This window comes from Gossypium arboreum, chromosome 3, assembly GCF_025698485.1.
Source record: "Gossypium arboreum isolate Shixiya-1 chromosome 3, ASM2569848v2, whole genome shotgun sequence".
In the NCBI taxonomy this organism is placed as follows: domain Eukaryota; kingdom Viridiplantae; phylum Streptophyta; class Magnoliopsida; order Malvales; family Malvaceae; genus Gossypium; species Gossypium arboreum.
Window position 1 is genome coordinate 71,464,091 of NC_069072.1, and position 72,089 is coordinate 71,536,179.

General features: G+C 32.7%; 1 protein-coding gene across 2 annotated transcripts; it reads right to left on the bottom strand.

Annotated features, from left to right (window-relative positions):
- Nucleotides 1-13,813: 13,813 nt before the first annotated feature.
- Nucleotides 13,814-36,115, bottom strand: LOC108475925 (uncharacterized). 2 transcript variants are annotated; one of them, XM_017777927.2, is made up of 10 exons: nucleotides 35,448-36,115; nucleotides 34,420-35,188; nucleotides 33,132-33,750; nucleotides 30,964-31,135; nucleotides 29,455-29,815; nucleotides 27,903-28,013; nucleotides 26,836-27,187; nucleotides 15,810-16,035; nucleotides 14,879-15,100; nucleotides 13,814-14,213 (listed from the first exon to the last, which is right to left on the bottom strand). In XM_017777927.2, the coding sequence occupies exons 1-10, from the start codon at nucleotides 35,936-35,938 to the stop codon at nucleotides 14,060-14,062; spliced, it is 3,477 nt and encodes a 1,158-aa protein (XP_017633416.1). In that variant the 5' UTR covers nucleotides 35,939-36,115; the 3' UTR covers nucleotides 13,814-14,059. The 2 variants fall into 2 exon arrangements, with proteins under 2 accessions (XP_017633416.1, XP_017633417.1); XM_017777928.2 differs by having other exon boundaries at nucleotides 33,132-33,667; nucleotides 34,475-35,188; nucleotides 35,448-36,106.
- Between the last annotated feature and the right edge of the window lie 35,974 nt (nucleotides 36,116-72,089).

Here is a 72,089-nt window from a genome sequence, read left to right on the forward strand (position 1 = left end):
ACTCACACATAAAGTGTGTCTTTCTATATAACTGTAACCTTTCCTTTTCAATATTGTTCACACGAGTTGTAGGTCAGAATGTGAGCTACACGACGCTACTCACATGAGTTATGGAGAATCCGCAACAAATGCAGGACCTCAGCCATCAATAGGATATTCAAGACCAGCACTCGAAACATGAAATCCTAATGACATGTCATTCGTATCCTAAGAATTCTTAAGGTTCAAACGGGACTTGTTAACTGGTAATCATTCATACATTGATACATATATGATCTCAAATCTGTTATTATTAAAACAAAATAACAAATAATCAATTTAGCTAACATTAATACGATCATAATTCATACGCACTTACTTCAATAACTAGGGTCGTAGAAGTAGAGTTGAACACTAATTGGAAGCTTTAGCATTTCCTCTATTTAAATTTGGTTATTGTTTATCTTGATCTAAATAGTTAATTTCATTCAATTAAGTACTTCTAGTATTCAATTTAATCCATAATTTATATTTATGTAAAATTACAAATTTACCGCAACATTTTAACTTTACACAATTTAATCCTTAAGCTCCTAATTTAAAATTTAACCATTTTAATCTAAATCCATATTAACCAAAGATACAAGGGACCTTGGAACAACCCATAATTATTAACAATTCACAATAAAACCCATGAATTTTCACTTCCAACAATTTAATCCCTATTTCAAAATTCATCAAGAGTCAATTATCAAAACATGTTTATTTAACAACTAGAGTTAATAATCTATCAACTAACATCAAAATAATTCAAAAAAAAACCATGGAAAGTCCTTCAACCTTTAACAATTTTGCAAATTAACCCCCAGGCTAGCTAGATTAAGCTAAAACAAACTCAAAAACATAAAAATTATTAAAAATGGGGCTTGAATTAACTTACATGCATAAAAAGAAGCTTGGCCAAATATTTCTTCTTCTCTAAAGGATTTTAGGGTTTGAAACAAAAATGAAGAAGATATCATCTTTATTTTGTGTTTTAGTTGCTTAGTTTTTCTTTTATTTACCAATTTACTACTTTACCCTTATTATTAATAAAAAACTTCACTAAAACCTATCCATAAACATTCACTAACTTAAATATGGTATATTTACTATGCAAGTCCATTAGCTTTCCTTTCCATATCCATTTATCCCTTTTAACTAATAGAATTTAACTTTTACACCATTTACAATTTAGTCCTTTTTACCTAATTAACCATTTAAACTTTAAAATTTCTTAACGAAACTCTAGTACGACCTTAAAATAATCTCGTAGGCATTAAATAAATATTAAAATAATAACTCACTCATCCAAATTGTGAAACCACTATTTTCAACACCACTGAAAAGAGGTTGTTACATAAATGGTGTCATATAAAGCTTTATATAGTTGTAATTGTAGAACTCCGTTATACTGGTCAGAATTGAGTGAAAGTTTTATGGTATAGTCATGATGTTGAGAAAGCTATGTAGGCTCTAGAAGAATCAATGAAATCTAAGTATTTGAACATGTTCTCAGGTAAAAATTTCGAGGACGAAATTCTTAAGGAGAGAGAACTGTAACAACCTATTTTCAATTATGTCGAAAATAATGGTTTTGATACCCAAATTTTGACGAATGAGTCTGTAAATATTATTATTTAATATTTATGAGTCAATATTAGTGTTATATTGAATTTTGATCTGATAAATTTGCTAATTAGACAATTAGTTAAAGCACAAGTGGTTCAACCCTAAACTCAGTAGTTTTTGAAATAAGGTATTGTGACCTTATTTTCTGTAAATTGAGCCCATAAATATTTTTATTAAATATTTACAAAGTTTTTATATAGGTGAATTGAATTCTGGTTTGAAAATTTTAGGGATTGGATGGTTAATGAGGGTATAAGGATTAAATCATAAAAGTCAATCACTATTGATTTTTATTAGTTAAAAGGGCTTAAAGGTTAAATGTTTAAGGATTTAAGTGACAATTAATCACTTTTAAAAGGTAGTGGACGATAGGGACACTAATTAATTGAAAAATATGTTAAATACTGTTTAATTAAAATAAGGTAAAAAGTGTTAAAAAGTGTTAAAAAGTGTTAAAAAGTGTAAAAAGTGTTTTCTTCATTATTTTTCTTCTTCTCATCACCATTTCTTTATTAAGTGAAACTAGGAAAGCCATTGTTAATGCTCATACTTTCAGCCATTGCATGTAACTCCTAAACAAGTCAATTTTCTATAATTATTATATTTTTGAGATCGTTGTAGCTTAATCTAGCTATCCTGAGTACTAAATCATAAAACTATCAAAGGTTTTAACAGTTTTCATTGATTATTTTTTAGGTTTTTTATGTTTAATGGTAGGATTTGAAGCTTTGAAATGTAATAGGACTAATTTGTAAAATAAAATTCGTTAGTTTTGAGTTTAGGAACTAAAATTAAAATATTTCAAAATTGACATGAAACTTCTATAATTGTGAATTTAGACGGATATAAAGGTATGAAATTGATATCATAATGAAAAACATGGCTTAAATGTGAAATTTATGATAGTTTTGGTTTTAGGGACCAAATTGAATAAAATAAAAAACTTTAGGAAAATTGTGTAGAATAAAATTAAGTTATCATATACCTTGAATACAATGTTATAAGGTAATTGGCACTGAGAATTAGCAATGAATTATTATAGATCGGGATTTAAATCAATCGAAAGTTAATCAAGAAATAGGAGAAATTACATATTAGTCCCTAACACTTTGTAGTTGGCATTTTCCATGTAAGTTCATATGGGATTTATTTTATTAATCCATAATATGTTTGTGTTATATTGTGTAATTTTCTAGTTGTATTATTGTGATTATAATGTTTGGCATCAAATGGACTCAATCTGTAAAATATAAATTAAATGATAAATTTAAATAAGTATAAGTTATTGAATTGATGTGATCAGCTATGTAATTGAATGGTATGTATGTGATGGTGTTATAAAGTTTAAAATGTATATGGATTTTATTCAATATATGAAAAGTGTGTATACAGTTACAAGATTGAAATGATACAGAAACTATAACTGTGCCTAAATGAATTTAGTAAATTATTAGAATATGAATAGCATACTATTAAGGTTCAAAAGGTAACCAAGCGTTGGTCAAGGATTTCTTTATCGATGGCTAAGATTCAGCATGTGCTGTAGATTCTCGACAATTTGATTGAGCAGCATCAAATAAAGTTTGTAAAAGTAAACCTAACCTACAGCTTGTGTGAGCTACTCAAATATCACAGCTTGCGTGAGCAAATTCAAGTATCACAACTTGTGTAAGAAAACCAAATTGTTATTTATCAATGGCTGAGATCCAGCACATATTGTAAATTCTCGACAACTTGAGTGAGCAACATTGAATAAAGTTTGTACAAGCAAATCAACTCTACAATTTGTGGAATTAAATCAGTTTTGCGTATCCGAGTTCAATATTCTTTAATTCTCCAAGCGAAAATAGAAAGTGAAATGAAAAATGAAATGGATTAAATTGTGGTACATGAATGGAAATAAATATACATATATATGTTTGCAAATAAGTTATGAAATGGCTATTACATGTTATGAAATGAGTTGTTAAAACATTCATTTGATTATGTATTAAATTCATATCATGTAAACTCCAGAGCTCACACTATCCAGCTTTTGACTTAGTAGACTTTTGAATCATTTTGACTCAGCAGACTTTTGAATCATTCTAGAACTAGTTATGCGGCATGTGTCTAGGTTTTAATGTGAATAAGCGTCTATTTTGGGATGATAGTGAAATGATTCATATACATATAATGTTTGTCTTGAATGTGCATATGATATGTATATAGTTTTGATATGTATAAGAGTTTACTTGGAATGAGGATGACTTTGATCCTTAACAGACATTTGAATTGAATGCTCAATTGGTATGTTATAATTGAATGCAAAGGTAATATGGTAAGTTATGATTAAAGAATTTGAATTGTTAAATGTGTTTGTACAAATGGTAATAATGAAATGGGAATGATACCTAATTGTTTGATAGTTTGTTTTGATTTAAATGATCATTGTGCATTGGTGCTATTGAGGCATATTGGTTAATTGATTTGGAAGTTGATATATGATATGTTTAAGTGCATGATGAATATTTTGAGTCTTACTAAGTCTATGAGATTACATGGATGTGGTAGCTTTAAGCTTGGATAATGCTTGCATCTAGATGGTTTTAGTGAATATGTGCATTAATGGTATTGTATCAAGACAAGTGTTAAGATATTGAATTGCATCAATTAAATGGGATCTTGGTTGAATTTTGGAATGTTAAAGATGATTGATAAGTAATGCTTGAGTAATTGATGAATTCTTAGGTTGTTATGATTCGTAAAATGATCATTTCATGTGAAATAGCTTGAATGGTCTTGTGGTTGGTTAAATGGATGTTTTGGTATGTGTTTAGATTGATTTTGTGCAGGTTGAATGGCCTTATATGTATCGTTTGAGCCTTTGGTTTGTCTTGACAAGAAATAGGCACATAATGGCATATTTTGTACCATACGGCCTGTCCACACGGCCATGTGTCCACTAAAAATTGGAAGCATTGAACCCACACAGTTCCCAATTGTCACACGAGCTGACCACATGCCCGTGTGAGTATTGTAGATTTTGTCATTTAATTTCGCACTACTTCAGAGAGTTACAACGCCTAGACACACGATCGTGTGACCCCTGTTTTGCATGATTACCTTTAACTTTTGAAAATGTTGTACATTGATCCTTGATTGTTCTCGGGTCAATTTTAGAGCTTTCATAAGCTCAACTTAAACTCAATTTTGTTTGTTATGCATTATATATGTAATAGTTGCATGTTTTTTGATATTTTTGAATTTATTTTTCATGTAAATGTTTTGTTAATTGTTGTAGCATTCCTATAGCTTGGGTTCGGCGACAGAACTGGGTGAGGGATGTTGAGGAGTCAATCGTTGTGGTTAAAAAATCACTTGTCACTCTCCTAAAATACAAATACGCTAGCGAAGAAGTCGGCCATTGTGGTCAAAATGCCACTTTCGTCACTCTCTCACTATACAAATTCTCTTAGTAAAGAAATCGATTGTGGTGGTCAAAACATTATTTCCATCATTCTCCCAAAATACAAATACCCTAGCGAAGAAGTCAACCATTTTGGTCAAAGAGCCAATTTCATCACTCTCTTAGAATATAAATTCTTTTAATGAAGAATTTTATTATTGTGGTCAAACCTCACTTCTATCACTCTCTCAAAATATAAATACCATAGCAAATAGGTCAACTGTTATGGTCAAAACATTACTTTTATGGCTCTCTCGAAATATAAATTATTTTGATGGAAAAGCCGACTGTTGTGGTCAAAACATCACTTCTGCCACTATCCCAAAATACAAATACTCAGTAGAGAAGTGACCATTGTGGCCAAAACACTACTTTAGTCACTCTTTCAAAATACAAATTCTATTAATAAAAAATTCAACTATTATGGTCAAATTTCTTTTAATGGATAAGTAGACTACTGTGGTCAACACATCACTTTCGTCACTATCCCAAGATAGAAATACTCTAGCAGAGAAGTTGACTGTTGTGGCCAATGCATCACTTCTACCATTCTTCCAAATACATATCCTCTTAGTGTAGAAATTGATTGATGTGGCTAAGTTATCACTTTCATTACTCTACCAAAATACAAATTATCTTAATAAAGAATTTGATTGCCGAAGACAATGTGTCAATTCCATCACTCTCTTATGTGCAAGTACATTTAATGGAAGAGTCGACCATAATGGTCAAAACGCCACTTCCTAACTCCCCAAATTACAAATTCTTGCATAAGAAAGTTGACCATTGTGGTTAATGTGCCACTTCTATTACTCTCTCTAGATACAAATTCTCTTAATGGGGAAGTTGATTGTTGTGGTCGAAGCACCACTCTTACACTCTACCATAAACAAATCAAGTCATGTAATGTGAGACAAAGGTAATCAAAGTAAAAGGCCTAAAGGTTAGTTTAAATCTCTTTTTACCTCTAATGAGGTGAAATGGTAGGGCCAAACATCATTTTGCTTCCCTTTGGATAGCAATGGTGTGGTATAATTGAGTAAACACACCCATAATTTTTAACTGGTGCTTTTAGGTCCTGTGAAAATATTTATAATGAGTGGGCTTTTTCATATCCATTATAACCTCAGATTTATATTTTTCTTTTCTTTTCTTTTCTTTTTTTATCATTCATCTTTTAATCTTAACTTTTTTATCCACGTTACAAAAATAAGTTGATGACTATATTTTTCTTTCTTTCTTCTAATTATAATAATTTTAAACTTATTTATTTTAATGTTTTCACTTACAATATCATTACAATATTTATTCTTAATTCAAATAATATTTAATATTTTATTAATTCTATGATTATATTTATAAATACAATAAAAACATAATTTAATTTATATAATAAATCATATATACTAAAAATTATAATGCATATAAATTTTAGTCTAATATCTTCAATAGTTATTTTAAATTCTCACATTACAGCTATAGTTCTGTTTGAATCAAAAAAATATGCTATACCATAGATTTTAATCTCATTGCTATAGTACTTAATTTCATCTCTACCATCATGAACGCTACAAAAATTCATTGCGTTAGCCGATAATTCCCCGGTTACTTTTTACTAGCATTATTTATTGTGAAGTTATAGTAGCTTAAGGTAAATCCAAAATTTTTAGTCGTTAAAAAGATATGTGATGAGAACAATCCTAATCTCGCAAGGTATTTTTGTTTCACTTTCTTTTCAGTTTAATATTCAAAAATGGGAGTTAACATGGTTTTTCTTCTTTGGCCTTTTCTTAATTAAAAGAGGTTGCGAATAATTTTGACATTAATTACAGAGGCTTTTCACAGTACATCTCTCAATTGCTATACACCTTTATAAATTTATATATGCCTTCTGTTGTGGATGGTGAGGAAAAAAGTGCAAGAGAAATTATTTATTTTTTATTAGGGTTAAATTGTTTTATTTCCTATTTTTATTTACATGTATTGAAGGATCAATTGAAGAATAAAAACATAAGTAGAATTTTCATCTATTTTTTCAAGAGTTCTAGGTCTCTCTCTAAATGAGATTTAAAGGTTTTAGTCTCCCTTCCACAAGCCAATTATCAATCACCATAGATTGTTCTAGGAATAGTGATAAAGGGAAGGCAATCACTTCCTGTAATATCGCTAAAACCCCCTGAGTCAAAAATAATGTTAGTACAAGTTGCCATGTGTAAGAATTTTCAAAAGAAATTATATAAGAATTATTAGTGTTAGTATAAAAGGCAATTGGATACCGGAAGAAATTGAAAAGAATTGGGTATTGAGAGAAATAAATTCGAGGTATTGATTAAATTGTAAAAAATATGAAAAGTTTTAAGGGTCAAAGTGTAAATATTCAAAAATTAAGAGATTAGAATGTAAGTATAAAAAAATTGAAGGACCAAAAGTGAAAATAATCCAAAGTTTCTTGTAACACGAAATTGGTAAGCAAGGATCAAATTGAAAGTGGGGAAACATAGGGGACTATATCAAAAATTTACCAAATAAAGTAGTGATTCAAGGAAAGAATTGTAGAAAATGATTAGGGGTAAAATAGTCATTTCTCAAATAGAATAATTATCATGATAGTTATGGGCTAGGTATTAAGATTTGATTAGATAAAATTATTTAATATTATTTTATTAATATATTAATTAATTAAGTGAATATAAAAGAATAAAGATAAAGAAAGTTCTTCATCTTTCCCATTTGTTTCCAACGTGCATAAGAAATGAAGAAGAGAAACTTTTTTTTTCTACAATTTAATCCTTTTCCATAAAATTTACCTTTTTCACTCAAAAATCTTGAGAATTTCCATACCAACCAAAAAGGAAAAGTGAAATAGAGACCTTGGAGAGTTAGAAAATCATCTTGGAAGAAAGAAATTGGAAGTGAAAGTAGAGAAAGTTGTGGAAAAAGTGAAGAGATTAAAGAGACAAGATGAGAAATTCAAGTATTTCTGATAGAATTTATGTTTAATTGAAGTAGAGACATAAGAAAGTAATTTTAGTGTGAGTTTTGATTATGTATTTGATGTATTCATAAAGTAGAAAAAGAGGAGAAATAATGGATGTGACAGCCCAAAATTGACCCTAGTCGGAGGGTGGTCTCGGGACCACAAAACCGAGGCATAAAAATAATTTAAAATTTATTTCAATGCCTATAATATGTGTGTATTCATGTATGACATTTTTTGATGATTGGTTTAGTGTTATAAAGGTGAATTTCACTAGAAAGGACCTAGTAGCGAACTTTGAAAGTATGATGGGGAAATGTGTGATAACTAATTAAAGCATGCATGCAAAATAAAGGACTTGCATGTCAAATTCCCCTTTATAGGTGGTGGCGGCCATGACAAGGAGGATGGGCTAAACATGTCATGAAACATGTTTTGTTGGTGCATTAGGGTGAAATAATAAACAAAGGAGTATGGGTGATAAAAAATGAAAAAAATGTGTGTGAGTGTGGTAATCCCCCTTGCCGTGAGTTGAGAAAGAGGGAAGAAAAAAATTTTGTTGTGTTCATCCTTTCTCATCCTTTTGGCCGAAAATCATAAGGGAAGAAAGAGGATTTTTGCTTCATGCTTGGTTTAGAAGAGATCTAGAAGGTGATTTGGCTAAATTGGCATCAAGATTAAGGTATGTATGAGGTTGTGTTAGGAGTTTCATGCATGTTTTGGTTGCTAACTTGATGTGCATGTTAGCCATGGCTCAAATCTTTGTTATGCCATGGAAATGGTATTTGGCCAAAGTTGTTATGGTGATAAAGCCATTGCATGCTAAGTGTGAAGCTTGATGATGATGCATGCAATGATGGATTGTCTACTCTTGAGTAAGATTTTGAGTTTTCTTTTGTGTTTAACCATGATTGAAGTTGAATGGAGCATGATTGTCATATTCGCCATGATGCATTCATGAGCATGGTTCATGCTTCTTGCATGTTAGTTAAAATTTGTATTTTTGGATGGCTATGGACACCTTGAAATTCGGCCATGCTCATATTGTATATATATGTTTACACATGATGTTTTGGCTATGAAGTAAGTGATGAATATATTGGTTTAAAGAAGAAGATGTGGAAGAATGCTTGTGAAATTGCAAGCACAATTCGGCCTAGCACACATATAAGTGCTTGATGCTATATTATAAGTTTTGGGCCACAATGTGCAAAGCATTAACTAGTAAAATGCATGCTGTTTTTGTGAGGTATTAAGTGCAAAATTGGCCTCAACATGTACATGAATATTCGGCCTTGGGTAGCCTATTGAAGGCCTTAGCCTTTCCTTGATGCTCAAATAAATTGTATTGAATTGCTTGATGTAGTATAAAATGTGCATGACCATTGTGTATTCAAGCTAAAGAGTGGCCATATGACCATTTAAACTCCTTGTCATATTCGCCATAAGCAAGCACAATGAGGTTTTAATAAATTGAATTTGTTTGAATTAGCTCAAGAGCTAAGAGGGCCACAATTGGACAAGGGAAGGAAAAGGTGATCGAGTAGCCGAAAAAGCCGTTCGACAACATCCGAGGTAAGTCCTCAAGAAGTGACCTTACTTGAATTATGTGAGATGAAGTATGGATGTGTATGATTATTGATTTATGTGTGTATGAGAAATTGAATGATACCCGGCTAAGTCCCGAAGGCGAATATGCTTGTGAATATATGTGCGTTTGAGCCTTAGTAACGAAAATGAAATATGTATGTCCAATGATTATTGATGTATGTGTGCATGAGAAATTGAATAATATCCGGCTAAGCCCGAAGACAATTATGCTGGAAATTATATCCGAGTTAAGACCAAGGCAATTGTGCTAGTGGCTATATCCGGCTAAGACCAAGGCATTCGTGCGAAGTTATTCTATCCGGCTAAGACCAAGGCATTTGTGCACGTGATTATATCCGGTTATATTCAAGAATCTTGGGCTGGAGGTGAGTGTTGGTTGCTGTAATGAATTCATTTAGTACACTCGAAAAGCCCAAAGGATAAGGTACGTTATATGTGCATTGAAAGTCGACATGTTTGAGCAACATTCGCTCAATCGACTAATGAATTTCAGTTATTGAATTGATTGATACTTTGTGAAAGTATATAATGATGAAGTGTGAAGTAAGAATGTGTATTAATGAAATGATGCATTTGGCTATGTGAATGTATTGCTGTAATTAGAGTTGATTATATTCCTTGAGACTTACTAAGCATAAAAAATGCTTACCCGTTACTTTGGCTCTCTGTTTTATAGATTTCGCTCGATAGCAATCGGATTCGGGATCAATAAAGTCGAAGTCATCCACACTATCCACGCCTCTATTTTGGTATAAATTTTGGTTGAACTTTGAAATGGCATGTATAGGACTACCCTTGTTGGTTGAATATGTTGTGATGTATATATGTACGGCCATGCGAAAATGGCTCGTAAAAGTGAAGTATCGACTTAGTCTAATTGTGGGTTGTATGTATATATTTGGTGTCATGATGTGGCTATGGCTTGGAAATGGGAATGTTGGTCATATGATCAGCCATTGGCATGGTTAAAATGATCATATATGAACCTATGTATGGCAAGACTAGTTGGTTCATGGAGACTACCAAAAAGGTAAGACCTACCTTAAAAACAGATGCTGCCAGCTGCAGTGACGTGAATGTGAAAAATCACCAAAATTCGTAGGAATGGAATTAAATAGTGAATAAGCTATGTAAATGAACCTTGATGAGTCTATTTTCATATGGAAGAAACGAAATGGTCATAGGAGTTACATGTTAAGAGATATTAAAGCTATTGTGAGACAGGGCCAGAACGGTTTCTGGGTTCCCTGTCGCAACTTTAAAATTTACTATAAATTATCCAAAAGAATTAGGAGACATACCTTATATTTACAGATTCCATTTTGAGTCTAGTTTCATTAGAAACAAACGGCACCAGCATTAAAGCCCTGTACAGAGAGATATTCAAGTTATACCACGCGAAGGTCAGAGCAGTCGATCCCTGTAACATGGGTGACTTTAACCAATAAACTGTACCAATTGGCCTGACCAAAAATTCTAGAAATAAATCCATGGATGGATATATGAGTCTAAATTCAGGGAAAATTTACGAAACCAGTTTCCGAGTTTTGAAACTCGAGATATGATTTTTAAGGCGACAGTGACGCAGTTTTCCAGCCTGACTGGAAATGTCAAATGGATGGGCAAAACAAGTGAACTTGGCTTGTTAACCCCTCGTGTCCGACACCGGCGATGGTCTCGGGTTCGGGGTGTTACAATGGAAGTATTGGAAACAAAGCGAAGATGGTGACAAAAGTAAGGAAGGAAGGGAATTAAAGGCAAAATAGTGAAATCCTAACAAAAAATTGTGTGATTTATTTAAAAACATTTGTATTATTATTTAATTTGAAATTAATTAAAGTATAGTGAAAATATCAATTTAATTTAAATTTCAAAGTAAACTGATGTTGTGTAAAGAAAGTATGGAACAAGGGATTAAATTGAAAAGTGTAAACAAATTTGTGTAAAATGAAATAATAGAATAAAGAGTTTAAATGAAGTGTTTGGTGTGAGTGAGTAAATACAAAGTAATATTGAAGAGATATTGTAGTGGTTATGAAATTTCATATGACTAAGAACTAAATTGTAAAATATTCAAATTGTAAAATATTGTAATAAATATGTGAAGCAATTATGGCAGTGAAATAATATAGAAGTGAAAATAAAATGATTATTAAATTATATGTTAGCAAGGACTAAATTGGAAAGATTGTAAAGTCAAGTAAAGTCAAATAAATGCAAAGAAGATTAAATAGCAAAGTGACAAAATTTGATATATGTAATAAAATATTAATGGAGAATTTTAATTAAGTGTTTATAGTAGTAAGTTTCAATGCTAAGTGAAATTAAAGTGGCATGTCCAGTAAATATTAAATTTTTGAAATTAAGCATTAAATTGTAAATGTGTAAAAGTGACATGGCAAATATAACAACACTTTGGTAGTAGATAGGAATATTATAAGTCTATTATATATTCCATGAGCCAAAGAAACAGTACTATAGTGTTTATTGAAATTCTATAATAATGACTTAATTAAAAGAATGCAAAAGTATATAAGTTATGTTCTTAAATGTAAAAGTGAAGATAATTTTGATATATTTTCCCAAGTAGATAAGATATGAACTAGTGAGATATAGATGGCATTGAACTAAGAATCTTTCAACACGCAAATTGAAATTGAAATTTCTGTGCAATTGATCATGGCACTCCGGTGCAACTGACAGAGGCACTCCGGTGCAATTGAAAGTGACACTTCAGTGCAAATTAGTAATTGTTTTGCATATCCTATATGTTCTATTGAGTCTATTGTAGGCAAAACGAAAAATGTTAAGTAAAATTGATCATAGTGAATCAATAAGTGAAATGTGGTAAGATTGTAAGTGAAAATATATGTTTAATGATTATTTAGATAAACTCGTTGTGTTATATTTAAATTATCGATATATTAAATTTAATAAAGGTAATTGTAAGTTTAATACTTGATGTACTTACTAAACGTTTATAAGCTTATTGCGTTATTTTTCAATGCATATGTAGTAGAAACTTGAATTGAAGCTTTAGAGTGAAGATACAATCTTATCTCATCATATCACATCTAAAGGCTTGGAGGTGGGGTATGTTTTTGATATTTTAGTAATAGATTATGACATTTACATATGTTAAAACAAAGTATGTGCGTAAGATTTCTAGTGAAAATACTTGATAAATTTTGATTAAGTTATATGTTGAATTATATGAGGCTAAAGGTTGAAAATGGGCATATGAGAATTATATATTAGCCGTATTGATTGAAATGTGGTATATGAACATTTTTTAGGGTGTTGTGAATTAATACATATGAATTTCATGAAAACAAAATTTACGTCACGACGTCAGATCCTTAACGTCGCGACAAGAAATGGATAGCGAATGACATCGTGACCTGAAACCCTCGAAGTTGCAATGTCAAATCGATAGTTTATTAAATTTTACACTTTAATCCTTAATCGATTTTAGGTAATTAAAAGAACTTCTGTAAGCCCACATAAAATTTGGATATGATTACAAAGCATATTGTAAATGCACAATGATTTTAACATGTATAGATTATTGAAAAATAAAAATAATTACTTGTAGTTTCTTCGATAATGAATGTTACATATTATAACTCGATCCCAACAATAAAATCAGACATAGGGTGTTACACTTCCAATGTTCCCGTTAATTGCCTAATAACTCCTTATTTGAGGTTTAAATTCCTGTCTTAAAATCTAAATTACACAAATTTCTGTCATTTCATTAAAAAAAAAAATTTTTTTGAATGCTGTATCGCCTTGGGTTTAGGTCTTCTTTTTCTAGGATGTGGGGTCTTTCATTTAAAATCACTCATATTTGATCATAAAATCTAAAAACTCGAAGTATAATGACATATTTACTGGGTGTTCATCCTATGAAGGAATAATGGAATCTTAACTTTCTAATGTACGAAATTTAATATATAATAACAACCGTACAAATTCATTGTATTGGAGTTGTAATCGTGTAAGGTTGATTTGCACAAGAAACCGTGTATCCAAACACCTGAAGAGTTTAGGTGATTTTCTTAATTACTAAAGACTTGTTGAAGATCGCCTATATAGTAACACTTTTGAATTCATTGAAAAACCAGTTTAATCATCAAGAATGTCAGCTATTTACTAATAAAACTCAAGAAATAGTTATGATTTAAGAAACCAAATCATAAGTGACCACAGAATGCGGCACTTGGGCACCCCTAAAATACAAAGACCGACATTCCATGAATCCATTCTAGCCATACATAATAATTCAAAGAGTTTTTATATCTACATACGTACAACATAATATTTTCAGAGTTACAGATAATATATAACCTGGGATGGCGTGCAAGCAGGCATCATGACAGTATCTCATCTTGTAAAAGAATTTCATAAATATCTGTCCTTAAATTCAACTCCTTTTCCCTCATTACTTCTTGAAGATCTGACAGCTCTTTTGCGGTTAAGATGGAGTTCAATTTGAGAAAACCATCAAGCCAAAGCTTTTTTGACCTGCCAATTATTATTACATGTTATGGAACGATAGTTAACACAGATAAATGAACCTACATCATATCAAGTTTAAAATGTATTCAAAGTTGCAATTAAGAAATGCAAGCCAAAACATTTAGTTGGTAAGTTTAAACAACATTGTAACAAAATATGTCATACAACTCAACAACTTTGTTCCTTCTTTCTGACGTGCCTGATACATACCCACCCAAAACATGTAAGCCAACTTCTTGCAGCAATTATCAGACCTATTTTTCCTGATATATATACTATATTCCCAGGCAAGCCTCATATAAATGTTCGTGCATACCCACTTATGGTAACTACCCATAGTGATGTTCATTTATTCCAAATCGAAAGAATTTTTTTCTAGTATTTTACCGAAAAATAATCAGAACCTAGTAACAAGCACAAACCCTACATCTTCCGCCAACTCTCCTAGTAAAATTCTTTGTTTATTGGCCCTCTCTTTTCATACCATATTACTGCTAGTTTACTCATAAATTGGAGAAACTACAAAATCACTAAAGCAGATTAACTGCATTAATTTCAGATTTTGGTTCCTAAACCTATCTCACAAATGGTATCCATTTAATAGGTTAATTACAATTATAGCTTGTTCTTTCAATTTGATTTATCAGGACATCAAGCGAAAAGTCACTTACCATGGACAGGCATGAATAGCACGAAAAAATATTCGCCTCGCTGCAGATGGATTGTGAACAACGTTAATCTCATATGCGACATACAATCGCCAGAGTATAACTGAATTATGAAATTTATCGATAGCTAGTGCCCTCTCAAACAATCCATGGATCCTATGCGGCGAGCCACTCCGACTTATCTCAAATATTAAAGCAAAAAGCCAAACAACTACTGATGGTTTCCTGAAAATATTTACAGAATAACAGTCAATGTAAGCCATGAAATTTCTTGATAAAACCCAAAAGTAAAATGCTAAATCCTTAAAGAAAAAACTTGCTCAAAAATTCCTCGTTAAGTCATTTATAGAGAGAGAAATGGAACGTAAAAATAGAATATACATGTTTAAGTATGTAATTTCACTCATTTATTATGAGTGATCAACAATAAATACACTAAAAAGATTTGAAAATAACATTAAAATTACTGAATGAAGCTGGCAGTCAAAAGGTATAAAAAGGAAAAAGAATATATATGACTATCTCAAATAACAGAGAATATTTAACATACAATTTGATTTTAAGGTCCAGTTGTGGATGCCTACAGGTACTAGTTAACAAATATTTAATTGCACTTTTAACAATATAGCATTTAATGAACAGCTTGTCAAATTTAAGAAAAAGTAGTGCATTAATTGCACTTTTTCCCTATAAAAATATAGCATTTAATGCACTAGTTATCACTTCCCATAATTTTAAACAGCTTTCAGAAGAAGTAAACCTCCAGTAAAAATAGGTCCAATGCAAAAGGTAAAAACTTCTAAAAAATTAAATTAAATTGAAAAGCTTGGCTAAAACAAGAACATATATAGATGTCTAGCATATGGATTTTGCTCCCTAAAACAAAAAGCACAACCCTGAACACTTTGAAGAGATATAAGGAAGATGATCTTACTTGTGACAGTGCTCATCAAACATCCACCGTAATTTATTAGGAGTTGTGTAAAGACAGCTGATCTCCACCAAAGCTTTAAAGAGCTCTGGGCTAGATGGATATATTTGCAGTCCGCGTGTGACAGCATCCCAAGCTTTGGACAAAGTAAATTGCTCGCGATGTCTTTGAAGTATCCTAACATAATAGTTTAATAGATATTCTAGATGGTGACTTTGGCTTCTTCTTTCTGTAAAACACAAGAATTTAGTTTATTGTATTAAACAAACCATGTAATACTATCAATCAAAATGACAGGGAAAACCTTTGGGCCAACTGCTTCAGTGACAATTTATCTCTATGAATGAAGCACAGAAGAGTTTAGCTGATTATCTTAAATAGGCCAAGTAGCACTATGAATCAACCTTTATATAGCAAGATAATCCCACATTTAGTTTAGGAAAAAGAACAAAGAAAGCCAAGTTGTTGAGAATCTTTGATTATTTAATAACACTGAATAGCATATCTTTAGAGATTACGGTTGCTTTTTAGGGATTCTAATTAGAGATATTTTTTCCTTAACTGATTCAATGTTTCATCTATATATAGTTGTACATATTTTTAAGAAATACATACTTTTGAGAGAGTTTTTCCTCAATATATTAGAGTATTCATCTCTAATTTCATCATGGTATCAGATTTTTTATCCGATTAGCAGGATAATATTTTCTGATTTTCAAAGTTTGTTCAAAAAAAAAAACCCTTAGAAACACAAAATTGGTACCTTCCACCCTAGCCTTATTTTTTTCTCTCACCGCCCCTACCATTGGAGTCGGCATCAACTGGCCAACGAAACCCTAGAATCCGATGACCAGAAGACCCGCGCGTGAGCCTCACACTCCATTGCAAGTTACAGTCCCTTTGTTTCACACGCCACGCGTGACCTTCACCTGCTGCCGCCGTGTTTTTTCCAACGCCATTGCTGTGCTCACTGCTCATTCTCTTCTAAGTGGTGGTTTTTCTTTGGCTTAGTTTTTTTGTGTGGGATCTCTTTTGTGTTCTTTTGGGTTGTTTTTTTTCTAATTTTTTCCAAGCAAATTTTTTGGTATTAGATGTTTTTTCCAGCATTATGTCTAAGGACAAGAAGCTTGTGATTCAAACCAATCATCAAGATTTTTCAGGCGACTTGAACCAATGATGCTGAAAAAATTCAAAAGATGGTGGAAAAAGAGCGTGTTTTTTATTTCTTAGCTGGGTTGAATAGTGAGTATGATCATATTCGAGTTCCAAGTTCTTGGCAAAACTCCACTTCCTTCTCTTCATAAAGCAAACTCCTATGTACAACAGGAGGAGAGTCATCGTGTTGTCATGCTCTATAATCCACCTCTTGACAAAGCTAGTCTCATTGATAACCAGGATGGTCCATCAAGTGGTAAGTCTAACAAGGATCACTTAACGTGTGACTAATGTGGTAAACCTTGGCGCACTAAAGATTCGTGCTAGAAGTTGCATGGTCACCCCACTTGAGGTCGTGGTGGAAAACGAAAGGTAATTCTCAGTCTCAAGCAAATTTGTCAGACTCCGTGACAATAGAGGACAAATCCACTTCTGCTAGGCGTTTTACCTCAAACGAGATTCAACATTTCCAATGCCTCTTTTCTCAATTGGACTCTACCTCAATTGCTAAGTCTAATCATGCAAAATCAAGTTCTGTTTTAAATGCTTCATCTAGTTCTAAATCTTGGATTATTAATTCCAGTTTGAATAGACAAATGGTCAAACAAAAGTTTATTTAACTATACTAGTTGTCCATCTAAAGATAGCGTATGAATAGCCGATGACTCCCTTACCTCCATCTCTAAAACAGGTTCTGTTGTTTGTACTCCCAATATCACTTTATCTTCTATCCTCCATGTCCCTAAATTCTCGATTAACCTTTTATCTGTTAGTACTATCACTAAAGCCTTAAATTGTAAACTTGAATTCTTTCTCGATCGCTGTGCCTTTTAGGAACTCCAAATAGAGAAGATTGGCAGTGATAGATAGTGTGATGGATTATATGTTTTGGGTCGTTCAATATGTCTCGAGCCTTAATTGGAAATAATAAAAATATCAACCAGGAGATAATTCAGTGGCATAGGTGGTTAGGACATCCATCATTTATTGTTCTTGCCAAGATGTTTCCTATTTTGTTTTCAAGTCTATTTAGTTTGTGATACCTGTCAGTTTGCTAAGCATACAAGAAACAATTATCTTTTATGTGATAATAGAAGTACTGTTCCTTTTGAGATTATTCATTCGGATGTTTGGGGCCCTACTCGACTTACTTCTTTATCTGGTAATCGTTGGTTTCTTACATTTATTAACTGTTGCACTCGGATGACATGGGTATTTTTGTTAAAGTCCAAAATTGATGTTTTCTCGTGTTTTCGTTCTTTCGTAAATTGATTACTGCTAGTTTGATGCTAAGGTTAAGATTTTGCGAACTAATAATTGAACCGAGTATAACTTTAATGATTATTTAGAATCATATGAGATTTTGCATTAAACCAATTGTCCAAGTACAAGTGCTCAAAATGGTATTGCCGAAAGAAAAAATCGGCATCTTTTGGAGGTTGCTAGATCACTTATGTTCACTATGAAACTCCCAAAGCCTTACTGGGGCAATGGGATTTTGGTTGCTGTTTATCTCATTAATCAGATGCCTCTTTGGGTCCTTAATTTTAAAAGTCTCGTAGAAACCTTACATGACAAGACAGATTACCTAGTTTCACCAAAGGTCTTTGATTGTGTTTGCTTCATTCATCTTCGACATAGGAGCAAACTGGATCCTCGAGCAGTCAAATGTGTTTTCATTAGATACTGTCAGATTTCAGTTTCCTAATTAAGGAATATTTGAGTATATTAAATAGAATTCTGTAAATATTTTATCCCTAACTTTAAGGCTGTTTTTTAGGTACAGCATCCCTAGAATTAGTCTGTTTCCTAGTGTAAAGTTTCCTAAGTTAGGCTCACCATGTGTATAAATATTTATCTAATTTCTTGTGAAATATATAATCGAAATAGCCTGTTTTTAACATGGTATCAGAGCTTTTTTAGCCTCATTTTTGGGATTTTTTTCTTTGCCTGGCGATTTTCTTCCGACTCCATCCAAACCCTCAAGCTCAGTAGAATTTGTTCAAACGAAACATGACCTAAACTGTCAAGATTAGTAACACCGGGATGTCTCGAAGTTTCGTGAACAACTCAAACCCAACAAGTGAGTTTCAGAACATCCAAGTAGCCTACAGGCTAAATGGGAAAAATTACGTGAAGTAGTCTCAACTGGTTCGTACATTCTTGAAGGGAAGAGGAAAACTGAGTCACTCGGAACTGGAACTAAAGAAGGAGATCCTAAGCTTGATGCTTGGAATGAACAAGACAAATAGTAATGTCTTGGTTATGGAACTCTATGATGCCAGAAATTAGTGATACATGCATGTTTCTTAACACATCCAAAGAAATATGGGAAGCTGTGAAACAGACTTATTCTAAAGTTCGAGATGCTGCTCAAATCTATGAAATCAAGACTAAGATTTCATCTACCAAGCAAGGAAGTCGATCAATCACGAAGTATTCCAATCTATTGCAAAGTTTATGTCAGATGAAGTGCAGTGAAGATACAGCACTCCTGAAAAGGTTTGTTGAAAAGGATCGAATTTATGATTTTCTTGCTGGACTAAATGTTGAGTTTGATGCAGTAAGATTTCAAATATTTGGAAAAAAGAAACTACCATCACTAAATGAGACAATTGCAATTGTTCGTGCTGAGGAAGGAAGAAGAGGAGTTATGGTTGAGAATGACAAGTGGATAGTTCACCTTGGTTACAAAAGCTATAAGTGAGAAGAGATTTGGCCTGAGCGACCAACTAGTGAAGATAATAGCAGACAAAACAAACAAAGCCTATTAACAGGATTCCGTATGGTGCACCCATCGTAAAAAGGCCGTTACACTAAAGAAAGATCTTGGAAACTCCATGGGAAGCCATAAACAACAAACAAAAATTTTTCAAAAAAGGTAGACAACAAAAGGGACAAGGCGAGCATATATACAAAGAAGACAATTTGGATGGAAAAATAATTCTCGTGAATCACTGTTGAATTCAATAAAGAAGAAATTGAGAAGTTAAAAATTCTTTGGGATCATTGGAAAATCTTCTTCAATGTGTACTTGTAGTTTGGCTTTTTGGATATATCCTCTTCTCAAGATTCTAAAGTCTCGATCTGATCACCAAAAGTTCTTGGGTTATTGACTCAGAGCTACGGACCACATGACCCACTCCTCACAAAAATTTGTTTCACATATACCTTGCCCTAGTAGTAGAAAAATAACAAGAGTCGATGGTTCTGTGATCACAATGGCTGGTCAGGGTGATATTGTTATAAACAAAACCCTTACTCTTAAAAATGTCCTTCATGTTCCAAAACTATTTACCAATCTTTTATCCATTCAAAGAATTACCAAAGACTTTAACTATAAAGTGGTTTTCTATCACAATCGATGTCTTTTTCAGGAACAGAATACGAGGAGGATGATTGGACATGCTAAGGAAGTAAATGGCCTATACTATCTTGAAGAATCCAGTGGAGAAGTTAGTGCTCTGAATTCCTCACCTTCATCTTTCATATCTGAATCTATTAAAACCAATAAAGACCAAATTTGGCTCTATCACCTTCGCCTTGGTCATATATCGTTTAGAGTCCTTAAAATTATGCTTCCTTCATCATTATTCAAAGGATTGACTGATGAAAAATTTCATTGTGATATCTGTGAACTTGCAAAACATAAACGTACCTCTTTTCCAGTAAGCAATAAAAGAACATCCACTCCTTTTACTCTTATTCATAGTGATGTTTGGGGGCCATCCACTATTTCAAATATTTCTAGGGCTCGGTGGTTTGTATCCTTTATTGATGATTGTACTCGTGTGTCTTGGATATTTCTTTTAAAACAAAAATCTGATGTAAGGTCTGTCTTTCCAACCTTTTACAACATGATCAAAACACAATTTGGAGCTGAAATAAAAAGATTTAGGTCAGACAATGCCAAGGATTATTTCAATCAATTTCTCTCAACATATTTCCAAGAAAGAAGCATTATACATGAGTCATCTTGTGTTAGTACACCACAACAAAATGGTGTTGCCGAAAGAAAGAATGGTCACATTTTAGCTATTACAAGAGCCCTTTTGTTCCAAAAAAAAGTCCCTAAACAATATTGGGGGGAGACTGTTTTAACTGCTACTCATTTGATAAATAGATTGCCTACAAAAGTTCTTGAATCTCAAAGTCCTATTCAAGTTCTAGCAAAATTCTTTCTTGATTTCAATACTTCAAGTAACCTTACTCCCAAAATATTTGGCTGTGTTGCCTTTGTACATGTTCATTCTCAAAATAAAGGAAAATTTGATCCACGAGCTGTCAAGTGTGTCTTTCTTGGTTATTCTTCCATTCAAAAAGGGTACAAATGCTATCATCTAGCCACAAAAAAAATTTTTGTAACAGCGGATGTTACTTTTGGAGAACAAGAGAATTTCTTTACTCGTCCTTATCTTCAGGGGGAGATCTTATTCACAGAAGATAAGGACAAAAAAATTTTTCTTCTTGAGATTCCAGCTCCTGTCCAGCAACCAAACACTCACATTTCAGCTCCTGTCCAGCAACCAAACACTCACATTCTAGCTCCTGTCCAACAACCAAACACTCCCACTCAGTCCTTGCCTACTAACCAACCTGCCCAACTTGAAACAATGGCCCTTATACAACCTGAAACAGAGCCTAACACACCCAAATCACCAAGAGGAATTCAGGACACTACTCGTCCTTTACTGGTTTACCAAGGAAGAAGGCACCGGTGCAAGTTCAATCATCTTCTTCTCCTATACGACTCGAGGTAATTGCTTGAACCTACTTTGAATTCTAATATCGCAAATTTAGATGATTTTCCCATTGCTATTAGAAAGGGACTAAAACCATACAAAACATCCCTTGTACCTATTCATGTCTTACAAAAACTTGTCCCATAACCACAAAACCTTTCTTACTAGCCTAAATTCTATCTCCATTCCCAAAAGCGTGATCCGAGGCATTAGAAGATGAGAATTGGAAAAATGCCATGAAAGTTGAAATGGAAGCTCTTGAAAAAATAAGACATGGGACTTAGTGAAATTACCGAGAGGAAAGAAACCAATGGGATGTCATTGGGTGTACACAGTGAAATATAAGTTAAATGGTTCTTTGGAGAGGTACAAAGCAAGATTGGTTGCTAAAGGGTACACTCAAATGTATGGAATAGACTACCCGAGACATTTGCCCTGTTGCAAAGATGAACATCAGAAGAGTGTTGTTGTCACTAGCTGCCAACCGAGGCTGGAAATTACAGCAATTTGACATCAAAATGCCTTTTACACGGTGATCTTGAGGAGGAAGTCTATATAGATGTTCCTCCGTGATTCATCCAAATACTGATGATGTAGTTTGCGACTAAAAAGGCTTTGTACGTACTAAAACAGTCCCGAGGGCTTGGTTTGGAAGATTTACCAAAGTAATGCTCAAGTTGGGGTATAAACAGAGTCAAGGAGATCACACTCTATTTGTAAAACACTCATCTTCAAGGGGAGTGACTGCTTTATTAGTTTATGTTGATGACATTATAGTATTGGTGATGATCTAGAAGGAATGGAGAATTTAAAGAAATGCCTAGTAAAAGATTTTGAAGTCAAAGAGCTCGAGAAGTTAAAATATTTCCTTGGTATTGAAGTGGCACACTCTCGGGAAGGAATATTCATATCTCAAAAAAAATACATAGTTGATTTGTTGACGAGACGGGCAAGTTAATGTAAACCAACAGAGACACACATAGAGGTGAACCACAAACTTGGAAATGCACTAGAAGATGCAACAGTTGATAAAAGGTCATATCAAAGACTTGTGGAGAAGCTCATTTACTTGTCTCATACTGCACAGATATTGCCTATGCAATAGGTGTTGTAAGTCGGTTTATGCACAATCCCAAAGAATCACATCTTAGAGTCAGATATCGATTCTACAAGACTTAAAGGGCACGCCAGCAAAGGAATCCTATTTAAAAATAGAGAGAATTTAACCCTTGAAGCCTATCTTGATGCAGATTATGCAAGATCTATGGTTGATAGAAGATCAACCTCTGCTATTGTACTTTCCTAGGAGGCAACCCCGTGACTTGGAGGAGTAAAAACAAAATGTTGTGGCTAGATCTAGTGCAGAAGCTGAATTTAGGGCGATGGCTCTTGGAGTTTGTGAGTTGTTATGGCTAAAAATTATTTTGGAAAATTTGAAAATCAAGTGGGAAGGTCCAATGAAGTTGTATTGCAATAATAAATCTGCTATCAATATTGCACATAATCCAGTTCAACATGATCGAACGAAGCACGTTGAGGTTGACAGACATTTTATAAAGGAAAAATTGGACAGTGCTTATTTTGCACTCCATTTGTGTCCACCGATGGTCAACTAGCAGACATACTTACCAAAGGATTGTCTAGGAAGTTTTCAAAAATTAGTAAGCAAGTTGAGAATGGATGATATCCACTTCCCAGTTTGAGGGGGAGTGTCACATTTCAGTTTCCTAATTAAGGAATATTTGAGTGTATCAAATAGAATTCTGTAAATATTTTATCCCTAACTTTAAGGCTGGTTTTTAGGTACAGCATCCCTAGAATTAGTCTGTTTCCTAGTGTAAAGTTTCCTAAGTTAGGCTCACTATGTGTATAAATATTTATGTAATTTCTTGTGAAATATATAATCGAAATAGCCTGTTTTTAACAGATACTCTCCCACATAAAAGGGTTACAAATGTTATCATCCGCCATCTAAAAGTATTATGTAAATATGGATGTAACATTTCGTGAGGATGAATCCTACTTTTCTTCATCATAACCACCTCTTCAGGGGAAGGTTATTGAAACGAAAAGGTGACATCTTATTTTGTTACTCTTCCGAGAAAAAATTTAGCTCTAACAAACTTTGGTTCAAGAAAAGACTAGTGGACAGTTGTTGGATAGGCCTAATTTAAGGACATAAACTAGAAAAAGCAAAAAAGAAGATGTCATTATACAATCTACTTTATGCCCTAACTCTTTACTGTCAAGTGGATCTACTTTACCTGAGCTTGCTACTGACTTAAAATTACCAATAGCCCAACAAAAAGGTGTTAGAACTTGCACTTTACATCCTATTTCTGACTGTCTCTTATGATTTCTTATCCCCATCCTATAGAGCTTTTGCTTTGTCTTTATTCTCTATGTTTGTTCCATAGGACTAAAGAGAAGCTATTACTAATCCAAGATGGAAAAAGGCTATATTTGAAGAAATGAGACGTGAGAACTGGTTAATCCTCCTGAAGAGTAAAAAATGGTTGGCTACAAATAGGTATTTACTATCAAGTATATGGCTAATGGTTCAATTGAAATACTCAAAGCCAAATTAGTAGCGCAAAGATTTACTCAGACATATGGAGTGGACTATCAAGAAACATTTGCTCCAGTTGCTAAATTGAACACGATTAGGATCTTTTTATCATATGCAGCAAATCTCGACTGGAACTTACAGCAGTTTGGGTACAGAATGTCCTCTTACATGGAGAACTAGAAGAAGAAAAAGTATATATGAAAGTTCCTCCACGATTCGAGGATACTCAATAGAAGGTATGTAGACTAAAAAAGACCCTATATAGGCTAAAGCAATCTCTCAGAGCTTGGTTTGACAAGTTTAGTAAGGTATCGTTTGGCTATCGACAAAGTAATACTGATCATACTCTTTTTATAAAACATCACAAGGGTAAATTACTCACCTTATAGTTTATGTTAATGACATAATTATGACAGGAGATGACAAGGAAGAAATGGCCTGGCTTAAGAAACAATTGGCTCGAAATTCGAAATCAAACTTGGGAAAGTTACAATACTTCCTCGGAATAGAAGTGGCCAAATCGAAAGAGGGAATCTTTATTTCCCAAAGAAAGTATGTCTTAGATCTTCTGACAGAGATTGGCATGTTAGGTTGCAAACCAGCAAAATCACCTATTGAGAGTAATCAAAAGTTACAAGCAAGGATTGGTGAAATGGTGGATAAAGGGAGATATCAAAGACTCATCAGACGATTGATTTATCTCACTCATACTCGACCTGATATAGCTTATGCAGTTAATTTGGTAAGCCAGTTTATGCATGATCCTCGGGAAGCTCATATGCAGGCAGTATTGCGAATTGTGTTATTTGAAGTCTACACCGGGCAAAAGTATTTTCTTCTCCAAAATAGTCTTCTCAAAATAGAAGTATTTACACATGCAAATTGGGCTGGCTCTCTTGATGACAGAAGGTTTACAACAGGTTATTGTACTCTTGTGGGAGAAAACTTAGTCACTTGGAGAAGCAAGAAACAAAGTGTTGTGGCTCGACCAAGTGCAGAGGCTGAATATAGGGTCATGGCTCAAGGTATTTGTGAGCTTTTATGGGTGGAAAAGGTATTAGAAGACTAAAGTCGTTGAATGAAAATGGATCAACCTTGTACTGTGACAACAAAGTGGCCATCAGCATAACTCAAAATCCAATGCAGCAAGATAAAACCAAGCACATCAAAATAGATCATCATTTTATCAAGGAAAAAGTAGTCAATGGTGCCTTAAGTCTATCTTATCTAGCATCCAAAAAATAGTTAGCTGATGTTTTTACTAAAGGGCTCAATTGTAAGACTTATCATAATCTTCTTTGCAAGTTAAGCATGCGAGACTATGCACCAGCTTGAGAGGGAGTGTTGAGAATCTTTGATTATTTGATAGCAATGAATAGCATATCTTTAGAGATTACAGCTGATTTTTAGGGATTCTAATTAGAGATATTCTTTCCTTATTTGATTCAATGCTTCATGCATATATAGCTGTACATATTTCTAAGAAAAACATTCTTTTGAGAGTGTTTTTCCTCAATACATTAGGGTATTCATCTCTAATTTCATCACAAGTTTAATGGAATTTTGGCTTTCTCATTTCACCCTATTTTTTCCAAAAATTATAACACTTAGAAATAAAAAGAGTGGACAAAAAATTGTATATAAAAAGGCTACAGAAAACTGCATATAGTCAGGCAGGATACAAATCTGCCTTTTTTCTCCATCATTCTTCAGGTTTTTTTCTTTTTTCTTTTTCCAGTTCATCTCTCCTTTCAGACTCTAGCATAGAGCTGCTGGCGAACCAAGCCATTAGGAACATGGCACAGGTAAGCAACATGGTTGCAATTATTTTAAAACTATAGCATTTTTTTTTTTTTTTTTGCTTACCCAAGTTATGTATTTTATAAAGTTAATTTGTATATTCATCTAATAATATATGCACATCTACTAATTTTCAGAACAGAATAAGGGAATATATCAGGACTTGGAATTTAATTTTAGTCCAAAGATATAAGAAAATATGGGGTAAAATATAGGAAATTCTTTCTAAATAGGCCACTTCCCAAACAAGATTTGAAAGAAATACATATAATTTCAAAAAGGAGGAAACAATTAATCTTCATAGTTCATATTTCCTGTGTTCATTTGCATATTAGTTTTGGAAATTCTTCTCTAAATAGGTCCTTTCCAAACAATATCTAAAAGAAAAATCTCCAATCAAGCCTAAAACAAACAAATACAGATTTGGATTATTCAGGCCCTAAGTATTCCACTGAAACTGTATTGTATAAAACATGCAGTCCCAAAGAAACGGTTAGAGAACAATCATATATCCAATTGCCAAATGCCAAAATCTAAAGTCTAAAACACCTTATATTCGAGATCCTAACCCTAAATTTAAGGCCAAAAAAATCACACAACTTTACTATTACCTCTTTTGTTACTTGTAAATGTAACAGTAAAAAAAGGAGGAGGAAGAAGACAGTAACACGGATAAATCAGCTAAGTTAGTAAGAAAAAGTAAAGGCCCCTAGAGCAGTCAACCAAATGAAGATAGGAAAAGGGAGAAAAAAGTAAAGAATACCTGGAAGCACCATTGTAAAAACATTATCTATAATTTCAATACCAGCAGCCCATCCAGCAGCCAAGTCTTCAAACAAAGCCGCCGCACAAACTAGGGCAACTGACTGATCATCAATGAAACCTCGCACCCATTTTGATCTTAATGAGTTTATTTTTTCTTTAAACCCTTGCCGTGCTCTCAGTAGTTGCAAGCTTGATAGATGAGACTTGAATGGACCATATGTCGCACTACTTCCTAGGCAAGAGAGAATATGCATTGCACGTGACAATGAATCTGATTTACTCCCATTACTGTTTCCAAGCTCAGCCTCAGCATACCATAAATATAGAAGAGAAGGATTAGACTGTAGATCCTGCTCATGTAAATAAGAGTATATCATTACACTGAAAAAACTCAAAGATGATTGAACTATTACATTTAAGCACACATAAAATGAGTAAAAAGGTTCAGATGTCAGATCTTATGTTATTTGAACTCAGGCACTAGTGTTATGCTCAATTTTTTGCAAACTTTTCCATGTATTTGGAAGGTCCTTGGAAGCTTATATCCCTATATCCATGTCCAACTATGAACCAGATGCAAGAACTTCAAGAAGAGTAAGGAGTCGGATATATTGTAAACTTCAAGCATTTCTTTTTGCACAAACGGGAGGAAAGTGAATCAGAGAAATAAACACATCAAGAAACAGTTTAGAACAGCCAATTACCATAGAAAGATCACTGGAAAAGAAATAGAGTCCACTTTGGGTATAATGTGTAACCATAAAAGCATCAAACAATCTATGGTACAAAACATGAACATCATATTTATTAAAACCATATGGCATATTGTCAAACAGCTGCATAAATTAAAAATCAAGCAAAACCTAGATTGAATATAAAGCAATGTATAAGAAATAGTGTCCACTTTAGGTATTAATGGAAGTAAAAAACATAATTCTTGAGCTAGATGAAACTTGAAAAAAAAAAAAATTGTTAAAAACATAATTCTTTTGTCCATGGAAAGCAGAGGTCAGCTTCAACATTCAACCTATTGGGTTAACAGTCATCAGAGAACTAAGAGCTCACCAATGAAACCCCAGCAAGTGACAGCAATGCCATGTCAAACACTCTTCTGGCATTATCCATATTCCCATAAAACGCCTCTCTACGTGCATAAATTCCACAAAGCAAGAGATCCTACAATCACAAAGTACTAAAGCTTCATATTGCAATGGAGAAAGTCGGAAACACAAAATTACATATACATATTTATTTCAATTTAGAAGATTCACACAATGTCAGGCTATAAACATGTTAAAACTTTACAATGCTCCCTCATAATCCTGAACTTTTTCCAGTATTGCTTTCTGTTTGTTTTAATAGCTAGACTCAATCAAATTATGAACAAGTTAATCTTTAAATTCCACAAAGCAAGAGATCCTACAATCACAAAGTATTAAAGCTTCATATTGCAACGGAGAAAGTTGAAACACGACATTACATGTACATATTCATTTCAATTTAGAAGATTCACACAATGTCAGGCTATAAACATGTTAAAACTTTACAATGCTCCCTCATAATCCTGAACTTGTTCCAGTATTGCTTTCTATTTGTTTTAATAGCTAGACTCAATCAAATTATGAACACGTTAACCTTTAAATTGCTCCATCATTCCTAAACTTGTTCCAGAATTACTTTCTACTTATTTTACAATGCTAGCCTTAATGAAATGCACGTATATTTATTTAGACATCATTTGATTGTTGTTTTTACTACTTGATTATTTTCTCTTTGCTTTTGCTTCCTAGAAAATTGCTAAACAGAAAAAGCAATTGGAAAAACAAAAACCTTATTGATTGAAAATTAACACACAACTATAATGCAATATCAATTGAACCAGCTATACAAAAAATAAAAGGAAAAACATGCACTATGTTCTCCAAAAAATTATAATGTTAATTTTAAATTGTCCAACTAAATTATTTTCTTTATTAACAAATATATTTCCTTATGAAAGCGAAAAATTAGTAGCCAAAGCTATATAAAAAAATGAATTTAAAAGGTCAGAATGAGAAAGGGAAAGAGAAGTCATGAATAATTTGAAGTAAAACCATCCCAATCTATAGTAGAAATAGCTTAAAAAGAATATTTCCCTATATTGAGTAAAGCAACAAAATACAAAACATAAAAATTGACACCACTAATAAAGTAGCGGCTACACAATTTAGCATTTATAAGTGGATAAAGACTAATTATTCCACTGAGCACCACATAAACTTAGCAATCTAAGATTACATTCAAACAAAAGAAATAACTTGAGAAATAACTATAAAAACTTGGAAGCAAAGTTTTATCCTCTGACCAAGTGAAGGAACTCAGATGGAAACTTAAATTTCTATAAGCAACTGCATTATTTCTTCCTAATTACTGAGGAAACCTTACAGACACTCATGGGTAACATCACTACTGCTAGTGGTTAAGGGAAACAATATAAACTTTTACTTAGGCTCATGGTAAATGAAAAAATAAATCAGACATTTCATGTTAATAAATAAAAAATATTTGCTAAGCAAGTACAGGATCCAATCTGCATGTATATGTACACCTTTAGGCAGGTAGAACAAATAAAAAATACCTGCCGATCATGTTTTAGAAGGCGCTTCGCCAAAGATTGACACGGAGCACCTGAACAGCTAGAAGAGTTCATTCTTGTCACAAAGAGCTCTTCCGCCAAGAGAGCAGCTTCTTCCAATATATGGTTACGGGGGAAAGCAGTTAAACAAAGTAACGCAGCATTACGAAGAAATTTCATCATTTCAGTCCTCTGAGGGATGCCTCTGGCACCATCCAAAAGGGATTCAAAACTGAATTCACCAGACATACTCTGTGATTTGTTTAACTCATCCTGCAGTCTTCTCATATTTTGCCAAATACAATCTGGTAACTCATCCAGGCTAAGAATTTTCTCGGTCCAACTGGAACTGTTGGTACAAACCCTAGAAGAGGAGGAAGGAAGTTAGTTATATGACATTAACTCAAAAAACATGAAACCATTAAAATATTAATGCACACATCATGGTGTTAGATTTTAACACTCCCATGCAGCCCTCCTCCTTAAACAGCCTAAAACCAGGTCACTGTTGCATTAACTCTAATATGGAGCATCATGCCTTCACAAGCTTAAACAAAAACCAATAGAATAGAGACCCATCAGTTCTTATATAAAATTTTGGCCAGCTTTAAAGACTTGGAAAAATGCAACTTCCAGTTGGCTTTTTCCCACATGGAAGCATCCTGAGAAAGAACTATGACAATCCTACCCACCTAAATAGATGGAAAATTCTACAAAATAAATGATCAGCCTAATCATTTCATCTACTTTCCAGGTAAAATTGTTTTCCTTCAACAAATAGAATTATTTGACATTCAACTATTTTAGCTAGATTAGAGCTTCTAAGAAACAAGTTCCAACTCAATACATGTTTGAAAAGTTGTCAAAGTGGAATACATAATTATATATAACTTAAAATCCAGTGAAGGCTCAAAAAACTCTAAACGAATTTCCAAGACTGAAAACATAAAAACAAATTAAATAAATTCATGGGCTTTCCACATTTTTAATTACAGAACAACGAACACATATTATTTCGCTTTAGTAACATAGATAAGCCTATTCATTATAGAAGCACTCTTTCTTAAATACAATAGAACTCTAATGGTTCTCTGTTGTTAGATTACTAATCTCCAACCATTTGGGGGTCCAAATCAGAAAACATATATGCAAAATTATCAGTAACAAGCTATATTACCATTACACATTCTGTATTCCTAAGCATACCATACCGTAATTTTATGATATATATTTGAGAAAGTTATGCCATAACGGATAAAGGTACTTTGAACGAAAAAGAAAATTCAGAACGCATGTAAATACTTGGTACGAAGCATCAAGTATCCACATATTTCAGCCACACATGAGAACCAAATTTTTAATTATTTGTTATGCGTGATTTACATATGCAAGTTAAGAAATAGACAAACAGACAAGATGGGTCAATCAAAGACCAGTGAGAGAGCAAAACAGAATAAGAAGATTTGACACAAAACTGCACCATTATAAAATGGTGAATAAGGTGAAACTTACCAAGAGGATATTTTCCCACCATAAAAGTCAATGAACTGGAATACTAGAGATAAGCGAGCCTCAGTAGAGCTCAATGAGAACAAGTATTCGCATACATCTTCATATAATATCTCTCTCATAAATTGCTCATCCACTTCTTCATTAGGTTCCTCATAAAAATTAGTGACTGCACCTGTTTTTCAACCAATAACTTAACCTGTCATTAGTTATTTCAGATAACTGTAAATCACAATCTATGCATAAAATGTTTAATATGTAAAAGAACATGTTTGTTAGTAAAACATTAGATTGACAAAACAAATTTTCCTTCATCATATTGCAAAATTGACATTTTAATTTTTCTTATAGTATGATTTACTCATTCTATAAATAAGAATAATAATTCCATTGAAAGACTTCCATCAAGTGGCTTTATTTGATAAATAAAAAAATTGTAAGTTCACATTTAAGTACTTTAACTTTTAAGTTCTAATTTTACATTGATGAAAAGCCACAAACTTTATGCTAATCTGATAGATACTGAACATGTAATAAATTTTCATGTTAAGGCAAATGTTAATTAATACAAACTATTGTAGTTTCACTTATTTGTACAATATGCAACTCTATCTTTAATATTATTATTATTTTAGAAATAGATTAATAAAAGTATTACCTTTAATACACATAATAACAAAAATTAATACATATAATGTGTATAAACCCTTTTATTATAGAAAGAGACCTTATATCAATTATATTTCGATATTTCCATAAATTAGAATTTTCCATTTTGAAATGCTTCCTTAGAGTTCTAATTCAAAATAAACTTAAGTAAAAGAAAATTATTCAAGCTCCAACAGAAACTGCAAACAAAAATTAGGGTAGGAGGAGATTTATTCAAGATTGAAGAATCTTTAATAGGACTTCCATTTAACTATTAATGTAATAACATACACAAGACTTTTATAACTATATTTTTTTTTTGGGGGGCATTGGCTTCAAATCAGCAAAACTTTTTCCTTTTTTTCATTTTCTTCGATGGTAAGTTGAAATTATCATTTGGTCAAAGAAATTGGTGAAGCTACTAGTCCTTCATACTTCATCCTTGATAAGTACTACAGGGATAAATGAACAACAAAATAGAACCATAAATTTTATTATTAAATTTTGCATAAAAAATAAAACAAAATTGCTTAAAGCATGTAAAACTAATTCTGAGACAAACCAAAAGGAAGGTACATCCTTAGAGCCAAATATAGCATCCAGATGACAGCGGAGGTTTCTTGGTCATTAGAATGAGAATAATCAAATCAACTAAATCAATGATAAGAGGATAATAAATAGATTACAATTTCCTAAAACATTAAAATAAAATAAAAGCTAGAGAGCAAAAAAAAAAAAATAAATTATAGGCTCTCAACATATTTCCAAAAAATTTTAGAATTGACATAAACTCCAATATTTAGTTAAGAATGGAGTGTATGAGACAAGCCAATGCTTGAATAATTTTAGATTGATGCTTATGTTTTAAATTGTTACAGTCCCAACTAAAGGATCTTGTCACCAGACGATTCACCGACGAACTATTTGTTTTAGGCAAGGTTCTTTCCCTGATTTTTACTTCTTCCTCGCAAATGACCTATGATGAATAAGTGGAACTCGTCGAAGGGAATTCCAGAACTTAGACTTGTTAAGAGAGTATTAAACCTCTTAATATAGAAATAAATTTTGATTTAATTTTATTGCTACCAATTAGTCTCTTAAGTAGATGTTACATAGGTTTACTTATTTGAAACAATGACTCTAAAACCCTAATACCATAAAGATACTTTCAATTGAACTCCTAATACTTCTACTAATAAAATAAGTAATAAATTAATCTAAATAATTAATTTGACTTCTAACATAAAACCTTTCACCTAGATGAAATGAAGTATTTCAACTCTTCACAGAAATCACAAAATATGATGTAAACCTCAAATGCATTAGAGAGAGAGAGAAAGAGAGAGAATTGAACTCCTAATACCTCTCCTAATAAAATAAGTAATAAAATAATATAAAATAATTAATTTGACTTCTAGCATAAAACCTTTCACCTAGATGAAATGAAGTATTTCAACTCTTCACAGAAATCACAAAATATGATGTAAACCTCAAACGCATCAGAAAGAGAGAGAAAGAGAGACCAGATTTTGCACGAACAGGCATCCATTGAGCAGAGTCTCTTGAGGACTCTTCTTCTGACCACCTAGCCCATGTCAAAGTGTCTTTAACCTCGCCATCAACCCCGGCATCAACATCAATTCCTAGCTGTTTTAGCAATGATTCTGTATCATCTTCTTGCTTAATATCTTCATTCTCGATTTTCTCATGGAAATCCTCAACTGCTGCATCATCATGGGCAACATTTTCAAGACTTGTGCTAGATTCCTTACATTTGGATAATGGTTCTGACCAACCAGTCCAACCACCCTCATCACTCTTATCTGAACTCTCTTCTTTCATAACTCTCTGTCTATTTTCTTCTTCCTTTTCCAACCATACAGACCAACCAAGAGCCCCTTCTTCTCCAACTCTTGCACCATCACTATCCCAGAAGTGCTTAAACAGTCTCTGTTTACTATGCTCATTCAACGATAGAGAAGGACAAAACAAACTAAATTCAATTTCAGCTTGAAATAAAGCAGTGGCCAATTCCTGGTGACCAGCCTGCCACTCAAGCCTACAAAGAGAGAGAAAAATATCAACCAGACCAAGCTCTAGATGGACCATAGCACTATCAGTGGGTTTACTAGTTTGATGAATCTGCAAGAAATTGACCATCCATAAACACTAAGATAAAGAAACTTTTCTAACTTTGAAAGTTTTTTGCAATCTCAAAGTCCATATAAAGTAAAAGACAGGAAGGGAGTGGAAACCAAATGCTGATTAAAGATCTGTAGTTCATATCAACCAACAATATCAACATAAGCCTGAACAACAGCAACAAAATAGTCATAGACGAACAACTTCTAATATCAATTATCATGTAATTTGACATACTGAAAGCCTTCACCTCCAAGTACAAACAAGTTATTCCGTCTGTAATTTCTACAATATTAAGGTTATTAATAAGTTCAAAGATAAAAACTCCTAGACGTCAACTTATCAATTATGCTTAAACATATCAGTATAAATAGATAGAACCAAATAATGTCCTATTATTTTGTACTGAATTAATCATCTACTGGCGTTATCAGTTCAGAAGACATGATGGAGTCATAATCATACTAATAAAACAGCAAACTTTGACACCATAAATGCAATGCAGTAATAAACATATGTTCACATAACTTCACAACATACATGCACCAGGCATTACTTGACTAGTTTAAATGAAAAATACATGACAAAGAAAATATCACCAGTAATACCAGAGACACCCAAGTAATAAATAAATAAATAAATGAAACTAAAATGCACTAAATTAAGAACCTGTCTAAACTGCTTATTGCAGGCAGCAGACAGAGCTTGAATCGCATGTGCATACATTTTTCTCATATCTGAAACTTTAAATCTGGAGAACTCCCCTTGAACAACATGCAAGAATTCTCTCCACAACACATAACTCCCCGAATGCTGCATAAGCACGTTTTCCCATCTCCCAATTAGCACATCAGTGTTATCCCTTTTCTGATAAGCCCTCATTAGACAAAGCAAGATTTGTTCTTTATCAGGATTAAGCTCAGTTGCCTTCTCAAGTATGCTAATTTTCTTTTCAAGAGTCTGTAAGCGAACACCTTTCTGTCGTTGCATACTTGCAACCTTGTCCTGGAACTCTGCAAAGTCTACCCATGCTTTTTCGTCATGGGGATGCTCCCTGGTCAATTTGTTGAACTCCCTTGTTCTACGTAGAACTTCATCCTCGCAAGATTCTTCAATGACAGAATTGTTTGAGATTGAACTTTCATCACCACGATGAGGTGATGATTCAATATCAGATAAAGGAATGAAATCAGCAGGAACTGCGTGTGAAGAATTTTTTCGGGGGTAACGACGAAGTCGCTTTAAGTTCTTATGATGTTCGAGTGCAGCATTGTTGGGAGACCAGTATCGACCAGAAGACTTTAGCTTGGTATCCAAAGCATCAAAATCAGCATCCTTATCATATGTTGAAAACCTGTGAGTCCGACCATAAAAACCTTGGGACATATATCCAGATAATTGTTCAGGATTTTTAAGTTTATAGCGTGGAACATCCATCCTGCAGTGGAAAAATGTCGGACAATCAATTTAGAATGTTTCGGCAAGAGGTGATAGCAGAAACAATTAAGTCAAAAAATGAAATGCGAAATATGCAGAGATTAAGGCAATTTCCGATTTTCGTTTTATTTATACATTCTCAGAATTAAAAATATATGTGCGGTAATTTCTTAGCCAAAGGGAAAACGTCATATCAACCTGAGAAATAACTAAGTGATCAAGATACAAAAACCAAAGAATAAATGAAAGGAAAAAAAAACCTGTAGAGAGAGCCGTAGGCCAAGTTATCATGATCTGGATGAGAATCAAAATAATAATCATTGGAATGAATGGATTTGGATTTGGAATCACCGATTTCTTTCGAAATCTTTTTCTTCTTGTTTCTCCTCTTACTTCTTTTCTTCCTTTTTCTCTTGCCGTACTTGTCTCCATCAGAATCTTCTTCTTCTTCTTGTTCTTCTTCCTCCTCCTCAAGTAGCTCGTAAGAATGGGGGAGCTTCTCCTGCTGCTGTTGCTTGGCTTCGTTTCCTTCTTCCTCTTGGGCATCTTCTTCTTCTTGTACGTCGTCGAGGGAGCGGGGAAGAGAGGAAACGGCGTCGTTGATGAGGGAAAGGTCGGTGGTGAAGCTAGGATTGGAAAGCCATTGAGAGATGCCGCTAGTACTAGTAACTGTAGAAGCGGCAGCAGGAAAGAGAGGAAATAGAGAGGGATTTGGGTGTTGGTCGTCCACTGCGTCGCCGTTTCCATCCATTCTTATCGTTCCTATTCCTATTCCTATTCTTATTCTCGTCTAATGTCACCTCCGCTTTTAAACATTTTGCTCGGGGACACCGGGCCGTGGTAATAAGAAGATAGGTAATTATGCTGGTAATGCAATAGAAGAAAATTTTTAATCTATCACGATTCGAAAAAATTAGAATCTAGTTTTTAAATGATTTCGATTTTGAGAATCTGGCTGTTAAAATTTGTTAGGAATTCGATTCTCTAAATTTACTGTTTTAGCTATTCAGAACACGAGTTCAGTCTCTAGTTTTTCATATAACACAACATAGATAAATAGCTTTTCTCATCCTTTTATTCTCTAATTTTTTTTAAGAATTGAATCCATAGTGATTTTGCCAGTTTTCTTTTAGTTTATTTTCTGATCAGATGTTTGACTGATTGCTTTTGTTTTTTCGATTTCGATTCCTTTCGAAAAGATTAGTACTAATTGTGTTCCACCTTCTTTATTTGGGTATATGAATATTGAAGTACTGTATTATCTTTGGGTGACAAAGTCCACTATACGATTATACCGATCAAGGTGAATTTGCTTCTAAGGCAGTGGTTCTTTTACAGTGCAGTGATTGCCTTATTTATTTACACTTGGTTTGGTTTCTTGTCAATGCTAACGGTTTTATTTTTGCAGTTGTATATTTTTAACAATTTAGAAGCAAATTTATACTACTGTTTAAACATGAGAATCGTTTTTGTTTCCCACTACTGGAACCAATGAAGGCTTTTACAAGCAACGAGATAGAATACACTGGAGGGTCGTTGGAGCAAATGAAGTGTCCTATTAAGGCAATTGATTTGAGGGCACTTGAGTAGTGCAAGAGTGTGCCTAAGTAGTGTTGGAGCGGTTGCAAGCTCCATCTGTGTTTGTCAATGGGTCATTGTGATCAAAATGGGCTTGGAAAGCCTAACGAAATTGAGTATGTCCGAAAACCCTTGAGTTCGAGATAAGTCGAAGGTCCTTTGAGTTTGAATGGGTCCGAAAACCCTAGAGTTTGAGTTGGTCAGAATACCAAAAGCGGATCGTTGGATCCTTGTATTTGGGATAGGGCTTAAAATGTCATTATTCATGATAAGCTATTAATACATGACATTTGTAGAGCCAGTCTAAGCGTCACTGAGTTTTTAACCAAAGTAAACTGGAGGATTATCAAGTCCGAGAGCTTGAATAAGAGAACTAGTGGGGGATGTCTTGTTCACGTAACCTATGAGATTGTGCAAAGAAAGGAGCGACGTGACAGAGTTTACGTGAATGAGAATTAAAGTCTGAAATTGATATTGAGATCAACCTAGTTCAGTGGTGTCACATGTTGCAGTTGGCCAAGATGGCCATACCCAATGGGGTGATCATAGAGGGGTCGAGAGGGCCTAAGTTGGGGATGGCCAATGTGTCTAAATTTTTCATGTTGAGAACTTATGTGTTAATGCTACAAGAGACGATTGGTATAAACCATGTCCAGAGGGACACATCCAACGGGATGCCGTAAAAGTGCAGTTGGTGCCACATCTAGAAGGATGTTTTTTTTAGTATCAAAAACATGGTAATATTCGGTCAATAAAGGGCCACACCATTAAGGGTTCCTCAAGGTTGTAACCTAATAATTATGTGTTGTGACATTGAGTCTGAGTGTTTGGTGGAGGAATGGACATAGACAAGGCTACACCAATGATTGAGATGAGACTAATTTCGAGACTATGTCCAATAAGGGTTGAATAGATCATAACATTTGGCTTTGAAGGCCCATATAGACTTGAAACTAAAATGTCAACTCGATGCAACAAAGTTACTAAAAGTGTGGTTTCATGTGGATGAGGGCATCGACATAGTAAGTGGAAGAGTGTCATGGTCCGCAATTTACTATGCTAGTTATTAAGGTTGAACTTTCCCCAAATTGTCTTGATTGAAATTAAAGTACAATAATTTGGAAGTTGGAATTTGTTGGACACTCTACAGTCCTAAAGGGATGCTATGATGTAAACTAGGTAACTGGTAAAGTTAGCTTTACAAGTGGGTATATCCTTACTTTGGGTGGAGCAACTATTTCTTGAAAGTCTACTAAACAGACTTGCATTGCTCGCTCCACGATGAAACCAGAGTTTATAACTCTTGATTGAGTCAAGCAAGAGGCCGAGTGGCTTAGGAATCTACTTGTAGAGATTTCTTCATAAGAGAATGGAATACTTACTTTAGAGTACGTAAGGTCTGAAAAGAACCTAGTTGATCCGCTAACCAAAAGGTTAAATAGGAAAATGGTTCTTGATTTGTCAAAGGGGGATAAGTCTTAAAGCCTAGTGGTTGAGGAACTCATGATGAATACCCAGCTTAGTTCTCTAAGTTCAATCTGGTCAAACGAAACCATGGAAATACTTATAGTGTGCATTCTAACTATCCCTATGGCGAACAATGTACATGCATAAGATTGAGTTCTCACTCTTAATGAATTCATATCCTAGGATTTGGGTGGTCCTATTAAAACAGATTTGATATATTCACCAACATGTGAGATTGAATTTATTTCTCTTAATGAGTTCATATCCCAAAGTTTGGGTGGTCCTATTGAGATGAACTTGATATATTCACCAATATGTGAGATTGAATTTATTACTCTTAATGAGTTCATATCCTAGAGTTTGGGTAGTCCTATTGAGATGAACTTGATGAATTCACTGAATTCAAATTTGAGAGGCCGAGCTTAATAAATGCTCTTAATGATTTCATAGTTCTGATTCGGGTGATCTATATTGAGATAAACTTGATGAAATCACCTACATAAGTATGAACTATCCACCTTCTATGAAAGACATTGGGCAGTCTTTCTGGAGAACTTACCAGCATCACGAGGTGCTTTGACTAAAACTTGTTGATCTATCACTAAACATCAATTGGATCCGAGATTAGTCGTGTGTCATGAGTTAACCCCTATCTCAATAAGTTCAAGATTCATTCACTTGTTAAAAAGAAAAATCACTTATTTCACTACATACTAGTTCAAATTCACAAGATACTAGTGTTTAAGTAACTAATTTCGTTGTTGCTCTTCTCACGTTTTACCTTTTTTCTCATGTTTACAAAAATTACTTTGCATTAATAGGGGAATGTTGGTAATGCAAAAAAAAAATTGAAAAAATTTATTTTTAAACAATTACAATTTAACAAAATCAGAATCTAGCTTCTAAACAGTTACAATTTGATAGAATTAGATTTTGGATGTTAAGATTTTTTAGGAAACTGACTATGCAAATTTATCATTTTGCCTATTTAGAAAACAATATAAATAGGTCATTCTCCTCATTTTTCATTTAGAACACAATAAGAGAAAAACAACTTCTTTCATCCTTCTAGTCTCTAAATTATGGTGTTCTGTAAAATTACATGAGAGAGAAATTCTGTCTAGGAGATTGGATTTTAAGTGGGACCATCTATAACCCCTCAAATCTTTCTTGGGAATTGAACCTATTATGATTTCACCGATTTCTTCCAGTTTATTTTCCAATCAGATTTTCAACCAATTGCTTTTGTTTTTTTAGTTTCGATTCCTTCTGAGAAGAGTAATACCAATTGTGTTCTACCTTCTTTATTCTGGTGAATGAATATTGAAGTACTGTATTAGCATTGGGAAGCGACGTCCACTATACGATTATACCGATCAGGGCGAATTTGCTTCTAAGACAGTGGTTCTTCCACGGCACAATGATTACTTTATTTATTCACACCCAGTTTGATTTTTTGTGAGCGCTAATGGTTTTGTTTTGCAGTTGTATATTTCCAACAAATTACACTCATAGTGTCCTAATGTCACTGCCATCACTTACTTTGGATGGGCGATAAGTTTGCCCTGATGAGGCAATAAGATTAATTACGATAAGAATGTATGTTTAAATTCAAACACACCTTTAACGAATAGAGAATAAAAAATATCATTGTAGATATTAAATTAAAATGTGTATGCATATATAATAAAAATAATAGGGTCATATTTACATTAATATAATATAATTAAAAGTAAATAGTTTAAAACTTTAGAAATCAATGAGTCATAATTGGATATAGTTTTTCTACATATATAGTTTAACGATAGTTGTAGTATTAAAAATATTAATTATGCATAATAAAATTATTAATACATATCATTTATTTTTTATTTTATAATAAAATTATTTAACGATTTGTTATCAAATTCTTGAAATAATGGCAGTATAGTTGCACGATAAAATAGAAAAACAACAAACGAAATCTTTGTATGCTTCATTGGAAGAGTATTTTTTCCGACAGAAGTTCGATATTCCAGTAACACCAGGTTTGGTTCAATATTTGAAATAGAGTTGTAATAAGATAGAATAGAATTGTTGTAACGCCCCCTTTACCCGATACCGTCTCCGGAGTCGAGCACGAGGCATTACTAAACTTATTTGAGCACTTAAACAAATTCAAACAATTTATATCACACTTTCCAGACAAGCTGTCCAACTGCGTTACAGATGAAAAAAAAATCATATCTCAAGTTACAAAACTCAAATCCAAATCCGTAAATTTTCCCAAAATCTAGGCTCATATATCTACTTACTAAATTTTTCTAGAATTTTGGTTGGGCCAATTAGTACAGTTTATTAGTTGAAGTCTCCCTGTTTCAGGGTTCAGCTGCTCTGACCCCTGTTCACTACGAACCAAATTTCTCCATGTGCAGAATTCAAATAACCAAGCCGTTTATTTTTCTCAAAATAGACTCAATAAGGAATCCATACATATATCGTATGACTCCTAATTAATTTTTACAATTTTAATGATTTTTACAAATCAGAACAGGGAGTTCAAAATCACTCGACCTTGTCTCACGAAATTCAAATATCTCCGATATGAAAGCCTTTTGCTTACACCGTTTCTTCTATGTGAAACTAGATTCAATAAGATTTAATTTCATATTTTATTCAACCTCTAATTAGATTTTCATGATTTATGGTAAATTTTCAAATTCAAACTACTGCTACTAACCAAAAACTATTTTAGTACAAAATGTTGTTAACTAGTTTATAACATCTTTACTTCATTTCATTTAAACTCTATACATGCCATATAAATCTTCAAACATAAAACAAAAGCTACCGAAATTGATCCGGATAGTGTGCTTTGTTGTGTTGATCCGATCTACCCACTTCACTTCAAGTCAATCTACATAAAATATTAAACACACACAAGTAAGCTTATTGAAGCTTAGTAAGTTCATAGGTTAAAAGTAATGCTTACCAAACATAATATTTCCAAACAATACCAAAACATTTACTAAAGTTTCTGCGATTGACAACCATTGTTATAATAACTCACATAGTTGAGCTCAACAAGAATAACTACTCAATCTCTTTCATTTGGATCACTTCTCTTTATTTCTTATAATCAAATTAGGAAACGGCTTACGAAATTGAGTACGTCGTTGCTCAATGCCACGATTCACAACTCAAGTATGGTTTTCCTCATTGAAATACCATACCTACATTTTTCAACTCGGTATGGGAAATGCCATACCTACATTTTTTAACTCAAGTATGGATTTGATAATACCATACCTACATTTCACATTTCAAGATGGATAATACCATACCTACATTTCACAACTCAAGTATGGATGATACCACACCTACATTTCACACTTTTCCATGGAACGACCATGGTCTTATCCGTCAATTCATCACATGTCACGATACAAACGTACTCAATCTTGCGTTTTTCCTAATTTGCATTTCCATATTTATTCTTTCATTAACAAAATCTACACAATCCCACAACAAATTCGTATATAATAACACATTATAAACTTCAATCATTCACAAATAAACATCTAATTCCAACCATATGAACTTACCTGGCTAATTTGTAGAAGATATTGAAATTTAGGGACTATTCCGCAACTTTTTCTTTTCCTCGTTCTTCTTTGGATTCTTGATCTATAATATAAAATATTTCTACTCATTAGCATTTATTTGATTTCTATTTCACTTCACAATTTATGTTGTTCAAATTTCGAAATTGCTACCCCAAAATTTACAGTTTTCACAATTTAGTCCCTGCTCAATTCACCCATCAATTGAACTAATTTTTTCTCAATTAACACTTTATTTTATCATTATAAACTATTTCAAAACCTTTTATATTCTGAATTTCAACAGCAACCTTCAATTCACAATTTTTTTCACAATTAGGTCCTAAATATCATTTCCTATCAAAATCACTTAATAAAACCACCTTAATATGAAATTAGAACTTAAATTTCATAATAATTCATCATAAAATTCCCTTATCCATCCAGGGTAACTTCCAATTTCACCCATAAAATCAAAAACTAATGAATTCTACAAGTGGACCTAATTGTAAAAGTCATAAAACATAAAATTATCAAGAAAAAGCAAGAATTAAACTCACATGATGTAAAAATATGAAAACCAGCTTTCTCCAGACCTTCTATGGCGTTTTGGCTGAGAAAATATGAAGAAATGTCTAGATTTTTCAATTACATCATTATTTAACTATTAACTTTTATCTATTTCCAATTTTGCCCCTTGTTCACATTGTTTTCTTGCTTATTTCATACCCAAACCATCCAGCCATTAACCTTTGGGTCTAATTGCTCTTTAAATCCATCTTTTTAAATACTTAAGCTATTTACTCACAATTTAACAAATTTTGTGCTATTTTCAATTTAGTCCTTTTAATTAGTTAGCCATCCAAACGTTAAAATTTTCTAACTAAACTTTAATACTAACTCAATGACACTCCATAAATATTTATAAAAATATTTATAGCTCGATTTTCGACTTTGAGGTCTCGATACTTCATTTTTGACCCGCTTTGACTTAATAAATTCTTTTAATTCACTAATTTCACCATTTCACAAATTCTTCTAAATTCTTACTTGACTCATAAATATTAAATTACTATCTTGTTCAATCTTATTTGTCGAATTTAGTGATCTCAAATCACCATTTTCGACACCATTTGAAAAATTAGGTCGTTATAACTCTCCCCTTTAAAAATTTCGTCCTCGAAATTTGTTACCGAAAATAGATTTGGATATCGTGATCTTATTGACTCCTCTGTTTCCAAAGTTGCCTCCTCCATACCATGTCGATGCCATAATACTTTAACCAATGGTACTCTTTTGTTCGCAATTCCTTAACTTCACGAGCCAAAATCTTCATTGGTTCTTCCGAATAAGTCATATCCGGTTGAAGCTCAATTTCATATGGGGAATTACGTGTGAAGGATCGACCTATCTTGCCTTAGCATAGACACATGAAACACATTATGAATCTTCTCAAGTTCCGGAGGTAAAGCCAAACGATAAGCCACAGGACCAACCCTTTCCACAATTTCATATGGCCCTATGAATCTCGGACTTAATTTTCCTTTTACCAAATCGTAACACCCTTTTCCATGGTGAAACTTTTAAAATACTCGATCACCCATGCATATTCTATGTCTCTTCGTTTTAAATCCGCATATGACTTCGACGATCCAGGCGACTTTTAGACTATCTCGAATAATCCAGACTTTCTCTTGGTTTCTCGAATCAAATCAACCCCAACTATTTTTGATTCACTCAATTCAGACCAACACAATGGAGTCTTGCATTTTCTACCATAAAAGCCTCAAATGGTGTCATTTTTATACTAGACTGATAGCTATTGTTGTAAGCAAACTCACCAACAGTAAATACCTTTCCCAACTGTCACCAAACTCGAGTATACAACATCTTAACATATCTTCTAAAATTTGAATCACTCGCTCGATTGTCCATCTGTTTGAGGATGAAATGCAAGATACTAAAATTCAATCTGGTGCCTAAAGCTTTACAATTTATTCCAAAATCTTGAAGTAAACCTCGATCCCTGGCCTAAAATGATAGATATTGGAACTCCATGTAGTCTCACAATCTCGACACATACAATTCGCTAACTTATTAAGTGAAAAATCTATTCGACCGAATAAAGTGTCTTGACTTTGTCAATCTATCAACAATCACCCATATCGAATCTTTCTTTCTTGGAGTCACAGCAATCGACACAAAATCTATTGAAATATGCTCCCACTTCCATTCAGAATCATAATGGGTTGTAATAAACCCGTTGGCACTTGATGCTCGCTTTAACTTGTCGGCAAATCAAACATTTTGCAATAAATTTGAAATTTCTCTTTTCATACCAGCCACCAATATGTCTTTTCAGATCACCATACATTTTTGTACTACCGGATGAATAGAATACATACTATTATGTGCTTGAAAGAATATCATTCTTTAAATCGAATTATTTGGAACACAAATCCTATTATGATAGCGCAATATACCTTCATCATCAATCTTGAACTCGAATCTAAATTATCCCTAACCATTTGCCGTTTCAAAGACCAATTTTGGATCTTCATTCTGCAGCTTCGAATTTGTTGAAGAAACATTGGTTTTACCTTCAATTCTACTAATACAACACCTTCTTCATTAAGAGCCAAATGAGCATTCATTGCTCGAAATGCAAACAAGGATGACTTTCGACTCAAGGCATCAAGAACTACATTAGCTTTCCCGGATGATAGTCAATAACCAAATCATAGTCTTTCAAAGAACTCTAACCACCGTCTCTGTCTTAAGTTCGGTTCCTTCGAGTCATTAAGTATTTCAAACTTTTGTGATCCGTATACATATAACACTTCTCACCATATAAATAGTGTCTCCAAATTTTTAAGGCAAAAACAATTGCATTAACTCAAGATCATGTGTAGGGTAATTATTTTCATGTGGTTTTAATTGCCGTGAAGCATAAGCCACTACCTTTCCCGATTGCATTAACACACAACCCAAACCACTTAAAGATGCATCATCAGACACAACATACGGTATACCGATTCGTTGAGTTAAGACCGGAGCTTCATTAACATTTTCTTTAATCGATCAAAACTCACGACATTCATCGACCACATAAACTCAACATTCTTCGTAATAAACGAGTCATTGGTGAAGCAATCATGGAAAAATTATTTACAAAACGGCGATAGTATCCTCGCTAATCCCGTAAAACTTCGCACTTCGTTACATTCTTGGTGTTTTCCAATTCACCACCGCCAAACTTTACTTGGATCCACATGAATTCCTTGGTGATATAACATGACCCGTAAATCCAACCTTATGAAGCCAAAACTCACATTTACTAAATTTCGCATATAACGCTTTTCTCTCAAAGTCGTAGTACAATTCTCAAGTCTTTGTGCATGTTCGGATTCGTCTTTGAATAGACCAATATGTCATCAATAAATACCACCACAAATCTATCCAAATAAGACTGAAAAATTCGATTCATTAAATCTATAAATGCAACAGGGCATTCGTTAAACCAAAAGGCATTACCAAAAATTCGTAGTGACCATACCGAGTTCGAAAAGCGTCTTTGGCACATCACACTCTTTAACCTTCAAATTGATAATACCCAGATCTAAGGTCTATTTTTGAGAACACTGCAGACCTTTCAGTTGATCAAACAAATCATCGATACGAGGTAATGGATATTTATTTTAATTGTTACCTTATTCAACCGCTCGTAATCAATACACAATCGCAACGAACCATCTTTCTTTTTCACAAATAAGACAGTGCTCCCCAAGGTGATGTACTCGGTCCGATGAACCCTTTATCCAATAACTCTTGCAACCGTGTCTTCAACTCTTTTAACTCATTGGTGCCATTCTATACGGTGTTATTGATATTGAGCTGCATCTTTAATTACATCAATTGTGAATTCAACCTCACGATCCGGGGTAAACCGGGTAATTCCTCAGAAACACATCAAGAAACTCATTAACAATCGACAATTGTTCCATCTTCAATTCGAAACCCGAGTATCAAGAATATAAGCTAGAAATGCTTCATTACCTTTCCGAATCAATTTTCGAAATGTAAAAGGTGAAATAATTCGACATCATTCTTTTATCCCCAAACTCAATGAAACTATTTCCCCATCGACATTTTAAATCAATCCGTTTTTCTCTACAATTCACTATGGCATCGTGTTCAATCAACCAATCCATTCCAAGAATAACATCAAATTCTCGGAAAGGTAACAACATTAAATCAGCAGAGAATTCACAGCCTTGTATTTTCAGTGGACAATTCCGACATATTAAATTAACCAACACACTTTGCCCTAGTGGATTAGTGACTTGCAATTCAAGGTCAGTGGACTCAACAGTCATTTTCTTTTCTGACACTAATGTAGTGCAAATATATGAATGTGTAGATCCAGGATCAATTAAAGCATACAGTAATCATCAAAAGATAGAAATTACCACTATCACATCCGGAGCGTAAGCTTCTTCCCTTGCCTCGATAGCATATGTACGCACGCAGTACTCTTGTCTCGATCGAGTGCAGATCTCTCGTTCCCGAATGAACAATCCCAAGAGCACTACTTTGACTTAACGTTTACCTTTCGAGGAGTATTTGCTTGCTTCTCCCTTGTTCTCTATCTTCTTTAATAATTGAGGACAGTCTCGAATAAAATGATCAGGCCCACCATATTTATAGCAAGCTCCGGCTCTTCCCCAACACTCACCAATATGAAATCTACCACAATTTTTACATCTAAGTCTCGAATATTTTGCACAAGACTAACACTAGTCTGCCGGTTTCTTAGTTACTCCGACATCTTGTTGAGTCGTTTTACTTTTATTCGATCGTTCCGGGATTGTAATAGGTCGACCAGAATCATCTCTGAACTTTTTGGCCGGAAAAGTCGAAGTTGGTCTAGAGAAACTTCTTTTGTATACCTCTTTACCTCTTCTTTCTCTTTGCATCTTTCTGTTATACACTTCTTCCATCTTTTGAGCTCGATCGATGTAATCACAAATTCTCGAATCTCTGTACCTCCAATCATCATTCGATTTCATCATTAAGCCCTTCTTCAAATCTAATGCACATTTCTTCCTCCGCTTCGGTACAACATCCCGAGCATATCTCTTGAGATACACAAATTCTCTTTCATATTCGCCATTGTTTTATTCCCTTGTCGAATATCAAGAAATTCTCTTCTTCTTATCTAAATATCTCTTTCCCACATACTTCTTCTTAAATTCGTTTTGGAAGAATTCCTGTAAATTTATCTGCAGTACCATCGCCTCAATGGTTTCCCACCAATTATACGCTTCTTCTTTCAATAAATAGCGCGACATCCCAAATAGTCCTCCGGAGAACACATCATCTGCTTAAAACTCTCTCCAAACTCTTTAACCAATACTCGCTTTAACCAGATCATCGTCCGATCTCCTCAAATTCTTCACTCCAAACTTTCCGAGTTTTTCAATTGGTGTTCTTTGCTAGATTCATCTATTAAAGGAGGAGCAACCGGGTTGTAATCGGTGGTACAATAAGGGAGGAGGAGGTTGTTGTGCCGACTTCTTCCTTGTATTGTTTCATGATACCACCGATTCATTAATCCGTAAATCATATTTTTAAGTTCTTCCTCTCTCATCAAAAGAAATCGGACATTACCACTTGTTCCCTGCTCGTAAGTCTCAGATTCTACTATTAACTTCCTCTTCCGACTAGCACCATCGGGTCTATCGACATCTTTACAATCTATAACAAAAATTAGTAATTAGATCGGATCATTCACATCACACTATCATGATTTATATGGCATGTATTTTAAACACTTTACACATCAAATTCGTCCGAGAATCGACTAAACCAGGCTCGATATTAATAAATGTAACGCCCCTTTACCCGATACCGTCTCCTGAGTCGAGCACGAGGCATTACTAAACTTATTTGAGCACTTAAACAAATTCAAACAATTTATATCACACTTTCCGCATAAGCTGTCCAACTGCGTTACAGATGAAAAAAATCATATCTCAAGTTACAAAACTCGAAATCCAAATCCGTAAATTTTCCCAAAATCTAGGCTCATATATCTACTTACTAAATTTTTTCTAGAATTTTGGTTGGGCCAATTAGTACAGTTTATTAGTTGAAGTCTCCCTGTTTCAGGTTCAGCTGCTCGACCCTGTTCACTACGAACCAAATTTCTCCATGTGCAGAATTCAAATAACCAAGCCGTTTATTTTTCTCAAAATAGACTCAATAAGGAATCCATACATATATCGTATGACTCCTAATTAATTTTTACAATTTTAATGATTTTTACAAATCAGAACAGGGAGTTCAAAATCACTCGACCTTGTCTCACGAAATTCAAATATCTCCGATATGAAAGCCTTTTGCTTACACCATTTCTTCTATGTGAAACTAGATTCAATAAGATTTAATTTCATATTTTATTCAACCTCTAATTAGATTTTCATGATTTATGGTAAATTTTCAAATTCAAACTACTGCTACTAACCAAAAACTATTTTAGTACAAAATGTTGTTAACTAGTTTATAACATCTTTACTTCATTTCATTTAAACTCTATACATGCCATATAAATCTTCAAACATAAAACAAAAGCTACCGAAATTGATCTAGATAGTGTGCTTTGTTGTGTTGATCCGATCTACCCACTTCACTTCAAGTCAATCTACATAAAAATATTAAACACACACAAGTAAGCTTATTGAAGCTTAGTAAGTTCATAGGTTAAAAGTAATGCTTACCAAACATAATATTTCCAAACAATACCAAAACATTTACTAAAGTTTCTGCGATTGACAACCATTGTTATAATAACTCACATAGTTGAGCTCAACAAGAATAACTACTCAATCTCTTTCATTTGGATCACTTCTCTTTATTTCTTATAATCAAATTAGGAAACGGCTTATTTAAATTGAGTACGTCGTTGCTCAATGCCATGATTCACAACTCAGTATGGTTTTCCTCATTGAAATACCATACCTACATTTTTCAACTCGGTATGGGAAATGCCATACCTACATTTTTTAACTCAAGATGGATTTGATAATACCATACCTACATTTCACATTTCAAGTATGGATAATACCATACCTACATTTCACAACTCAGTATGGATGATACCACACCTACATTTCACACTTTTCCATGGAACGACCATGGTCTTATCCATCAATTCATCACATGTCACGATACAACGTACTCAATCTTGCGTTTTTCCTAATTTGCATTTCCACATTTATTCTTTCATTAACAAAATCTACACAATCCCACAACAAATTCGTATATAATAACACATTATAAACTTCAATCATTCACAAATAAACATCTAATTCCAACCATATGAACTTACCTGGCTAATTTGTAGAAGATATTGAAATTTAGGGACTATTCCGCAACTTTTTCTTTTCCTCGTTCTTCTTTGGATTCTTGATCTATAATATAAAATATTTCTACTCATTAGCATTTATTTGATTTCTATTTCACTTCACAATTTATGCTGTTCAAATTTCGAAATTGCACTTTTACCCCAAAATTTACAGTTTTCACAATTTAGTCCCTGCTCAATTCACCCATCAATTGAACTAATTTTTTCTCAATTAACACTTTATTTTATCATTATAAACTATTTCAAAACCTTTTATATTCTGAATTTCAACAGCAACCTTCAATTCACAATTTTTTTCACAATTAGGTCCTAAATATCATTTCCTATCAAAATCACTTAATAAAACCACCTTAATATGAAATTAGAACTTAAATTTCATAATAATTCATCATAAAATTCCCTTATCCATCCAGGGTAACTTCCAATTTCACCCATAAAATCAAAAACTAATGAATTCTATAAGTGGACCTAATTGTAAAAGTCATAAAAACATAAAATTATCAAGAAAAGCAAGAATTAAACTCACATGATGTAAAAATATGAAAACCAGCTTTCTCCAGACCTTCTATGGCGTTTTGGCTGAGAAAATATGAAGAAATGTCTAGATTTTTCAATTACATCATTATTTAACTATTAACTTTTATCTATTTCTAATATTGCCCCTTGTTCACATTGTTTTCTTGCTTATTTCATACCCAAACCATCCAGCCATTAACCTTTGGGTCTAATTGCTCTTTAAATCCATCTTTTTAAATACTTAAGCTATTTACTCACAATTTAACAAATTTTGTGCTATTTTCAATTTAGTCCTTTTAATTAGTTAGCCATCCAAACGTTAAAATTTTCTAACTAAACTTTAATACTAACTCAATGACACTCCATAAATATTTATAAAAATATTTATAGCTCGATTTTCGACTTTGAGGTCTCGATACTTCATTTTTGACCCGCTTGACCTAATAAATTCTTTTAATTCACTAATTTCACCATTTCACAAATTCTTCTAAATTCTTACTTGACTCATAAATATTAAATTACTATCTTGTTCAATCTTATTTGTCGAATTTAGTGATCTCAAATCACCATTTTCGACACCACTGAAAATTAGGCCGTTACAATTGTAATTAGTAGTTCAATTATTTGGTTGAATGGAATAGAGTTATAATAGCATAAGAAAAAAATTTGAAATGACCAAAGTACTCTCAGGAGATTTTTTTTTTAAATAGGTGATTATTGTTATTGTTATTAAATTTTAATAGGACTATTATTAAATACAATTTAATTAAAATCAAAATAAACAATTTAATAACATTCTTAATATAAATATTTTTAAAATATAAACTAATAAAATAAAAATATATAATATTAGAAAAATAATATATAACAAAATAAATAATTTAATTATCCTCAAAACTAAAAAACAAAAGATTCGAAGGAATAAATAGCTTGAGAATTATATTTTACGTCCAAACATAATGTTCATACATTAACAAAAAGTTGCGTGATGTCATTAGCTTATATGTTAAATTTTATAGGATAAAAAAGTTACAATAATCCGTGGCATTCTTACTCATTCCAGTCTGTGTCATTATATCATCCAAATATTACATACACACAAAAAGTTATCAAAATATCACCAACACAATCATGATTCTTTATTGGTAGAAATAAATCTTCTCACCTATTCCAACTGCACAAAAGAAGGTAGATTGAAGAAAACGAGTATTTGGGTTGGATAGCCTGAAATTTTTGTCAACACGTGAAAGCGCTTATCCTCAGTTAATCCTTCTATCTTCACATAAGGTCTAATTAATTTTTAGGCACTTTCTTGAATGACCATTTCTAACCTTTGTTGAATTAGCACTTCAGAGGCAATGCTCCTACTTATTTCAAGGCCAACAATTTGTATGTTTTCCTCCAATAACGTGGCAGCACCAGTAAATAAAGTAGAAGAAATTTGTTCACTTCTATCAAAAATCTTTTTTTTTCTTTTTTAAAAATGTGGAATCATCTTAGTTTCTAAATGGTTGTGATTGTGTAGTTGAGAGATCCATCTCATCCAAAGAAACATTAGCTTTGCATCCATGGTAATTGTTTCTTTCTTCTTTGCAGTAGCTATATCCTTAGTATCTATTTCTTCAATAATATTAACTATTGTTTGAGCATCTTTCCCAGTGGCTCGATGTTTTGCATAGATAGCAGTAAGTTGGTCATAATAAGAGAAATTGCGATGTTTGAATTGATCGGCTTTTCTATGACTCTATAAAAAAGGAGAAATCCACATTAGATATAAGTTTGGTCAAAATAAGATAATAAAAACAGGAAATAATTCTTACATATATATGGGTTCCACACAACATCTTCAACAACAACAAGCTGTCTATGCTCGTCCCAACCAAAGCCGCTATTGCCTTTTCCACTGAGCATGTTATAAATGATTGCCCAATACATTTTCAATGTCCTAATCCTTACTTCAAGATTAGGTTTAGCCTTCAATATGACATGGAGTAAAAATTTTTCTAACATTATTTTCAACTTATTTAAATAACCAACCTTGAATCTCGTGTCTACATTAAAGGTTCTAATATTGTGCAAGTCGACCATACAAGCAACCAACGCAACATCTTCTTCTGGAACCCATTTCCTTTTGGTTCCTTGAGAATTGGGAAGAAGCACTTGATTGCGAAAATCTTAACATAACTATCTTAAGAAAAAACACAAATTAAAATTAGGTTCTATATTATGAATCAAAAGGTCGACACTTTATAAAATTATAACACATGACGAATCAAAAGAAAATAAATTAAAGTTGTAATTCAACAAGTCTAGTACAATACATAAAGACAATTCAAACACCACCAAAGTTTCATAAACTAGATACATGAAATAACATAAACAAATTAAATTTCTCCTATTTTTTAATAAACCTAATTAATTTCTAAATGCTTGCCATTCATAAAACATTTGGTTGGCTAATTTCATTCTCCAAGTAACCAATGCATCCGATAGACATTTATGATATTCAATTCATCACCATCTATCACATTACTAGCTAATCCTTCTCCCAAGTTCGCTTCAATAGGATCAAGACTCATATAGGTTCGAATAAAATTATAGACCAAACAACATGCCATAATGATTCTATTGTGCACCCTCATAGGTTAGAATGATGGACTCCTAAGTATTCCCCATTTAAGTTTTAATAATTCAAAGCATTTTTCAATAACATTACGCGTTGAAGCGTATTTCATATTGAAAAATTATTCTAGAGTACTTGGTTGGTAACCTTGACGCCACTCATTCAAATGATATCTTTATCCTCTAAAAGGCGCAAGAAATCTCTCATGTTTTGTGTAACTAGCATCAACTAGATAATAACAACTTATAAAAAAGAACAACAAAACTATTTATCATGGTTAATTTTCCCAAAAAAATATGATCTTAAAAGTTAATTCAAATTCCTCCAATTCTACACTTTACCATGAGGAATTTTTAGCCATATCTCCTACTAATGATATCTCAAAGAACCCGTCCATCAACAATAGACATTCCCAACCAGGAAAAACATAAACAAAATGCATATCAGGTGTACAAACACCTAACATATTTGTTGTTATGTCATATTTTCGCGTTAAATATATAAGTTCATTAACTGTTGGAACCTTAATCTTGATGTGGGTTTCATCTAAGCACCTAAGCAATTCTACATCACATGTATAAAACCTCGGGTTAGGACACTATATTAAAATTAAATAAACTAAATTATGTACGAGCTATATATGGAATCACTCTAATACCTTGAACCATTTCCACCTTGGGTCTGTAGAATTAGTTGTAATTGGCTCTACATTTTTAAATAACACATCTTGTAAGCGTATGACAGCATTTAAAATATTGTAAAATGATCGGCTAATGATTTTCCCAGGCCTATTAAAGTGATGCTTGATAACTCGATTTTTAAGGTGATGAGAAATGATATATAAAAATATTGTCACTTGCTCGTAAACAAGCATGTTCCTCTTCAATCCTCTTAAAGTTTGTAACATCTCTCATAGTTTAGAAAAAAGTTATTCTATTTATCCTTACTTGTTCAATACAGGTCTCATCACTATCATATACACATCTTTTCACATAATCTTGTTTTGTATAAAAATATAAAATATATGATCTAGTCATTAGTCTATAAGTATGTAGGCTATGGACGACACTTAATGTAACTAAGAACCAACTCACAACTGTATACATTTGCAACCATACTGTCAATGTAAGAGCAATTCTTTTACACCTCTCACTTTGTACTATAAAAGGCAGACGAACCATTACTGCAAGATATTAAAGTGTTACATATCTTCAAATCATAGTAAAAAGGTCACATTTATTCAATACTAATCTTAATAATAGTAAAACAAAATCAAAAAATTTAATTGCAAAAGAACTTATAATGATTCAGTAAATACAAGAGGCTCAGCTATGGGTGGAAGAAACAATCAAGTAAGCCAAAGAAGAAGAGGAAACAATAATACAATGCTAAAAAAAATGAACAATACATATTAAGAATTTTTGCAAAGCACAAAATAGAAATTACAACTATCTTTGCAAGTAAAAAATCTAAAATTCATTTCTTTATCAAAATTCATTCAACAAAACCGACTCTTTATTTAGCAAATAATAATGTATTGAACAAAAATTATAGTTGTTTTAGAAATGATATTTAAAGATAACTAAATTACTTTAAAATATTTAAAGATAAAGTAAATAAGTAAAATTAAAATAACCAAAAACTAAAATATTTAATACATAGTACACTTTATGGTTATTGTTATCGATAAAAATTGTAATATGGGACACAAATAGAATATAAAAATTAATTCTTTTACAAATTTGGTTATTGTAATAAAACATTATTATAAAAGGTAATTGCTATAAAAAATATTGTACAATCAAACTAAAATTAATAAAAATATAATTATTATTATAAAATTCTTAACTAAATTGATGTTAGAGATTAATAAGACATTAATTCAATTGAAAAGTATTAAAATACCACAATCATTAGTAAAAGGAAAAGATTAATTGTGTAATTTATGTTTTTTATATAAAATTTTTCTAAAATCCATTTTCTTAGAAAGCTTGTAACACCTCAGTTTTGGGGGTTAGAAGATTTTAGCTTTGTGATAGGGTCTATGGCTAGACGGTACATTTGAGTTTTATTTCGCGTTTTGATGTTAGAACGGGCCTGCTGGTTTGGTGGTTGGTAAAGTATTAGTGTACCTTTAGGTTCTGTGTTCGAACTTTCATAGGTGTGTTTGGGGAATTATTTTTAGTAAGGTTTTATGTTGTTTTTCAAAAGTTAGTTATTTATTTTTAATTGTTAAATTATTTTATTTTTAATTGTTTTTACCAAAAATCTCTCTGCAGATTTTTTTCTCTCTTCTCTTCTTCTCTTCTCACGTTAGTTTTTTTTCTTGAGTTTTCCTGCTCCGTCGTTTTGTTCTTACACCATATTAGCCTTCAATTGTTGTGGTTCATCGGTAGAGTTTGGGTGCTTATCTTGCATATCAGGTGTGGGTTCGAAACTCTTCTTTTTCATTTTTGAAATTTTGTGTTGATTTTGGGAAATTTGACATAATGTGTGAGTTCGGAAACTCTATAATTTTGATATTGAATTGCCAATTTGATTCTGTAAAATTCGAAAAATTTTGTATGTTCTGAAATTTTTCAAAATTAGTATTGTATCGTATGTTTTCGATATAATTTGGTATCTTGCTGAGTTACCAAGGGTTTGGGAACTGTTTTGGTAGTAAATGCACGTTCTGCAACCTATTCTGGTATGGTTTCATGACCACACGGGTGGCTACACGGGTGTGTGCCATACACAGGCTGTTTACACAGTCGTGTGCAGTTGGGAATTAGGGTTTTGGGTAACTTTTGGTGCCACACAGCCTAGCCACACTGCCATGTTGCTGAATTTGGGGATTTTAGTTGACTTCCATACGGCCGTGTCCTGTGGGCACACAGGCGTGTGCATTTGGGGATTTAAGGATTTGTTCTTATCTCACACGACATTTGTTTTAGACACACAGCCGTGTCTAGTGGGCACACAGGCGTGTGAGACCCTCACACGGCCGTGTTTTCCCTGTACCTTGATTTTAGCCATTTTGGACAGAAAGTTACACGGTCGGATCACACAGCCATGTCTCTACATATCATGGTCGTATGCTTTAGTCACATGGCTGTGTGCCTCCTTTCGTAAGAGCATGTGCCCCTCCACATGGGCGTGTTGACCCCCACATGGCCTAGGCTTTTCTACACGGCTTTAGCACACGGCCGTGTGGCCCTATCTCGTAAATTTTTGTACTGTATTTGTTTTTTATTTAATAATATTTCTGTGTGTCCTGACCTTTAACTAAGTCTTAGTAAGGGTGGTCGGGACTTTTTTTACTCCTAGATTTGTGCGTAATTTCGTAATCATAGCTTAAATGGATCGATTTGTTATGAGCTAATGGATGCTATGCAATAAAAGATTTTGTATCTTATCAATTGAGTATGTGCATTTCTGATTCTGTCTAACTGTCTGCAATGTGTTCATCATTTTTGTGAGATTGTTCACATACCTGCATTTGCATAAATGTTTGGATTGGGATATGAAGAGAAGGAAGTTTGATCTATAGCAGTTTTAACTGCAACACGTCTGTATAACGGTTTACCGCACAGTACGATACTTCTAGCAGCTCAGCTGCATATTGTTATTTACGTGGCTTATTTCCATATATGTGGTGTATAGGTTTAGATGGGCCTTTTGAGGTCCTATATGGTATGCATGGTTGGTTGAGCTTCTTATAGCTCATTTGTGGTGTGAATAAGGGACGGATAGGTGTTTGGTTGGATGGGTGGGATTGTTCTTCTGTATGTGCATACATATCACATTTGATCTGTCCGTAGGATTGCGTAATTAATTGCGTAAAGGTTATGTACTCTATATGTTCTGTACCTATGTGTAATGAATGATAATTTTGTAATACGTCCTGCCTTTTAACTGGCTGTTGAAATGGGTTGTTTCATACACCGATTGTGTAATACCCCTTACCGTATTCTTCGTCGGAATAGGGTACGAGGTATTACTGGACTCACATCATAAACAATCATACAATTCTGAGTCATAAATTTGCGTCCAAATTAAAACCATTTGAAGTTAATCATAAAGTCCATATTATGAGCCTACGAGACCTAAAACATGCATTGGAAGTGGTCCGGGACTAAACCGAAAACTTTAAAAATTTTTACAAAACTTAGAAAATTTTTTCCACTAAACAGGGGTCACATGCCTGTGTGGATATGAGACACGCCCGTGTGATCAGGCCGTGTGGTCACACACATCCGTGTCTCGACCCCGTGTAACTCTCTGACTTGTAACCCATAAACAAATTGAAATCACATGGCTAAGTCACATGCCCGTGTGCTAGGCCGTGTGGAAAATTAACTTTCAATAAAATAGGTGCAGACTTCACACACCCAGGACACACGCTTGTGCCTGAGGTCGTGTCATCCACATGGTTGAGACACGCGCCTGTGTTTCTGTCCGTGTGCTCAATTCTGAGCATTCTGTTTCTCAAATTTAAGGTGCAGGGGACACACGGTCGGAACACATGCCTATGGGGCAGAGCGTGTGTCACACACGGCCTAGACACACGCCCGTTTGTCTACCCGTGTGGACAAAATAAAGGCTATTTACCAAGCCGTTTGTCGCCCTTATTCACACCTACACATACACCAATTTAATGGCACAAAACATAATATACTTAAGCAACCAAACATCTACAAATATGACTAACACATGCCAATACAATAGCAACATCTATCATACTCACAACTTTTATTATGCCCTAAATCAATCATACAAATTTCACATTCATTAAGCCTCAATTTACTACTTTCAAAACACCTATGCCCAAATTTATCATCTGATCAATATAACACAGTTCCAAACATATCACATTCATACTATGAATCTCATTCTATCATTCACCAAGCATACCATGACCATATCACTAAAGCCATTGGCACATATATGAATTTACTTAGGCTTACAACCATGTTAGCCAAAATAAGCCAATTAGCATGACAAGGTACCAAATCAACCAATAGCTATTACAAACCATTACATTTGGCCAAATCAGATGACACATATAACAAAATGACCAAGTCCCTATACATGCCATACTTTCAAAATACTAAGATCATTAATACCCAAAATGAGAATTTGATAGTGTGATTTGAATCTTTGACGATCTCCGATCCGAGTTAGCTTGGCGACACTATAAAACATGGAAAATAAACGGAGTAAACTTTATAGCTTAGTAAGCTTGTATACAAGAAATAAGCTAACCATACCATACTTATAACATTTAAATAATATAACATGATTAAATATAAATTTACCATAGTCTCATGATCATAACTTATTCCATCACAAAACTTACCTCATATTCAACATTTCAAACATTTAATAAACGTGAGCTTTACGTACATACCTGAACCATCTCGAAATGAATTTACACAAAATCTCATATTTAACATACCCATGAACCATTCGGAATAATAATATCGGATACTCGGGATTCTTGGACACTAAGTGCCACATATGTAGCCAATGTTACCTCAATCTCATATCACATAGTTGCTCGCTCTCAAGCTATCAACAGGCCTGCTCACACAAGCTGTTAATCAAGACGTAGCTACGCGGTACTGCTCACACAAGCTGTCAAGTATCCGCAACATATGTCGGTATACTCAGCCATCAGTAGGACATACAAGACCAACACCCGGACCACATAATCACATAACAAAAACTGACCCTAGTGACATGTAGCTTGTATCCTACCCTATTCCTAAGGTTCAAACGGGATTTCTTGCTTGTCGATTCGTCTTCGAACTCGTTCATCGGATTAAGCTCATCCACATTTATCAAGCATTCAATTCATGTAATATTAAAGAAATAAAATACAATCATATTAAAGCTTATTTTTAACATACGAACTTACATCGGTACAAAATGGCTAATAGTTCGATTTAGTCTACAACTTTGTTTTTTCCCCGATCTAGGTCAGAACCTCGTCTTTCTTGATCTATAATACCACATTTAACTTATTCAATCATCACATTATTCAGTTTAATCCCAAAAATTACATTTTTCCCCTAAGTTTTCAACTTTTTACATTTTAGTCCCTAGGCTCGTAAAATGATTTTCATTCGATTTCTTCATTACCCAAGCCTAGACGAGTATTATAGTACTCATATCAGCCCACATGTTTCATTTATTCACATTTTTACACACACTTTACAACTTTTACAAATAGGTCACTATTTGACATTTTCATCAAAAATCACTTGGTAAATGTTGTTTATCTAACACCAAACATGCATTTTCTACCATTAGACATCAAAATACACAAATATTCAACATGGGTAAAATTTTAGACTTTGATTTTCTTTCAAATTAGTCCTTGAAATAGCTAAATCAAGTTATGACATTCATAAAAACATAAAAATCATTAAAAACGGGACAATGATGGACTTACAATCGAGCTTGGAGGTTGGCCAAACACTAGCTATGTCTTCCCCTTTTGAATTTAGGCAGTGGAGGATCAAATTAGAAAAGATGACATCTTTTATTTGGTTGATTTTGTCTTTATTAACCAAATGACCAAAGTGCCCTTAATGCCAAACTTTGAAATTTCATCTAACTATGCCCATTTTTGTCCAACGTAAAGTATAATGGCCTAATTACCATTTAAGGACCTCCAATTTAAAATTTCATAGAAATTAGACACCTCTAGCTTCTAGAACACACAACTTGCACCTATTGCAATTTAGTCCTATTAGTCAAATTGGACACTCAATCGATAAAATTTCTTAACGAAATTTTCACACAATCATTCAATCATACTGTAGACCTTAAAGAAATAATAAAATTAATATTTCTACTTCAGATTTGTGGTTCTAAAACCATTGTTTCGATTTGACCCAAAAACGGGCTGTTACAGATTGAGTTCTTGTATAGTTAAGTATCTGCTTTGAAACACTGCCCTTGATTTTGTTTCTGCTATTGAACTGTTATTTGGAATTCTGCTTTGTAACTCTATCATTTGTTACGTTTTGAACTCACACTGAGCTAGGGTAGCTCACCCCCCTTAGTTTTCCTTTTTTAGGTATTTTCGTCTTGCCAGAGGTCTTGGACAACCACGTTTTAGAACAAGCTATAAAAGTATTTTCATAAAAAAATATTATTTTACAAGATAATAAATACTAATTGAAGATTTTTTTATATAAAATCTACAAAAATACGTCATATAATTTGAACTTAAATAATATTTTTATATCTAATTTTATCCTTGTTGCAAAAGTGCATAGCTTCGACTCTAAAAAGAAAATTGTCAACAAGGAGTTACTGATTTTTAACTAATAACTAGTGTATGTTTGTATAAACCAACATCAATTCATCCAAGCTCCCTATTTTATCCTTTTTACTTCCCCAACTGCAAATAAATAAAATTTATTAACTGCTATATGTCTTAATCTCTAAGTTCAAAATTTATTTCATTTCAACCAAAGAGAAAAAAGGGTGCTTTGTAAAAAAAATTTCAGCCAAAGATAGAAAGAGGAGAAAAATGGTAAGACTAATACCTTTGATAAAATGTAGTTATTAGATAAATTAGAACTGTTATAAGTAAAGTGGATTTATAAACAACATGACGTCTTCAATAAAAGAAATAAGAAAAAGCTTCAATAGATTCTGTTAAGACTAGTTAGCCCTTAAACAGAAGTTGACTCTCATCCAATTTAAAGTTCCAAACAGGAGAAAATAGGATTCACAAAATTAATGATGAACATCTAAAAAATCGTAGACAAAGTTTATGCTTCTAGAATTTACATTAAACAAGAAGTATAGGATTTCATTGACTCAGCAAATTGAAGTATGCAATCGAAAAGTGGACCAAAAATAGTTTAAGGAAAAACATAGAACCAACTAAAGATCTTATTTTAGAGAGAATGTGTTTAGGTATACTCCCATACCCCCTAGTAGAATCCAATGCAATTCCGAAATATGCTAAAACAACCTAATAATCTTGTTCATAAATGTGTGCCAAAGGAATATATGATATATATTTGAACATGAGACAACTTAATTTATTACCATTTCAAATAGTAGCAATTGAAAGACCATCTAAACTACAACACATATGGTAAAAGATGCAAAATTTTTCGATACGGTAGATGGTTAACGAATATGGCTAAACGGCAAACCACTCTTTGTGCCAAAATTGGTTGTGAGTGAAGAATTGTCCACACCTGCCAACATGTTGTACCTTTTAATTATGCCTCTTTTACTATTCACCTACTTCCTTTAATGTGCCCCCTTTCTACTCACACCCCCATTCATTTACTCATTTAACTATTGTCATACTATGTAAATCACATGGAATACCATCATTTTTCTTTTTGACAAAGTTTGAACCTGTATCATCAAAATAGCATACAAGAGCTGCTTCAAACAAGTTTTGACCAAATACCACTATAGATATCCAATAATTTATGGACTAAAATATAGTTGATCTAAATTCAAATAAAAAAATGAAAACAAATATATTAAGAACATTCACTAAAGCCTGAGACCACAAACCACATTGGACTAATCTCTTGACATGATATATGCCATGAGCAAACAATCTATTGTATACACCAATAACTTATACACTAAGAAAAGCTAAAACCTTTTATTTGAACACCAGTGACTCAAGTTTAGCTCTTAGGAATTGCACCTTGAATAGACATGTCTTATTAGATGCAAAACAAATTATAATAAGAATGCAACATATCCTGATGATAAATTTACAGAAATTGCATAAATTACAGAGCAAAATTATATCTTCAAAGCATAGAATCAAGCTTACTTACAAAATAAAAGCAAACCCAGAATCAAATTAAATGCAACACGTCCCCCTAAAAAAATTCAAACCACAATAATTCACTGTGAACTCATAAAAAATTAAATTGAGCTAAAAAAATCACAAGATTAGACTTCAAGAAACAAGTAAAAGAATAATGGCAGACATAGAGATGGAGAAAGATGAATACATGGTTAGAACTCAAATTTTTAATCCAAATAATCATTATTTTCATCGTCAAATTATGAATGAATAAATAAAGTATAACTCTATAAGAAGTAAAAAGAAAATGAGAGATTTTGTTGAGGCAGAAACAAATTTCAAGGTGGAGCTTAAGAAAAACGAAGCAAAAGAAACAAAAGAATAACACTGATTATGCTCATTCAAGTCAGTTTCATACTTTTAAATACCCAAATTAAACCATCACCTACCGTAAATAAAGAGGTTCAACTGGAAGGAAGATGAATATGGTGAATGAATGCTTAATTTGTTGTCGATTAAGAAGCTAATTTCTAAGGTTCACTTTGGAGGAGAAATACAAGGAAGAATGAAGTGGTCCGAAATGAAAAGTGAAAATGATGTAGATGAGAGGCTAGGATTTTTTGGTCCAAAAAGGAAAAATGTATTTATGTTTGTTATTGAATAGCCAATTCAGACCCTAAGCACCTGAATTGTTATTACAAGCTGTACCGTAATAGAAGCTGATTCCATTCGGCCTGTAATGGGCTATTTTAACAAACCAAACAATTGTTTATGGTGGGCCCATTGAATAAAGCTGGAATGCATGGGCTATTACATCTAACCAAACATGCCCTAAAGGTTGAGGTGGTAAGTGCAATGGGATTAATGCACTGGTGGTCTTCCAAACAACTAATCAGTGCAATGAGAGGAGTACATTCTCTTAAATTCCATCTCACCATGGCTAAACTGAAATCCTAAGGAAGAAATTTTAAATACTTTGCTCATTCATATAAACAATGTTTGTATCTAAACTTTTTGTTGTCAAAATATTTTAATTAAATTAAAAGTTCTATCACATGTGAAGATGTTGTGAGGCATGATGTCTCAATATTGATCCAAACTTCTAAAGATTAGACAATTATTCATGAGTAGTTAAGGGAATTTTGATATAAAGTCGAACATGTCACAACAGGGCAAACTCATCATTTATCAAATCCAAGCTCTGTTACTATAAATACAAGTTATGTATCAAATTTATCAAATCCAAGTTCTCTTACATCATAAGTGTCATTATTCTGTCAAAAAATAATAGTAATTTATTTTACAAAATAAATTCTATTTTCTGGGAAGAACGCATAGTTACCGATTAAAGAGAGAATTAATTTTCCTATTAAAAGTTAATAAAGTTTGTTTTGTGCGATTGGTTCGTGATTCTTTGAACCTACATTCAAATCAGTTTATGGTTCGAGAATAGTGAAGAAGGTCGTTCAGTAGAAAGTTTGGATCAACTTTATCATCTCGTACGAATCACATGTATAATTTTGGTTAAATTTTATTACTATAAATTTCACAATGAATTGGTTTTAAATAAGAATTTTACACTTCCACTATGCTTAAAAATCATTATTGTCTAAACTGATTTTTCCAACAAAACTAACATCATTGCCATTGTGAATTACCTAGTACAACCCTTGCTCCAATAAAGGACTAATTTTCCTTAGTGCCTTCCAAGTTGAGAATGTGTTTCCTTTTCGTTCCCTACTTCTCATGTTTGGTATATATTTATCAAGGAATGTTTTTGTCCATAAGTTTTCCTTTTCATCAATGGGGAAACATCCTAGTTTTAAAAATTAGGCATTGCTTTTATTTTTTGCTTTTGTCAAGCCCAAGCCTCCTCTCAATTAAGGTTGCATACCTTTTTCCAATTTGTAAGGTGAATTTTCTTAGAATTTTTGGCGCTACCCCATAGGAAGTTCCTATTAATGTAGTAAATTGTGTTTTTGGGTAACAAGTGACATTGCATAAAGTAGTTTGGGATAGTGATGGTCATAAACTAGTTCAAGATGAGATGATCAACTTGTGATAGAAGGTTTGCTTTTCAAACGTTCAGTTTCTTTCAAACTTTGCCCACTATGAAAGCATAGTCTTCATTCTTGACACACCTCGAATGTATTGGAAACCCAAGGTAAACACCTAGCTTGGGGGATTTTTTGATGTTCAGGGAATTTTTGGTCTAGGATTTCCTCCAAGTGTCACATTTTGGAGAAAAAAAATAACTCTTATCTTATGAAAGTTAATCCTTTGGCTTGATTCCTGCATAAGTTTCACCAAAACTCTCTTGATCAAGTAAACCAATTTGCATTCTACATTAAAGAAAAGGTTAATGTCATTAACGAAGAAAAGATGTGAGGTTTGGAGACCTCCAGTAAAAACCTTAATATTTGCTTCTATTTTGCTTTATATGCAAAAACCATATGAGGACAATATACAAAGGGTATTAATGTAATTCATGAATAATTTTTATTAGACCAATCTGTTCAAAAAAATTACAAGTATATAAATGAATATACTACATTTAGGGCGCTTGATCCAACAAATGAGTCGAAAAAAGGCATCTTGGTTAATGGGTTAGGATTGAGAGACATATTTGGGAATAAGAAGAAAGGCAAAAGTAAAGTTAGGTAGGTTTGTGAGAATTGTGTGTACTTAGATGAAAAATGGTCAGGAGTTTTTCGTTCATGTAATTATTTTGGGACAATGAAAAGGATTTCAAAAGTGGAGACTAAGAACAAACAGTTGGATTTTTCAAAAACTTTTGTACAATCTTGGCTACCAAATGATGTAGAGGATGCGAGATCAGTAAAACTGATTCAAGTTAATAATAATATTAAGAAGATGGATTACTGTATTCCACTGTGAGTTCCTCCCCCTCTTTTGTTTCTTTATATAACCATTATTGTTATAAATATCTTATTAAGTGGATGTCCATCATGATAAAGATAAAGTTTTGATATACTTTAAATTCTAATAGTTATTAGAATTAGATCTCTACTTCTTTTATACTTCTTATGCCTATAAATAGAGACTCTGATGAAGCATTGTAAATCATCCATTTTGATCAATAAAGTTCATTATCTGTTGCTTTCATATTTTCTTTGTTCTTATTCTCTCCATCTTTCTTTATTTTATAACACTTTATCAGCACGATTTTCAAATTTTTTTCTAAACCCACCTTATTCTTATTTTTCATTTGATAACCCATACCTCAATTGCTTTATATCTTTTTCTAATCCCCCGTTGAATTGCTTTCATTATTTTTCTCACTTAGCATTCAAATTGGTTGATTGGCTACCCAAAAAAATTGACGAAAAAAGAGGGGTTCAAACTTGTGCAGCGATTTGCTTAAAATTCTTAAGTGGAATCAAATTTAATTTCTCTATCGACTTAAGGTAATCCTAAATTTTATATCACAAATTATTTTATGTTATTTCCTATTTTTTTGAAATACTTATTATAATTACATTTGACAAATAATATGATTACTATTATTTTACTAATATTTATTTTTAGTGTTTTTTTTAGTGATTATAATGTCAAATATTGCCAAACTTGAATTTGCCGCCCTAGACATCTCAGGCAAAAATTATTTGTCATGTGTGTTAGATGCTGAAATTCACCTAGATGCTAAAGGTCTAGGGAATACTATAGTAGAAAATAAAGAAGCATCTAACCAAGACAAGGCAAAAGCAATGATTTTCATCCGTCATCATCTATATGAAGGATTAAAATTGGAATATCTCACTATGAAAGACCGTCTTGAGTTGTGGAAAAATTTGAAAGAAAGATTTGACCATCAGAAAACAGTGATCCTCCCTAAAGCTCATTATGATTGGATGCACTTACGACACGAGATTTTAAGACTGTAAGTGAATACAATTCAGAACTTTTCAAAATTAGTTCTCAATTGAAATTATGTGGAGAGAACATAACTGATAAGGATTTGTTAGAGAAAACCTTTTCAACCTTTCATGCTACTAACGTGCTCCTGCATCAGCAATATCATGAAAAAGGTTTTAAAAAATATTCTGAATTGATTTCATGCCTTTTAGTGGCTGAACAAAATAATGAGTTGTTGATGAAAAATCATGGAATTCATCCCACCGGTACTACACCACTCCCTAAAATGAATGCTGCAGTACACAGTAAACATGGAAATAAAAAATATAAAAGTCGCGATCGTGGTCGTGGTCATGGTCGTAGAGGTAGTGGGGGACATAGTCGAGGACGTACTAGTAACCGCTATCATGGTGTTCATAATAGTATTTCTAGCCACCAGAAAAATAATAGCAATGAAGGACAAGAAAGAGGTGGTCAAAATAATTCTTCAAAGGTTATTGAGAATTTATGTTACTGATGTGGTATGAGGGGACATTGGTCACGTACCTGTCATACGCCTGAACATTTAGTGAAACTTTATCAAGCATCTATTAAAGGGAAGAAAAATAATATTTGAGACAAATTTTATATCCAAAAATGATGAAACGGAGGGAAAAAAAGAGGGTGATGTAATTTATGGCCTTAATGATATAACTCACCTTGATGTGACAGATTTCTTTGAGAATCATTAGAAGAGTTGGTGTTATTTTAGCATTTTATATTGTTTTCAAGTATGTTTCGTTTTCTTGCATAAGGAATAAGTTGGTGTTATTATGTTATTTTAAATATGTTCATTTTCTTGATTCAAAAAAAAATGTTTATTTATTTACTTATTTTGCAAGTTATACATATTCAATAAATATTTGCAACGTTTCTAATGTTATATTTTATTTTATTTTATTTTTGAAGAATATGAATGATCAACAAAATTTTGTTGGATCCAAAATCAATGGAGACATACGTCTTGCTGATAGTGCTACCACACATATGATACTCAAAGAGAAAAAATATTTTTCTCATTTAACAATAAGTGATGCTCATATTAATACAATCTCGGGTAGTTCAAAACTTATTGAAGGTTCCGGAAGAGCAATTTTTATTATTACCTAAAGGTACAAAATTTGTCATTGATGATGCTTTATTTTCCACTAAGTCTCAAAGAAATTTATTGAGTTTTAAAGATATTCGTATTAATGGATATCATATTGAGACTATGAATGAGAAAAATATTGAATATCTATATATTACAAATGTTGAATATGGAAAAAAATGTGTTTTGGAAAGACTACCTGCTTTTTCATTAGGTTTATATTATACACATATTAGTGCAATTGAGGCACACGTTACTACAAACCAGAAGTTTGTAAAACCATATACTTTTACTATTTGGCATGATTGGCTAGGCTATCCCGAATCTATTATGATGCGAAAAATAATTGAGAATTCAATTGGGCACCCATTAAAGAACCAGAAGATTATTGAATTCAAAGATTTCTCTTGTGATGCTTGTTCTCAAGGTAAACTGATTATTAGACCATCACCAGCTAAAGTTGGGATTGAATCTCCCGCATTTCTGGAATGTATTCAAGGTGATATATGTGAGCCTATTTATCCACCATGTGAACCATTTGGATATTTTATGGTATTAATAGATGCATCTAGTAGATGGTCACATGTATGTTTATTATCGACTCGCAACCTGGTGTTTGCGAGACTACTTGCTCAAATAATTCGATTAAGAGCACAATTTATAGATTATACAATAAAAACAATCCGTCTTGATAATGCTGGTGAGTTACATCTCAAGCTTTCAATGATTATTACATGTCAATTGTGATAAAAGTTGAACATCCTATAGCTTATGTTCACATACAAAACGGTTTAGCTGAATCGTTTATCAAACGCCTCCAACTAATAGCTAGGTCATTACTTATGAGAACAATGCTCCCTATTACAGCTTAGGGATTTGCTATTTTGTATATAGTAGCACTTATGCGCATCAGGCCAACAAGTTATAATAAATACTCCCCATTGCAATTGGCTTTTGGTCAGGAGCCAAAGATTTGCCATCTTAGAATTTTTGAATGTGCAGTATATGTTCCAATTGCTCCACCACAACGAACAAAAATGGGTCCTCAGAGGAGATTGGGAATATATGTTTGTTATGTATCTCCTTCTATAATTAAGTATTTTGAACCATTAACTAGAGATTTATTTACTGCACGATTTGTTGATTGTCACTTTAATGAAACAATATTCCCAACATTAGGGGGAGAGAAAATACAGCTGGTAAAAGAAATTACATGGAATGGATCATCATTATCTCATTTAGATCCTCGTACAAGTCAATGTGAACAAGAAGTTCAAAGTATCATACATTTGCAAAACATCGCCAATCAACTGCTAGATTCATTTACTAACCTAAAGAGAATTACAAAATCTCATATACCAGCTAAAAATGCTCCAATACGAATTGATATCCCAATAGGGCAAACTGTTAGTGCAAAAGAAAGTAATCCATGCCTGAAGCGTGGAAGACCGGTTAGTTCCAAAGATAAAAATCCTCGTAAAAGGAAATGAGTAAATACTCAAGGTGATTATATTATTGAGACAAATTCCCAAGAAGAGGCCAAATATATAACTAATTATAATCATAAAACCTCGGAAGGGATTCAGGTACCTTGAAATGATGATAACTAAGAGATCTCGATGAGTTATGTTACTTCGGGAAAAAAATAGAACCGGAAAAATATAGTTGTCGACAACAAGTTTGCATATAATGTTGCTATTGAAATAGAAAAAGAAAATGATGATCCTGAGCCTAAATATATTGACGAATGTAGAAATAGAAAAGATTGGCCAAAATGGAAATATGCAATTCAAGCAGAATTAAATTCACTTTTTAAACATAAGGTTTTTGGACCTGTAGTCCAAACACCTAAAGGTGTAAAACCGGTAGGATATAAATGAGTATTTGTGTAAAAACGAAATGAATAAAATGAAGTCGTAAGATATAAAACACGGCTTGTAGCACAAAGATTTTTGCAAAGGCCCGACATTGATTATAAAGAGACATATTCTTCTGTGGTAGATGCAATCACGTTTAGATATCTTATTAGTCTAGCAGTACGTGAAAAACTCGACATGCATCTAATGGATGTTGTTACAGCCTATTTGTATGGCACACTTGATAGTGAAATTTATATGAAAATCCTGAAGGATTTAAGATTCCTTAAGGATATAGAGTTTCTCGGGAAAATTGTTCGATCAGATTAAAGAAAAGTTTATATGGACTAAAACAATCTGGACGTATATGGTACAATCATCTTAGTGAATACTTGTTAAAAGAATATTACAAAAACGATCCAATTTGTCCATGTGTCTTTATAAAAAGGTTTGGATCAAATGTTGTGATAATTACTGTTTATGTTGATGATCTAAATATTATTGGAATTTCTGAAGAGATCCAAAATACAGTAAATTGTTTAAAGAAAGAATTTAAGATGAAAGATCTTAAAAAAACAAAGTTTTGTCTTGGCTTACAAATTGAGCATTTAAAAGATAAAATTCATATTCATCAATCAACTTATACAGAAAAGATATTAAAGAAATTTTACATGGATAAAGCACAACCATTAAGTACTACGATGATTGTACCATCGTTAGATGTGAATAAAGATCAATTTCGTCCTTTCGAGGATGATGAAGAGTTTTTTGGTCCTGAAGTACCATATTTAAGTGCCATAGGGGCATTGATGTATCTTGCAAACAACACAAGACCTGATATAGCTTTTGCTGTAAACTTGTTATCAAGATTCAGTTCTTCTCCAACACGTAGACATTGGAATGAAATTAAACATGTATTTAGATATATCAGAGGGACTATTGATATGGGGTTATTTTATTCAAATGATTCAAAATCCCTATTAGTTGGCTATGCTGATGCTGGATACTTATCGGATCCACATAAAGGTCGATCTCAAACATGATATTTATTTACATGTGGGGATACTGCCATATCATGGTGTTCAACAAAGTAAACATTAGCTGCTGTTTCTTCAAATCATGCAGAAATAATTAATGCATGAGGCAAGTCAAGAGTGTGTTTGGCTAAGGTTATTGACCCAACATATCCAGAAGGTATGCAATTTGCCTTTACAGGAAAATATGTCAACTATCTTATATGAAAATAATGCAGCATGTATAGCTCAATTGAAGGATGGCTATATCAAAGGTGACAGAACGAAACATATTTCACCAAAATTATTCTTCACCCATGATCTTGAGAAAAGAGGTGACATAAATGTTCATCAAATTCAGTCTAGTGAGAATTTAGTAGATTTTTTTACTAAGGCATTGTCAACTTCAATATTTGAAAGGCTACTTCACAATATTGGAATACGTGGACTCAAAGATGTATTGTAATGTTGCCATCAGGAGGAGTCTAAAAACAAGTTGTACTTTTTTCCTTTAATCAAGGTTTTGTCCTATTGGGTTTTCTTGGTAAAGGTTTTTAATGAAGCAGCTTGTAATAGAAGATTGTGTACTCTTTTTCCTTCATTAGTTTTTTTTTATCCCACAGGGTTTTTTCCTAATAAGGTTTTAACGAGGCACATTATCTACCAATGGACATCCAAGGAGGAGTGTTATGAATATCTTATTAAGTGGATGTCCATCATGATAAAGATAAAGTTTTGATATACTTTAAATTTTAATAGTTATTAGAATTAGATCTCTACTTCTTTTATACTTCTTATGCCTATAAATAGAGACTACGATGAAGTATTGTAAATCATCCCTTTTGATCAATAAAGTTCATTCTCTTTTGCTTACATATTTTCTTTGTTCTTATTCTCTCCATCTTTTTTATTTTATAACAATTATAATATAATTGTAATTAAAATAATAATTTTTTATTTTATTAACATATATTACCCGAAAAAAATATTAGGTGGATTTTGACTGTGCAATCTGTTAGAGAAAAATGACAATTTCAACAACAGTGACTACTTTGCATAATTATTTTAATTAGAGTAACTAAATTGAGAAAAATTTAGAGTACCTAAAATAAAACAAATCTTATTTTATAGTTACCATGGAAGTAGTTTATCTTGATTTATAAAATATCTCACTATATGATATGATTTATTTAATAAAATAAATGATATTTTAGTTAATTATTAGCTAAATCAATGTACAACTAACTTGTGAGTCTTTTACTACTCTAACACTTTTTATGAATTCTATAAAAAAGTAAACATGTTATGGGGGTGTTTGGTAAAAAAAGTTTTGGGCTTTTTTTAATTGATTTGAGTATAAATAGATGATTGGGTAGTCAACCTCTCTAATTGTAGTGATTAATGAATGGAGATTTGTAAGAACTTGTTGAGCTAAAACCTCCAAAACAAAAAACGAGGATGGATAGTTTTTCTCACAGTTAATTGGGAATGAGATATGTAGAATGACATATTTGACCATATTTACTAAAAATTATATTTATGTACTCTTAATTTATTTTAATTTACTTGTATAAAATGATTTTTATGTAATTTTATTAATTGAAATGTGCTACTTGGCAAATTTATTGAGTATGTGACATAATTATTACTAATTTATATACTAAGAACATGACATAATTATCACTAAAAATACAATTCACAATTATATTGATATATTATTAATATTTATCAATTTCCACAAGGTTAATATTTACAAATAAAAATTTAATAAAATTGTTTATTTAAATTTTAAAAATATTCACTCATTAAATTCCATAATGGATGTTTAATTCTTTGGTAATAGTGTTTTATTTTAATAATTTCACTCAATAAAGACTAAAACAAATAAATACTTAACAATAAAATATGTCATGCCCTTATTTGTTATTTTACATATACCACTTTCTACTATTAACTAAATTTTACCAAACACTTTTAAGTAAATAGTTAATAGAATAGTTGGTCAAACCAACCACTGCAATCAACAATCAACCATCAACCAATTGCAAAATATGACTTATATAATATAAGTACAGGTTTTTAAAAGTTATATATATTATAAAGGTTTAATCTATAAATTGGTACTTAAATTATATCATTTTTTCATTTTGGTACTTAATTTTTTTTATTACAAGTGGTATCTAAATTATTTTTTTCCAAGTTGATACTTGTTAGTCAAACCGTAATGTCTATTTAAAAAAAAAAGCTTAATCACAATTTGATACCTAAGCTATGTCTTTTTTTCTTCCTATTTTGGTACCTAAACATTTATTTTGTCACAAGTGTTACCTATACTATTTGCCGTTTACCCATTTTACACAAAAAAATTATATCCAATATTTTTTCAACCAATAATAAATTACCACATCATATAAACTTAAATATATATTTATTTTATTTTACATTATTTCTCTCTGTTTATTTTTTCTATTTTCTTCATTTATAATGTCTAGCAATACCATCAATCCTCGAAATTTACCCTCTTAAGTTGAGACGTTGACGGTTAATTATGTTTTCGAACTTCACCGCTTGCTTGCTCAAATCTGAAAAGATTGAAAATGTTATTCCATCGATTAAAACCAGTGTTTTCAAAATTGAATTGGACTGACTAGTCGAACTGATAATCTATTGGATTAGTAACTGGTTGGCGTACTGGTTTAGAGATAGGGTTGAGTCAATAGACCTGTGAATAGATATAGATTGGTTGAACCAAATTAAAAAAAAAAAACTAGTTGAACCAATTTCTCTATTTTTAAAAATATTTCTATTTTTATAATTTTTTTAAATAATTTATTTGATCAAATTGGACGAAAAAGATAAAATTGAGAACTGGGGCTTGACCAACTTCATCGTTGGTTCGATTTTGAAGAAAGAAAATGAAAAATGAAAAATGAAAAAAATATATTAAGAGAAAATAATATTTTTCCTTTTCTTAACACATATTAATTTTTATTTGATTATTTTTTAAAATAAACTTAACAATTTAATTAACGATGAACTAACAAAGATA

Bases quoted from the DNA above. Each gene is read 5' to 3' on its own strand.
- LOC108475925 (XM_017777927.2), bottom strand. From the start codon at position 35,938: ATGGATGGAAACGGCGACGCAGTGGACGACCAACACCCAAATCCCTCT. The intron at 27,188-27,902 runs GTGAGCTCTTAG...TTACATGAGCAG, and splicing joins CACTTGCTGGGGTTTCATTG to GATCTACAGTCTAATCCTTC. The intron at 15,101-15,809 runs GTAAGATCATCT...AAATATTTTCAG, and splicing joins TTTGATGAGCACTGTCACAA to GAAACCATCAGTAGTTGTTT.